The sequence below is a fragment of the Bombus flavifrons genome, unplaced genomic scaffold (assembly GCF_040668555.2).
Source record: "Bombus flavifrons isolate JBK064 unplaced genomic scaffold, iyBomFlav1_principal scaffold0022, whole genome shotgun sequence".
NCBI classification, from domain to species: Eukaryota; Metazoa; Arthropoda; class Insecta; order Hymenoptera; family Apidae; genus Bombus; species Bombus flavifrons.
Genome location: NW_027184767.1, coordinates 427216 through 499304, shown reverse-complemented (window position 1 = coordinate 499304; position 72089 = coordinate 427216). Strand labels below are relative to the sequence as shown.

General features: G+C 41.0%; 2 protein-coding genes across 2 annotated transcripts; both read right to left on the bottom strand.

Moving 5' to 3' along the window:
* Positions 1 to 7034: 7034 nt before the first annotated feature.
* Positions 7035 to 12545, bottom strand: LOC138189255 (uncharacterized). The gene is made up of 2 exons (XM_069131387.1): positions 11681 to 12545; positions 7035 to 10891 (listed from the first exon to the last, which is right to left on the bottom strand). The coding sequence occupies exons 1-2, from the start codon at positions 12543 to 12545 to the stop codon at positions 7035 to 7037; spliced, it is 4722 nt and encodes a 1573-aa protein (XP_068987488.1).
* A 38212-nt stretch (positions 12546 to 50757) lies between these two features.
* LOC138189254 (uncharacterized) lies at positions 50758 to 56223 on the bottom strand. The gene is made up of 2 exons (XM_069131385.1): positions 55440 to 56223; positions 50758 to 54614 (listed from the first exon to the last, which is right to left on the bottom strand). The coding sequence occupies exons 1-2, from the start codon at positions 56221 to 56223 to the stop codon at positions 50758 to 50760; spliced, it is 4641 nt and encodes a 1546-aa protein (XP_068987486.1).
* Between the last annotated feature and the right edge of the window lie 15866 nt (positions 56224 to 72089).

Below are 72089 nucleotides of genomic sequence, written 5' to 3'. Positions count from 1 at the left end.
CCGTCTCCTGCTATGTCAAAAAATCGTTACCGTTTGATTAACAAACCGACGCCTTGTTATGATATATAAGGAACACGGAGGTCGCGCGCGAGCTCTTTTGTGCCTGAAATTCCGGAGAGTGAACATCGAAGAAGAACATAAATATCAGGTAAGTAAGAAAAAATATCAAACAACAACATTGTAACTAGTAATTTATAACGTCTAAACCATTAATTTACAACACTTAAGCTATTAATTTATAACATTCAAGCCATTAATTTATAACATTTAAGGAATTAATTTATAACGTCTAAACTATTAATTTATAACATTTATGCTATTAATTTATAACATTTAAGCCATTAATTTCTAACTTTTGAACTGTTATTTTATACATTTAGCCATTAATTTATAACATTTAAACTATTAATTTATATCATCTAAGCCATTAAATTATAACATTCAAGCTATTAGGTTAAGTAAAAAGTTCTGAGCGTTTTTCGCTAGATGTCTTTAGTGAGCCATATCTCACGATGTGCACATCGCATCGAGTCATAGTATACACCGATTTCAAGGTGATATTACGCATCAAAAAGGTTCTTTGTCAGTTTTGTGTTCGGTGAAGCCAGTTGTGTGTTACAGCGTTCGAAAATGGAGATAAAAAAAGAGAAAATTCGATACATTCTTCAGTACCACTACGACCAAGGTGAAAAGGCGGAGCAGGCGGCCAAAAAAATTTGTGCTGTTTATGGACCCAGTACAGTATCGAATGCAACAGCAAAGCGGTGGTTCCAACGATTCCGTTCTGGTAATATGGACGTCGAAGATGAGGCACGCTCTGGTAGGCCAATCGTCGAAAATGTGGATAAAATCATGGAAATCGTCGAGTCGGACCGGCATGTGAGCACTTATTCCATTGCCCAGGAACTGAAGATTAGCCAGAAAACCGTTTGGAACCATTTGCATAAGGCTGGTCTCAAGAAGAAGCTCGACGTATGGGTGCCACATGAATTGACGCAAAAGAACCTTTTGGACCGAATTGATGCCTGCGATTCTTTGTTGAGACGTAACGAAATCGACCCATTTTTGAAGCGGATGGTGACTGGCGATGAAAAATGGGTCACATACGAGAACAACAGCCGAAAAAGATCGTGGTCCAATCGCGGTGGGCCGGCCCAAACGATCGCCAAGCGTGGATTAACGGCCAAGAAGGTTTTATTGTGTGTTTGGTGGGATTGGAAGGGAATCATCCATTATGAGCTGCTCCCATCGGGGCAAACACTTAATTCGGACCTCTATTGTCAACAACTGACCAGACTGAAGCAGGCGATCGACCAGAAGCGGCCAGAATTGGCCAATAGGAAAGGTGTTGTGTTCCATCAAGACAACGCCAGGCCGCACACATCTTTAACGACGCGTCAGAAGCTCCGAGAGCTTGGCTGGGAGGTTCTATCGCATCCGCCGTACAGTCCAGACCTGGCACCAAGCGATTATCACCTTTTTAAGTTTTTGCAAAATTTTCTTGATGGTACAAAACTGGCCTCAAGAGAGGCTTGTGAAAATGAGCTGGTCAAGTTTTTTACCAATAGGGACGAGGACTTCTTCAACCGCGGAATTATGAAATTGCCTTCAAAATGGACAAAAGTAATCGAACAAAACGGCGCATATTTAATCTAAATCGAATAATCTTGACTATGTTAATTTCATCGTCGAAATAAAGCGAAAAAGCGCTCAGAACTTTTTACTTCACCTAATATTAATTTATAACATTTAAACTGTTAATTTATAACATTTAAACCATTAATTTACAGCATTTAATGTGTTATTTTATACATTTAAGCCATTAATTTATAACATTTAAGCTATTAATTTATAACATTTAAGCCATTAATTTCTAACTTTTGAACTGTTATTTTATACATTTTGCCAATAATTTATAACATTTAAACTATTAATTTATATCATCTAAGCCATTAAATTATAACATTTAAGCTATTAATTTACAACATCTAAGCCACTAATTTACAATATTTAAACTATTAATTTATATCATCTAAGCCATTAATTTATAATATTTAAGCCATTAATCTAAAACAATTCCTCCATTAATTCTTAACAACTATACCAATAATTTATAACCATATTCTCCCATTAATTCAAAGTAATTGTGCTCTTAATTTATAACAGTTGTACCATTAATCGGAAGCAACTCTACATTCATTGATTTAAATCAGTACCATCAATGTGAGTGAATTAATGATTTATATTGTATTATTTTATTAACGAAATCTTTCAGGTCCCTGGATTGCTATTTTATTTCTATATAGCATTATTTTTTAATTTTAAATACAGTACTTAATTTCTCATTTCACTATTTTGTATAAAAGCAGTGGTAACGCAGAGTGTAATTTTAAGAAGTAATTTTCCATGTCTGCTAAAAACCAAGGAAACAACACCATATTCATGGAATCAAGGAAGCAAGTGTAGTTTAACCGAAGGCAACGACATCTTATCTGTAGCTGCACATGAGTCATAGGACATTTCAAATAGTGTTGTTGTTTTGCCTCGGAGTACCAAAACCGTTAGATTACAAGTAATTTAAAAACAAATATACTCCGGACAAAACAATGCCGCCGCTACAATGTCGCTTTATTATAAAATAATTTTACGTCTCTGCTTCCAATGCGTAAAAACTCATATGTAAATGGGACCCGAGCGTAGTTACCTCCTCGTTTTTGGTCCCGGTAATTGGTATCGTTTTCCAAATAATAATACACCAAGTACTATTTCGAATATAAGTATTATTATTCGAAAACGATATCAAGCTAAAAACTACATGAATATAATCTGGTCTTGATCACCCAAAATAGTTTTGGTGATCTAAACTGGACTAATACCCCCCGCGGGGGCAACGTGGGACATCGTGGAACATCGCAGGACACCGTGGCATGCGAGCGTATTAGCTTTAATTAATCATAAGATAGATACCTATGTTATGTACATTGTAAGCTCATTCTGTACAAAGATACTTATCTATCTTGGAACGACAAATAAAGATCTCGTCTCTCTTGATCCCCTCGCTTACCATACTGGAAAAATTGTTCCCACGATATATCGGTTCGCGATCAGTCAGTTCTTTCAAACTGTCGCTTGGCGTACTCGCTCGCGTTTATTTCGGGTGCGTGCGGGTCAATGTGCTCTAGACAACTCTTCGGATTCGTAAGTCGCCCAAGGACAGCTCTGTCTTGGTGACTGCTCAACGTTTGCATCGGATCACGGGAGTTGTCGCCGTGCCGGTGTTGCTTGCTAATCTGTTGGGGATTCACTCGTGGATCTGCAGTCCTGTCCGATTGGTACTTGGGTACTCGATCAGAGACCACCAATTTCACGTCCTCCGTAATCCTGTTCGGCCCCGCGGGAGTGGACCCCACGGTTCAGTTGAGGTATTGCCTTCGTAATCCTTGTCAGCGGTCCCTCCCCGTGAGTGGACCCCACTGTTCAGTTGGGGCTTCGTGCCTTGGTAATCCTGTTCAGCGGTCCCTCCCTGTGAGTGGACCCCACTGTTCAGTTGGGGCCTCTTGCCTTCGTAATCCTGTTCAGCGGTCCCTCCCCGGGTTCCACTTGTTCAGTTGGAGTGTGTCAAGTTGCTGGCCTATGTGCTGGATCCACGGCTGAATTACTAGTGGATCACTGGCATCATCTGTCGGCGCCATCGACCGCGACTCGTGTAAGTTTCGAACGGCGAAACAGGAATCGAGTTACGGCCAATTCTTGGGCTTTCCGTTGAACCTCGGGGTTATCTCGTGTACGGGGGTACGTCGCGTAGGTTTGTTAGTTCTTTCGAGAGATCGCGATCTCGTCCGTTTCGGGACAGTGTCAGTAGCTTCATCTTCTTCTTTTCGTTCCAAGTTAGATAAATGTGTCTTTGATACCGAATGTTGCCAGTAGGGATGCGAATTATTGTATATTTGTACTGATCGATGTAATCGTTGTCTGGGAGATAGATGATGCGTTAAGTATGCCTTGTTCTACGTTTGTAAAGATTCATGTTAGCGCTGCGTTGGAGATATGTGTTTCGCAGTTAGACTACGAAACAACTATTTCTTTACGCAGGCCCATGGTCAAGTAGAGTCAAAACTGGACATTCTGCCAATAGGTTGAATGTCGAGATCGATGTGTAGTGTTAAATAACCCATGGGCGGGTCTCGTGCGTAGTCACCTCCTCGTGGTGAGACCTGGTAATTGGCATCGTTTTCCAAAAATTAATCAGTCGATTAATCTTTGGAAAACGATACCAAGCCAAGAACTACGCAACAGTCCAGTTTGGATCACCAAAAGCCCCTAAGATCATTTTGGATGATCTACACTGGACTGCACTATTAATTTATGACATTTAAGCCATTAATTTACAATATTTACGTCATGAATTTACAACAATAAGTCACAAATTCATAACATTTAAGCTATTAATTTTTACATTTATACCATTAATTCCTAACATTCAAACTATTAATTTATAACACTTAAGCTATTAATTTATAACATTTAAGCAAATAATTAACAACGATTAAACTATTAATTTATAACAATTGAAACATTAATTGGCACATTTAAAACATTAATTTATAAGAATCAAACCATTCCTCGAGGAATCAGTAAGTCTCGCGCTAATAGTCCAATACATCGGTAGATTTAACGAAGAAATACGTAACCGCGATTACAGCCAATTAGATCATATTATTTGCTACATAATTAATAACTGTATCACTTACAGCGTTGCAGGCGGTATTGAAGAAATAAAGCCATTTTATGTTACAACTATAACGAGTAAATTTAATCGTTTAACTCGTGAAGAAATAAAAAGGTACCTGACTTCTAAATAAGCATTAAATAAGAATCTTAAATATCGCAAACAGTGATGTAGGTGTTACTCAAGAAAAAAGAACGTTTTATTTTTTAATTAGCACGAGTAAATGAACGAATATCGATATTATAATATAACGCTTAATATGAATTTTATCTGTCTGATTATTTAATAGCTTAACTTATTTCACAGTAACGTCATCGACTGCCCTTAGGCTCTTTTCCCTTTTTGTCCAATCTAATCGATAGTCGAAAACTAGTATCATGTAGGTGTGAATTTAGTCTTAGTTTGTAGAAACTATTAAAATGATAAAAATGGATATCGTATTAAATCGTAAATGATGCCAATTTACGATAAAAATTAAGAAATCGTTCAATTTGATTTTGTTACAATGGAAAGACCGTCTCCTGCTATGTCAAAAAATCGTTACCGTTTGATTAACAAACCGACGCCTTGTTAAGTTATATAAGGAACACGGAAGTCGCGCGCGAGCTCTTTTGTGCCTGAAATTCCGGAGAGTGAACATCGAAGAAGAACATAAATATCAGGTAAGTAAGAAAAAATATCAAACAACAACATTGTAACTAGTAATTTATAACGTCTAAACCATTAATTTACAACACTTAAGCTATTCATTTATAACATTCAAGCCATTAATTTATAACATTTAAGGAATTAATTTATAACGTCTAAACTATTAATTTATAACATTTATGCTATTAATTTATAACATTTAAGCCATTAATTTCTATCTTTTGAACTGTTATTTTATACATTTAGCCATTAATTTATAACATTTAAACTATTAATTTATATCATCTAAGCCATTAAATTATAACATTCAAGCTATTAATTTATAACATTTATACTGTTAATTTATAACATTTAAACCATTAATTTACAGCATTTAAAGTGTTATTTTATACATTTAAGCCATTAATTTATAACATTTAAGCAATTAGCTTCTAACATTTAAACTATTAATTTCTAACATTTAAGCCATTAATTTCTAACATTTAAGCAATTAATTGTCAACATCTGAGCCACTAATTTACAACATTTAAACTGTTGTTTTATACATTTAAGCTATTATTTTATAACATTTAAGCTATTAATTAACAACATCTAAGCCATTAATTTACAACATTTAAAGTGTTATTTTATACATTTAAGCTATTAATTTATAACATTTAAGCTATTAATTTATAACATTTAAGCCATTAATTTAGAATATTTACGTCATGAATTTACAACAATAAGTCACAAATTCATAACATTTATGTAAATTCGGCCAATCGCGGGGAGACGCAATCGCGAGGAGAGACGTCAACGGGAGTCGTAAATTCCCGTTACGATTATATTAATCGACACCACGAGTTGATCGATCCCCTGATTTCCGTTAAGATAATAGGGGTGATTAAGTTTATATAACACTGTGATTCACAGAATTATAAAATATATATTTCCAACACTTAAACTACACTGTTGAGTAGATACAAATCGTCAGTAACAACTTGTCGCACGAATATGAGATAGACACGAATAATAGAGCAAAGTTCGTACAGTCGAATTTCGTATGTTAGTGGACGGGAGAGTTAGATGCTACACGTCGACGTTGTTTTTCTTTCTACTAATTGTCGCCCTTAGGCTAGCACGGAAGAAAGCTCGGTGTGGGTGTGCCCTTTGCATGAAGAACGCGGATTCGTTATTCACGTTGTTCTTCAGGAAAAGTGAGGGCAACGATCCGCGATGTCGATTGGCTGTGACCCATGCTGAAACCTGAAGGAGTGAGTCGGAGTCCTCCTACCAACGTGGTTCATAAATGACCTTGCACATGGGAAAACTTAGCCTGTTCTGTTAGACAGATGTTTGGTTTTTCCTAATGGGCGCGTACCCGCTTTCTCCGCATTTTTGATTGCGCCTAATAAACCCAAGGACCTCTCTAAAAAACCAGATGTGCGTCGCAAATATTTCTAGCCTTAAGAAAACTTTCAGGACGACGGATGGAATGCAGATACATGTGTACAGAATGCAAGAGAAAGTTATGGTCGGTCCTCAGGTTTATTGAGGGTCGAAATGACGTTACGCAGGCCGTCGGCTGGCCGGTCGCGAGAGATGCAGCGCAGATGTTTTAGGCGACGTAACATCCTCCCCCCGTTGAGAGGGCACCGATCAAATTCTGCCTGTGGAGTCAGGTGCGTCGTTTGTCCATTTCCTTCGCTCCGGGTTGATGCTCGGATTCATCTGTTTCTGGTTGAATGGGTAAGGGGACCAATCTTTTGACACCACGGTCCAGGATACTCGTTGCCGTCTGCACGGTAGCGGTCCGTATGATTCCGTCGGCTCCTGGATGGACTTTGATTACGCGGCCCAAAGGCCACTGCATGGATGGGACGTTATCCTCCCTGAGGATTACGACGGTGCCTTCACGGATGTCGTGTTTTCCCTTGTCCCATTTGTTGCGGCGGGTCAGCTCGTTGAGGTACTCTCGATTCCACCTGCTCCAGAAGTACTGCTTGATCTGGTGGATGCGCTGCCAACTAGATAGCCGGCCTGATGGAACTGTCCTGAAATCACGCTCCCGTAAACTCGTTAATGTATCGCCGATTAGAAAGTGACCGGGAGTGAGGACAGGGGGATCTTTCGGATCGGACGAGATGGGAGTCAGTGGACGTGAATTGAGAATTGCTTCAATCTCAATCACAAGGGTGTTAAGGTGTTCAAAGGTCAAGAGCTCCGTGCCGACGACGCGGATGAGGTGACGTTTGAACGATTTTACGGCGGCTTCCCATAAACCGCCAAAATGTGGTGAGTTTGGGGGGTTGAAACGCCATTGTATCTGTCGGTCGGCGAGAAAATTCTGCACCTTTTCCTTGTGGTCGTCGGACTGTAATAGGGTTCGGAGTTCTTGTAATTCCCGATTAGCTCCGACGAAATTGGTGCCATTGTCGGTGAGGATGGTTGCGCAGTATCCTCTTCGGGAGATGAATCGGCGTAGAACGGCTAGGAATGCGTCGGTAGTTAGATCGCTGACTAACTCGATGTGGACGGCTTTTGTTGCTAGACATACGAATATGGCAACGTATACCTTGACTTTACTGCGGTTACGATTCCTTCTCTCTTTGATATAGAGCGGACCGCAGTAGTCGATTCCGACGTTCGTAAACGGCCGCGATTCGGTAATACGCGCCTCTGGTAAATCCCCCATCAAGTACTCTACTGGTGGAGGATTAGCTCTGCAGCAACGGACGCACCTTTTGATAGTGCGCCACACTTGGCTACGGCCGTCGATCGGCCAATAGCGTAGTCTCACGGCGTATAATGTAGCTTGTGTCCCTGTGTGGTGGTTGTTTCGATGTTCTTCGTTTATAATGATCTCGGTAATTGTCGATTTCGGCAAAATAATTGGATGCTTTTGCCTGAATGGGATAGCAGAGTTGGTCAGTCGTCCTCCGACGCGTAGTATCCCCTCTTCGTCGAGGAATGGATTTAGTGGCTGTAGTTTTCCTCCAACATCCTTGCTTCGATCTTTCTGCAGTATCCGAATCTCCGCTGCGAAGTGTCGGGATTGGATTATCTTGATCAATTTATTATGTGCGGTGGTTAATTCGTCCGTTGTTAGATGGGAGGATCGGTTCTGCTTATATTTCCATCGAAGACACCAAGAGACGACTCTTATTAGTCTTGTCCAGGATGAATATCCATGGAGGAGTGTGTTGTCGATGGTACTAGTTGTTAGACATATCGTCTTCTTTTGTTCTGGGAGTTCTCCCAGCGTCGTGGGTATCCAGATCGGCCAGTTTTCCTCTTGTTGTTTGAGCCATTCGGGTCCGTTTTTCCAGATGGTCGGGCGCAGAAATTCCTTGGGAGTCTGCACGCGGGAGATGAGATCTGCTGGATTATCGTTGGTGGGCACATGACGCCAATCGTCGATGTTTGTTTTCGTCTGGATCTCGGCTACGCGGTTCGCCACGAAGGTTTTCAACATGTGTGGCGAGGACTTGATCCACTGAAGCACTATAGTAGAATCCGTCCAATACACAGTGCGAGAAATCTTTATATTGAGGGACTTCTTTATCAAGGACATAAGTGAGGCGAGGAGTAATGCTCCGCTTAACTCGAGTCGTGGGATTGTCAACGATTTTAGTGGCGCGACCTTAGATCGAGCCGTGAGTATCTGAGTTTGTGTGTGTCCCTCCGGATTGGTGCTGCGTAGATAGACACATGCTCCGTATGCCCTTTCACTGGCGCCGCAGAAACCGTGCAGCTCTATATGATTAGCTGCCTTGATTATGGTTTTACGAGGGAACCGAATATCATTAAGCAAGGGTAGTTGGATATGATATCGATCCCATTCAGTATGCAACTCTGCTGGTAGGGATTCGTCCCAATCAATTTTTAATGCCCAGACGCGTTGAAGCAATATTTTTGCTTTGACAATCACTGGCGCGAGCAAACCAAGTGGATCATAGATTCGGGCTATCACCGAACTCATTGATCGTTTAGTGACTCGAGTGATGGTCGCTGTGGGTTCAACTGAGTAAAGGATTGCGTCTTCCTGAGAATCCCAATAAATGCCTAAAGTCTTCAACGTCTGTGACTCGCCCAATTGTAGCCTTCTATTGGTATCTCTTTCTGTTAGTCCTCGCAATATGTCCTTGTCATTGGATGCCCATTCCCGGATATGTAAGCCGGCCGATCTGAGAAGGTCTGTGAGTTCGTGTCTTACCGATAGTAATTCTTCTTTTGTGTCGGCTCCAGTGAGGGCATCGTCGACATAAAAATCGCGCTGCACAACCGCTGCTGCTCGCGGGAATCGATGTCCTTCGTCTTCTGCTAATTGTTTGAGGCATCGGAGGGCCAAGTATGGGGCAGCTGATAGTCCGAACGTCACGGTGTTAAGTTGATATGTATCGACCTCCCCGTTGGAATTACGCCATAGAATGAGTTGATATTTACGATCTTCTGGACGTACGAGGATTTGTCGATACATCTTCTCAATGTCACCCGTTAGAACATATTGATGCGACCGGAATCTCAATAGAATTTCAATTAGATCTTCCTGTAATTTAGGTCCTGTATGTAGCATGTCGTTGAGGGATACTCCGGTAGTGCTGATTGCTGATCCGTCGAAAACAACTCGGAGTTTCGTAGTATCACTCGATTCCTTTATCACGCCGTGATGAGGCAAATAATAACCGTTGGTTGTGGGAAGGTCAGGCGTGATCTTCGTCATATGACCCAAGTCTAGATACTCTTGAATCACCGCACTATACGCGGCTTCGAATTGCTTGTCGCGTTGGAATCGGCGATGGAGCGAGGCGAGTCTACTCATGGCAACGGACCTTGACGTCCCCAGCGTGGGAAGCTTCTCGTTGAATGGCAGGGCGACGACGTATCGCCCTTCCTTGTTGCGTTGGACATGGTTGCGGAAATGCTCCTCACATTGTAATTCCGCCTCTGAGAAATGCGTGGTAGGTGGTCCCTCATCGATTTCCCAAAAACGTGCGAGATCCGCTTGTAGGTCGGTGGTGGTGACGTGAAAGGAATGGATCCCCGCGCGAGCTGGCGGGCTCCCCCCGATAACCCAACCGAATCGAGTCTTTTGCAAACACAGCTCCGTATCGGTGGATTGGGATAGTTTGATCTGTCCGACACAAAAGGATGCTAAGGTTGGTCCCGAACTCAATAATATGTCGATCGGGCCTGGTCGATGAAATGCTGGGTCGGCTAATTTTATATTTTTGGGTAGCTGGATGACGGACCTATCGATTGGTTGATCTGGAACGACTGCCGATATTATTGGGATTACTAAGAACGTTACTATGCGTTTATATTTGCCATCCATAGAAACAATGGTGGCCGTGATCTGGCTCTTGGCAATTGTCGTCAAATCATCGAGGGTGCCGATTGGGACTGAACATCTCCTTCGTTTCATACCGAGGGATTTTGCGAATTTCTCACTCATGAAATTCATACTAGATCCGGTATCTAGCAATGCTCTGGCTCGGATTGGTGAGGCCCTTTTGTCTAGCACATCGATCTGTGCTGTGACCAGTAGATCGTGATGTAGTATGCCGTTTGGAGATGTATTTTCCCATTCGGTCCACCCTTTTGTAGTTTGTTGAGCTAGTCAGTTTAGCTCGGGTTGGGACTTGGATAAGGTGTGTATGGCGGTGCCCTTGGTCCGTGGGGAGCTTGACTCAGGAACTTTCGAGTCTTTAGGAGCCGAATATGTATGCTTCCGGGATGATTCGGTTGTCCGTCTGGACTTATGATACGAACGTGACTTCGATGATCCCGGGGGGGATTGTCTCTTAGATCGTTTATGCGATGAACGACTGCCCGGCGACCGACCGCTCGATGAACGACTGCGCGACGACCGACCGCTCGACGACCGACCGCTCGATGACCGACCGCTCGAGGACCGACCGCTCGATGACCGACCGCTAGACGACCGACTGCTGGACGACCGATTGCTAGATGACTGACTACTCGACGAACGTGGAATTATCTGCGTTTGCTCTCGGTGTAGGTAGGTGTTGTGTCGTTGCCCGCAGATATGACACGAACCCGCTGTGCACTGTGTCAGCGAATGTCCGCTGCCTAGGCAGTTTATACATAACGCTGCCCCTTTTACGATTTGAAAGCGTTCTACCGCCGATTTGGCTTTGAAGACCTTACAATGTCTGAGTACGTGGGGTCCGCTGCAGGTCGGGCACACTAATGTCTTGCTGGTTGTGGCAAAGGTTCGGCCGCGCGGTACGTTTTGTCGATGACGATGTTTTTTGTGGGTTGATCCTTTCGTTTCCTTTGATTTAGAAAGGAGTTGATTACCGTTTGCCCGTGTTTTCAGAAATTCCATCAGATGTTGATAGGAAGGCACGTCTTGGTTTGGCAACGTGCGCTGCCATTTACGCATGCTGGACGAAGGTAATTTCGATGCAAGCAACTCGATAATCACTATATCTGATGTTACAGGCTGCCCTAATTTTTCGAGCGCTTTCAAATTTACGCTGACGGTTTCCAGCAAATCTTCAATGGCTTCTGGAGTTTCCCTTTTTATTTCGGGATAACTGCGCAGTAATTCCCAATGACGCATACAGATCCGGAGGGCACAATTAAATTTCTCCTTCAGTGTGTTGAGCGCGATGGGATAGTTGGCCTCTGTGAGTTCTAAGGATTGTATGCTCCGTGCGGCCCGTCCAGTTATAGAGGAGCGTAGATGTTGAAACCTTTGGACGTTAGTTAAGTTCTCATTGCGATCCACTGTGGATAAGAACGTGTCGTAGAAATAGGTCCAGTTCTCGAGGGCACCGTCGAATTGAGGTAAACGGACCTCTGGCAAAGTGATTGGTCTCGTCTCCGGTTTCACGCATGGATCGCGGGTCTTTGTTGGCGAAGGGGTTACTGATGGTAGTCGGTCGAAGAGGTCCATGATCTGTACGTCAATCCTATGATGCTCTCGCAATAAAGAATCTGCACGAGCTATTTCCCCCTCATCTAACACTTCTAATTCCTCTTGCACCGCGCAGATTTTTCGCCAATTTTCGTCGAACGAATTACGGCAAGCTGTTAGATAGTTTTTGTCTACCCGTTCAGACTCTTCATATTCCTCGAGTTGACGCTTCGTGGTTGCAAATCGGCTGACTAAGGCACTTCGTCTACGCCGCAACGTGCTGATCGATTCAGCTTGAGCCATATTTGAATTTAATAATCGGAATGGGCTTACCTTAATCAAATGGACGTTGATCTAGGAATCGGTAGCTACTCGTTACAGTGCGGTGTGGGCTCGCGTATGTGCTGAGCGATGAAGGAGTTCCTTTCCGAGGGCAGCTCCTTTGGTTAGTTGCTTAAGTCGTTGGAATGTGGATTTCACGCGACACTGTATAGTCACGGGTCAATGCACTTTTTAATGGCGCAAAATCCGGCTCGAAGGACCATGTAAATTCGGCCAATCGCGGGGAGACGCAATCGCGAGGAGAGACGTCAACGGGAGTCGTTAATTCCCGTTACGATTATATTAATCGACACCACGAGTTGATCGATCCCCTGATTTCCGTTAAGATAATAGGGGTGATTAAGTTTATATAACACTGTGATTCACAGAATTATAAAATATATATTTCCAACACTTAAACTACACTGTTGAGTAGATACAAATCGTCAGTAACAACTGGTCGCACGAATATGAGATAGACACGAATAATAGAGCAAAGTTCGTACAGTCGAATTTCGTATGTTAGTGGACGGGAGAGTTAGATGCTACACGTCGACGTTGTTTTTCTTTCTACTAATTGTCGCCCTTAGGCTAGCACGGAAGAAAGCTCGGTGTGGGTGTGCCCTTTGCATGAAGAACGCGGATTCGTTATTCACGTTGTTCGTCAGGAAAAGCGAGGGCAACGATCCGCGATGTCGATTGGCTGTGACCCATGCTGAAACCTGAAGGAGTGAGTCGGAGTCCTCCTACCAACGTGGTTCATAAATGACCTTGCACATGGGAAAACTCAGCCTGTTCTGTTAGACAGATGTTTGGTTTTTCCTAATGGGCGCGTACCCGCTTTCTCCGCATTTTTGATTGCGCCTAATAAACCCAAGGACCTCTCTAAAAAACCAGATGTGCGTCGCAAATATTTCTAGCCTTAAGAAAACTTTCAGGACGACGGATGGAATGCAGATACATGTGTACAGAATGCAAGAGAAAGTTATGGTCGGTCCTCAGGTTTATTGAGGGTCGAAATGACGTTACGCAGGCCGTCGGCTGGCCGGTCGCGAGAGATGCAGCGCAGATGTTTTAGGCGACGTAACAATTTAAGCTATTAATTTTTACATTTATACCATTAATTCCTAACATTCAAACTATTAATTTATAACACTTAAGCTATTAATTTATAACATTTAAGCAAATAATTAACAACGATTAAACAATTAATTTATAACAATTGAAACATTAATTGGCACATTTAAAACATTAATTTATAAGAATCAAACCATTCCTCGGAGAATCAGTAAGTCTCGCGCTAATAGCCCAATACATCGATAGATTTAACGAAGAAATACGTAACCGCGATTACAGCCAATTAGATCATATTATTTGCTACATAATTAATAACTGTATCACGTACAGCGATGCAGAAGGTATTGAAGAAATAAAGCCATTTTATGTTACAACTATAACGAGTAAATTTAATCGTTTAACTTGTGAAGAATTAAAAAGGTACCTGACTTCTAAATAAGCATTAAATAAGAATCTTAAATATCGCAAACAGTGATGTAGGTGTTACTCAAGAAAAAAGAACGTTTTATTTTTTAATTAGCACGAGTAAATGAACGAATATCGATAATATAATATAACGCTTAATATGAATTTTATCTGCCTGATTATTTAATAGCTTAACTTATTTCACAGTAACGTCATCGACTGCCCTTAGGCTCTTTTCCCTTTTTGTCCAAACTAATCGATAGTCGAAAATTAGTATCATGTAGGTGTGAATTTAGTCTTAGTTTGTAGAAACTATTAAAATGATAAAAATGGATATCGTATTAAATCGTAAAAGATGCCAATTTACGATAAAAATTAAGAAATCGTTCAATTTGATTTTGTTACAATGGAAAAACCGTCTCCTTCTATGTCAAAAAATCGTTACCGTTTGATTAACAAACCGACGCCTTGTTAAGTTATATAAGGAACACGGAAGTCGCGCGCGAGCTCTTTTGTGCCTGAAATTCCAGAGAGTGAACATCGAAGAAGAACATAAATATCAGGTAAGTAAGAAAAAATATCAAACAACAATATTGTAACTAGTAATTTATAACGTCTAAACCATTAATTTACAACAATTAAGCTATTAATTTATAACATTCAAGCCATTAATTTATAACATTTATGGAATTAATTTATAACGTCTAAACTATTAATTTATAACATTTATGCTATTAATTTATAACATTTAAGCCATTAATTTCTAACTTTTGAACTGTTATTTTATACATTTAGCCATTAATTTATAACATTTAAACTATTAATTTATATCATCTAAGCCATTAAATTATAACATTCAAGCTATTAATTTATAACATTTAAACTGTTAATTTATAACATTTAAACCATTAATTTACAGCATTTAAAGTGTTATTTTATACATCTAAGCCATTAATTTATAACATTTAAGCAAATAATTTATAACATTTAAACTATTAATTTCTAACATTTAAGCCATTAATTTCTAACATTTAAGCAATTAATTGACAACATCTGAGCCACTAATTTACAACATTTAAACTGTTGTTTTATACATTTAAGCTATTATTTTATAACATTTAAGCTATTAATTAACAACATCTAAGCCATTAATTTACAACATTTAAAGTGTTATTTTATACATTTAAGCCATTAATTTATAACATTTAAGCTATTAATTTATAACATTTAAGCCATTAATTTCTAACTTTTGAACTGTTATTTTATACATTTAGCCATTAATTTATAACATTTAAACTATTAATTTATATCATCAAAGCCATTAAATTATAACATTTAAGCTATTAATTTACAACATCTAAGCCACTAATTTACAATATTTAAACTATTAATTTATATCATCTAAGCCATTAATTTATAATATTTAAGCCATTAATCTAAAACAATTCCTCCATTAATTCTTAACAACTATACCAATAATTTATAACCATATTCTCCCATTAATTCAAAGTAATTGTGCTCTTAATTTATAACAGTTGTACCATTAATCGGAAGCAACTCTACATTCATTGATTTAAATCAGTACCATCAATGTGAGTGAATTAATGATTTATATTGTATTATTTTATTAACGAAATCTTTCAGGTCCCTGGATTGCTATTTTATTTCTATATAGCATTATTTTTTAATTTTAAATACAGTACTTAATTTCTCATTTCACTATTTTGTATAAAAGCAGTGGTAGCAGAGTGTAATTTTAAGATGTAATTTTTCCATGTCTGCTAAAAACCAAGGAAAACAACACCATATTCATGGAATCAAGGAAGCAAGTGTAGTTTAACCGAAGGCAACGACATCTTATCTGTAGCTGCACATGAGTCATAGGACATTTCAAATAGTGTTGTTGTATTGCCTCGGAGTACCAAAACGTTAGATTACAAGTAATTTAAAAACAAATAAACTCCGGACAAAACAATGCCGCCGCTTACACTGTCGCTTTATTATAAAATAATTTTACATCTCTGCTTCCAATGCGTAAAAACTCATATGTAAATGGGACCCGAGCGTAGTTACCTCCTCGTGGTGGGTCCCGGTAATTGGTATCGTTTTCCAAATAATAATACACCAAGTACTACTTCGAATATTAGTATTATTATTCGAAAACGATATCAAGCTAAAAACTACTTGAATATAGTCTGGTCTTGATCACCCAAAATAGTTTTGGTGATCTAAACTGGACTAATACCCCCCCGCGGGGGCAACGTGGGACATCGTGGGACATCGCAGGACACCGTGGGATGCGAGCGTATTAGCTTTAATTAATCATAAGGTAGATACCTATGTTATGTACATTGTAAGCTCATTCTGTACAAAGATACTTATTTATCTTGGAACGACAAATAAAGATCTCGTCTCTCTTGATCCCCTCGCTTACCATACTGGAAAAATTGTTCCCACGATATATCGGTTCGCGATCACTCAGTTCTTTCAAACTGTCGCGTGGCGTACTCGCTCGCGTGTATTTCGGGTGCGTGCGGGTCAATGTGCTCTAGACAACTCTTCGGATTCGTAAGTCGCCCAAGGACAGCTCTGTCTTGGTGACTGCTCAACGTTTGCATCGGATCACGGGAGTTGTCGTCGTGGCGGTGATGCTTGCTAATCTGTTGGGGATTCAGTCGTGGATCTGCAGTCCTGTCCGATTGGTACTTCGGTACTCGGTCAGGGACCAGCAATTTCACGTCCTCCGTAATCCTGTTCGGCCCCGCGGGAGTGGACCCCACTGTTCAGTTGAGGTATTGCCTTCGTAATCCTGTTCAGCGGTCCCTCCCCGTGAGTGGACCCCACTGTTCAGTTGGGGCCTCGTGCCTCGGTAATCCTGTTCAGCGGTCCCTCCCTTTGAGTGGACCCCACTGTTCAGTTGGGGCCTCTTGCCTTCGTAATCCTGTTCAGCGGTCCCTCCCCGGGTTCCACTTGTTCAGTTGGAGTGTGTCAAGTTGCTGGCCTATGTGCTGGATCCACGGCTGAATTACTAGTGGATCACTGGCATCATCTGTCGGCGCCATCGACCGCGACTCGTGTAAGTTTCGAACGGCGAAACAGGAATCGAGTTACGGCCAATTCTTGGGCTTTCCGTTGAACCTCGGAGTTATCTCGTGTACGGGGGTACGTCGCGTAGGTTTGTTAGTTCTTTCGAGAGATCGCGATCTCGTCCGTTTCGGGACAGTGTCAGTAGCTTCATCTTCTTCTTTTCGTTCCAAGTTAGATAAATGTGTCTTTGATACCGAATGTTGCCAGTAGGGATGCGAATTATTGTATATTTGTACTGATCGATGTAATCGTTTTGTGGGAGATAGATGATGCGTTACGTATGCCTTGTTCTACGTTTGTAAAGATTCATGTTAGCGCTGCGTTGGAGATATGTGTTTCGCAGTTAGACTACGAAACAACTATTTCTTTACGCAGGCCCATGGTCAAGTAGTGTCAAAACTGGACATTCTGCCAATAGGTTGAGTGTCGAGATCGATGTGTAGTGTTAAATAACCCATGGGCGGGTCTCGTGCGTAGTCACCTCCTCGTGGTGAGACCTGGTAATTGGTATCGTTTTCCAAATAATAATACACCAAGTACTATTTCGAATATTAGTATTATTATTCGAAAACGATATCAAGCTAAAAACTACTTGAATATAGTCTGGTCTTGATCACCCAAAATAGTTTTGGTGATCTAAACTGGACTAATACCCCCCCGCGGGGGCAACGTGGGACATCGTGGGACATCGCAGGACACCGTGGGATGCGAGCGTATTAGCTTTAATTAATCATAAGATAGATACCTATGTTATGTACATTGTAAGCTCATTCTGTACAAAGATACTTATCTATCTTGGAACGACAAATAAAGATCTCGTCTCTCTTGATCCCCTCGCTTACCATACTGGAAAAATTGTTCCCACGATATATCGGTTCGCGATCACTCAGTTCTTTCAAACTGTCGCGTGGCGTACTCGCTCGCGTGTATTTCGGGTGCGTGCGGGTCAATGTGCTCTAGACAACTCTTCGGATTCGTAAGTCGCCCAAGGACAGCTCTGTCTTGGTGACTGCTCAACGTTTGCATCGGATCACGGGAGTTGTCGTCGTGGCGGTGATGCTTGCTAATCTGTTGGGGATTCAGTCGTGGATCTGCAGTCCTGTCCGATTGGTACTTCGGTACTCGGTCAGGGACCAGCAATTTCACGTCCTCCGTAATCCTGTTCGGCCCCGCGGGAGTGGACCCCACTGTTCAGTTGAGGTATTGCCTTCGTAATCCTGTTCAGCGGTCCCTCCCCGTGAGTGGACCCCACTGTTCAGTTGGGGCCTCGTGCCTTGGTAATCCTGTTCAGCGGTCCCTCCCCGGGTTCCACTTGTTCAGTTGGAGTGTGTCAAGTTGCTGGCCTATGTGCTGGATCCACGGCTGAATTACTAGTGGATCACTGGCATCATCTGTCGGCGCCATCGACCGCGACTCGTGTAAGTTTCGAACGGCGAAACAGGAATCGAGTTACGGCCAATTCTTGGGCTTTCCGTTGAACCTTGGGGTTATCTCGTGTACGGGGGTACGTCGCGTAGGTTTGTTAGTTCTTTCGAGAGATCGCGATCTCGTCCGTTTCATGACAGTGTCAGTAGCTTCATCTTCTTCTTTTCGCTCCAAGTTAGATAAATGTGTCTTTGATACCGAATGTTGTCAGTAGGGATGCGAATTATTGTTTATTTGTACTGATCGATGTAATCGTTGTGTGGGAGATAGATGATGCGTTACGTATGCCTTGTTCTACGTTTGTAAAGATTCATGTTAGCGCTGCGTTGGAGATATGTGTTTCGCAGTTAGACTACGAAACAACTATTTCTTTACGCAGGCCCATGGTCAAGTAGTGTCAAAACTGGACATTCTGCCAATAGGTTGAATGTCGAGATCGATGTGGAGTGTTAAATAACCCATGGGCGGGTCTCGTGCGTAGTCACCTCCTCGTGGTGAGACCTGGTAATTGGCATCGTTTTCCAAAAATTAATCAGTCGATTAATCTTTGGAAAACGATACCAAGCCAAGAATTACGCAACAGTCCAGTTTGGATCAACAAAAGCCGCTAAGATCATTTTGGATGATCTACACTGGACTGCACTATTAATTTATAACATTTAAGCCATTAATTTACAATATTTACGTCATGAATTTACAACAATAAGTCAGAAATTCATAACATTTAAGCTATTAATTTTTACATTTATACCATTAATTCCTAACACTCAAACTATTAATTTATAACACTTAAGCTATTAATTTATAACATTTAAGCAAATAATTAACAACGATTAAACTATTAATTTATAACAATTGAAACAATAATTGGCACATTTAAAACATTAATTTATAAGAATCAAACCATTCCTCGAGGAATCAGTAAGTATCGCGCTAATAGCCCAATACATCGATAGATTTAACGAAGAAATACGTAACCGCGATTACAACCAATTAGATCATATTATTTGCTACATAATTAATAACTGTATCACGTACAGCGATGCAGGCGGTATTGAAGAAATAAAGCCATTTTATGTTGCAACTATAACGAGTAAATTTAATCGTTTAACTTGTGAAGAATTAAAAAGGTACCTGACTTCTAAATAAGCTTTAAATAAGAATCTTAAATATCGCAAACAGTGATGTAGGTGTTACTCAAGAAAAAAGAACGTTTTATTTTTTAATTAGCACGAGTAAATGAACGAATATCGATAATATAATATAACGCTTAATATGAATTTTATCTGTCTGATTATTTAATAGCCCAACTTATTTCACAGTAACGTCATCGACTGCCCTTAGGCTCTTTTCCCTTTTTGAACAAACTAATCGATAGTCGAAAACTAGTATCATGTAGGTGTGAATTTAGTCTTAGTTTGTAGAAACTATTAAAATGATAAAAATGGATATCGTATTAAATCGTAAAAGATGCCAATTTACGATAAAAATTAAGAAATCGTTCAATTTGATTTTGTTACAATGGAAAAACCGTCTCCTGCTATGTCAAAAAATCGTTACCGTTTGATTAACAAACCGACGCCTTGTTAAGTTATATAAGGAACACGGAAGTCTCGCGCGAGCTCTTTTGTGCCTGAAATTCCGGAGAGTGAACATCGAAGAAGAACATAAATATCAGGTAAGTAAGAAAAAATATCGAACTACAACATTGTAACTAGTAATTTATAACGTCTAAACCATTAATTTACAACACTTAAGCTATTAATTTATAACATTCAAGCCATTAATTTATAACATTTAAGGAATTAATTTATAACGTCTATACTATTAATTTATAACATTTATGCTATTAATTTATATCATTTAAGCCATTAATTTCTAACTTTTGAACTGTTATTTTATACATTTAGCCATTAATTTTTAACATTTAAACCATTAATTTATATCATCTAAGCCATTAAATTATAACATTCAAGCTATTAATTTATAACATTTAAACTGTTAATTTATAACATTTAAACCATTAATTTACAGCATTTAAAGTGTTATTTTATACATTTAAGCCATTAATTTATAACATTTAAGCAATTAATTTATAACATTTAAACTATTAATTTCTAACATTTAAGCCATTAATTTCTAACATTTAAGCAATTAATTGACAACATCTGAGCCACTAATTTACAACGTTTAAACTGTTGTTTTATACATTTAAGCTATTATTTTATAACATTTAAGCTATTAATTAACAACATCTAAGCCATTAAATTATAACATTTGAGCTATTAATTTACAACATCTAGGCCACTAATTTACAATATTTAAACTATTAATTTATATCATCTAAGCCATTAATTTATAATATTTAAGCCATTAATCTAAAACAATTCCTCCATTAATTCTTAACAACTATACCAATAATTTATAACCATATTCTCCCATTAATTCAAAGTAATTGTGCTCTTAATTTATAACAGTTGTACCATTAATCGGAAGCAACTCTACATTCATTGATTTAAATCAGTACCATCAATGTGAGTGAATTAATGATTTATATTGTATTATTTTATTAACGAAATCTTTCAGATCCCTGGTTTGCTATTTTATTTCTATGTAGCATTATTTTTTAATTTTAAACACAGTACATAATTTCTCATTTCACTATTTTGTATAAAAGCAGTGGTAACGCAGAGTGTAATTTTAAGATGTAATTTTCCATGTCTGCTAAAAACCAAGGAAACAACACCATATTCATGGAATCAAGGAAGCAAGTGTAGTTTAACCGAAGGCAACGACATCTTATCTGTAGCTGCACATGAGTCATAGGACATTTCAAATAGTGTTGTTGTTTTGCCTCGGAGTACCAAAACCGTTAGATTACAAGTAATTTAAAAACAAATAAACTCCGGACAAAACAATGCCGCCGCTACAATGTCGCTTTATTATAAAATAATTTTACATCTCTGCTTCCAATGCGTAAAAACTCATATGTAAATGGGACCCGAGCGTAGTTACCTCCTCGTGGTGGGTCCCGGTAATTGGTATCGTTTTCCAAATAATAATACACCAAGTACTATTTCGAATATTAGTATTATTATTCGAAAACGATATCAAGCTAAAAACTACTTGAATATAGTCTGGTCTTGATCACCCAAAATAGTTTTGGTGATCTAAACTGGACTAATACCCCCCCGCGGGGGCAACGTGGGACATCGTGGGACATCGCAGGACACCGTGGGATGCGAGCGTATTAGCTTTAATTAATCATAAGATAGATACCTATGTTATGTACATTGTAAGCTCATTCTGTACAAAGATACTTATCTATCTTGGAACGACAAATAAAGATCTCGTCTCTCTTGATCCCCTCGCTTACCATACTGGAAAAATTGTTCCCACGATATATCGGTTCGCGATCACTCAGTTCTTTCAAACTGTCGCGTGGCGTACTCGCTCGCGTGTATTTCGGGTGCGTGCGGGTCAATGTGCTCTAGACAACTCTTCGGATTCGTAAGTCGCCCAAGGACAGCTCTGTCTTGGTGACTGCTCAACGTTTGCATCGGATCACGGGAGTTGTCGTCGTGCCGGTGATGCTTGCTAATCTGTTGGGGATTCAGTCGTGGATCTGCAGTCCTGTCCGATTGGTACTTCGGTACTCGGTCAGGGACCAGCAATTTCACGTCCTCCGTAATCCTGTTCGGCCCCGCGGGAGTGGACCCCACTGTTCAGTTGAGGTATTGCCTTCGTAATCCTGTTCAGCGGTCCCTCCCCGTGAGTGGACCCCACTGTTCAGTTGGGGCCTCGGGCCTTGGTAATCCTGTACAGCGGTCCCTCCCTGTGAGTGGAGCCCACTGTTCAGTTGGGGCCTCTTGCATTCGTAATCCTGTTCAGCGGTCCCTCCCCGGGTTCCACTTGTTCAGCTGGAGTGTGTCAAGTTGCTGGCCTATGTGCTGGATCCACGGCTGAATTACTAGTGGATCACTGGCATCATCTGTCGGTGCCATCGACCGCGACTCGTATAAGTTTCGAACGGCGAAACAGGAATCGAGTTACGGCCAATTCTTGGGCTTTCCGTTGAACCTCGGGGTTATCTCGTGTACGGGGGTACGTCGCGTAGGTTTGTTAGTTCTTTCGAGAGATCGCGATCTCGTCCGTTTCGGGACAGTGTCAGTAGCTTCATCTTCTTCTTTTCGCTCCAAGTTAGATAAATGTGTCTTTGATACCGAATGTTGCCAGTAGGGATGCGAATTATTGTATATTTGTACTGATCGATGTAATAGTTGTGTGGGAGATAGATGATGCGTTACGTATGCCTTGTTCTACGTTTGTAAAGATTCATGTTAGCGCTGCGTTGGAGATATGTGTTTCGCAGTTAGACTACGAAACAACCATTTCTTTACGCAGGCCCATGGTCAAGTAGTGTCAAAACTGGACATTCTGCCAATAGGTTGAATGTCGAGATCGATGTGTAGTGTTAAATAACCCATGGGCGGGTCTCGTGCGTAGTCACCTCCTCGTGGTGAGACCTGGTAATTGGCATCGTTTTCCAAAAATTAATCAGTCGATTAATCTTTGGAAAACGATACCAAGCCAAGAACTACGCAACAGTCCAGTTTGGATCAACAAAAGCCCCTAAGATCATTTTGGATGATCTACACTGGACTGCACTATTAATTTATAACATTTAAGTCATTAATTTACAATATTTACGTCATGAATTTACAACAATAAGTCACAAATTCATAACATTTAAGCTATTAATTTTTACATTTATACCATTAATTCCTAACACTCAAACTATTAATTTATAACACTTAAGCTATTAATTTATAACATTTAAGCAAATAATTAACAACGATTAAACTATTAATTTATAACAATTGAAACAATAATTGGCACATTTAAAACATTAATTTATAAGAATCAAACCATTCCTCGAGGAATCAGTAAGTCTCGCGCTAATAGCCCAATACATCGATAGATTTAACGAAGAAATACGTAACCGCGATTACAACCAATTAGATCATATTATTTGCTACATAATTAATAACTGTATCACGTACAGCGATGCAGGCGGTATTGAAGAAATAAAGCCATTTTATGTTACAACTATAACGAGTAAATTTAATCGTTTAACTTGTGAAGAATTAAAAAGGTACCTGACTTCTAAATAAGCATTAAATAAGAATCTTAAATATCGCAAACAGTGATGTAGGTGTTACTCAAGAAAAAAGAACGTTTTATTTTTTAATTAGCACGAGTAAATGAACGAATATCGATAATATAATATAACGCTTAATATGAATTTTATCTGTCTGATTATTTAATAGCTTAACTTATTTCACAGTAACGTCATCGACTGCACTTAGGCTCTTTTCCCTTTTTGTCCAAACTAATCGATACTCGAAAACTAGTATCATGTAGGTGTGAATTTAGTCTTAGTTTGTAGAAACTATTAAAATGATAAAAATGGATATCGTATTAAATCGTAAAAGATGATAATTTACGATAAAAATTAAGAAATCGTTCGATTTGATTTTGTTACAATGGAAAAACCGTCTCCTGCTATGTCAAAAAATCGTTACCGTTTGATTAACAAACCGACGCCTTGTTAAGTTATATAAGGAACACGGAAGTCGCGCGCGAGCTCTTTTGTGCCTGAAATTCCGGAGAGTGAACATCGAAGAAGAACATAAATATCAGGTAAGAAAGAAAAAATATCAAACAACAACATTGTAACTAGTAATTTATAACGTCTAAACCATTAATTTACAACACTTAAGCTATTAATTTATAACATTCAAGCCATTAATTTATAACATTTAAGGAATTAATTTATAACGTCTAAACTATTAATTTATAACATTTATGCTATTAATTTGTAACATTTAAGCCATTAATTTCTAACATTTAAGCAATTAATTGACAACATCTGAGCCACTAATTTACAACATTTAAACTGTTGTTTTATACATTTAAGCTATTATTTTATAACATTTAAGCTATTAATTAACAACATCTAAGCCATTAATTTACAACATTTAAAGTGTTATTTTATACATTTAAGCTATTAATTTATAACATTTAAGCTATTAATTTATAACATTTAAGCCATTAATTTCTAACTTTTGAACTGTTATTTTATACATTTAGCCATTAATTTATAACATTTAAACTATTAATTTATATCATCTAAGCCATTAAATTATAACATTCAAGCTATTAACTTATAAAATTTAAACTGTTAATTTATAACATTTAAACCATTAATTTACAGCATTTAAAGTGTTATTTTATACATTTAAGCCATTAATTTATAACATTTATGCTATTAATTTACAACATCTAAGCCACTAATTTACAATATTTAAACTATTAATTTATATCATCTAAGCCATTAATTTATAATATTTAAGCCATTAATCTAAAACAATTCCTCCATTAATTCTTAACAACTATACCAATAATTTATAACCATATTCTCCCATTAATTCAAAGTAATTGTGCTCTTAATTTATAACAGTTGTACCATTAATCGGAAGCAACTCTACATTCATTGATTTAAATCAGTACCATCAATGTGAGTGAATTAATGATTTATATTGTATTATTTTATTAACGAAATCTTTCAGGTCCCTGAATTGCTATTTTATTTCTATATAGCATTATTTTTTAATTTTAAATACAGTACTTAATTTCTCATTTCACCATTTTGTATAAAAGCAGTGGTAACGCAGAATGTAATTTTAAGATGTAATTTTCCATGTCTGCTAAAAACCAAGGAAACAACACCATATTCATGGAATCAAGGAAGCAAGTGTAGTTTAACCGAAGGCAACGACATCTTATCTGTAGCTGCACATGAGTCATAGGACATTTCAAATAGTGTTGTTGTTTTGCCTCGGAGTACCAAAACCGTTAGATTACAAGTAATTTAAAAACAAATAAACTCCGGACAAAACAATGCCGCCGCTACAATGTCGCTTTATTATAAAATAATTTTACATCTCTGCTTCCAATGCGTAAAAACTCATATGTAAATGGGACCCGAGCGTAGTTACCTCCTCGTGGTGGGTCCCGGTAATTGGTATCGTTTTCCAAATAATAATACACCAAGTACTATTTCGAATATTAGTATTATTATTCGAAAACGATATCAAGCTAAAAACTACTTGAATATAGTCTGGTCTTGATCACCCAAAATAGTTTTGGTGATCTAAACTGGACTAATACCCCCCCGCGGGGGCAACGTGGGACATCGTGGGACATCGCAGGACACCGTGGGATGCGAGCGTATTAGCTTTAATTAATCATAAGATAGATACCTATGTTATGTACATTGTAAGCTCATTCTGTACAAAGATACTTATCTATCTTGGAACGACAAATAAAGATCTCGTCTCTCTTGATCCCCTCGCTTACCATACTGGAAAAATTGTTCCCACGATATATCGGTTCGCGATCACTCAGTTCTTTCAAACTGTCGCGTGGCGTACTCGCTCGCGTGTATTTCGGGTGCGTGCGGGTCAATGTGCTCTAGACAACTCTTCGGATTCGTAAGTCGCCCAAGGACAGCTCTGTCTTGGTGACTGCTCAACGTTTGCATCGGATCACGGGAGTTGTCGTCGTGCCGGTGATGCTTGCTAATCTGTTGGGGATTCAGTCGTGGATCTGCAGTCCTGTCCGATTGGTACTTCGGTACTCGGTCAGGGACCAGCAATTTCACGTCCTCCGTAATCCTGTTCGGCCCCGCGGGAGTGGACCCCACTGTTCAGTTGAGGTATTGCCTTCGTAATCCTGTTCAGCGGTCCCTCCCCGTGAGTGGACCCCACTGTTCAGTTGGGGCCTCGGGCCTTGGTAATCCTGTACAGCGGTCCCTCCCTGTGAGTGGAGCCCACTGTTCAGTTGGGGCCTCTTGCATTCGTAATCCTGTTCAGCGGTCCCTCCCCGGGTTCCACTTGTTCAGCTGGAGTGTGTCAAGTTGCTGGCCTATGTGCTGGATCCACGGCTGAATTACTAGTGGATCACTGGCATCATCTGTCGGTGCCATCGACCGCGACTCGTATAAGTTTCGAACGGCGAAACAGGAATCGAGTTACGGCCAATTCTTGGGCTTTCCGTTGAACCTCGGGGTTATCTCGTGTACGGGGGTACGTCGCGTAGGTTTGTTAGTTCTTTCGAGAGATCGCGATCTCGTCCGTTTCGGGACAGTGTCAGTAGCTTCATCTTCTTCTTTTCGCTCCAAGTTAGATAAATGTGTCTTTGATACCGAATGTTGCCAGTAGGGATGCGAATTATTGTATATTTGTACTGATCGATGTAATAGTTGTGTGGGAGATAGATGATGCGTTACGTATGCCTTGTTCTACGTTTGTAAAGATTCATGTTAGCGCTGCGTTGGAGATATGTGTTTCGCAGTTAGACTACGAAACAACCATTTCTTTACGCAGGCCCATGGTCAAGTAGTGTCAAAACTGGACATTCTGCCAATAGGTTGAATGTCGAGATCGATGTGTAGTGTTAAATAACCCATGGGCGGGTCTCGTGCGTAGTCACCTCCTCGTGGTGAGACCTGGTAATTGGCATCGTTTTCCAAAAATTAATCAGTCGATTAATCTTTGGAAAACGATACCAAGCCAAGAACTACGCAACAGTCCAGTTTGGATCAACAAAAGCCCCTAAGATCATTTTGGATGATCTACACTGGACTGCACTATTAATTTATAACATTTAAGTCATTAATTTACAATATTTACGTCATGAATTTACAACAATAAGTCACAAATTCATAACATTTAAGCTATTAATTTTTACATTTATACCATTAATTCCTAACACTCAAACTATTAATTTATAACACTTAAGCTATTAATTTATAACATTTAAGCAAATAATTAACAACGATTAAACTATTAATTTATAACAATTGAAACAGTAATTGGCACATTTAAAACATTAATTTATAAGAATCAAACCATTCCTCGCGGAATCAGTAAGTCTCGCGCTAATAGCCCAATACATCGATAGATTTAACGAAGAAATACGTAACCGCGATTACAACCAATTAGATCATATTATTTGCTACATAATTAATAACTGTATCGCGTACAGCGATGCAGGCGGTATTGAAGAAATAAAGCCATTTTATGTTACAACTATAACGAGTAAATTTAATCGTTTAACTTGTGAAGAATGAAAAAGGTACCTGACTTCTAAATAAGCATTAAATAAGAATCTTAAATATCGCAAACAGTGATGTAGGTGTTACTCAAGAAAAAAGAACGTTTTATTTTTTAATTAGCACGAGTAAATGAACGAATATCGATAATATAATATAACGCTTAATATGAATTTTATCTGTCTGATTATTTAATAGCTTAACTTATTTCACAGTAACGTCATCGACTGCACTTAGGCTCTTTTCCCTTTTTGTCCAAACTAATCGATAGTCGAAAACTAGTATCATGTAGGTGTGAATATAGTCTTAGTTTGTAGAAACTATTAAAATGATAAAAATGGATATCGTATTAAATCGTAAAAGATGCCAATTTACGATAAAAATTAAGAAATCGTTCAATTTGATTTTGTTACAATGGAAAAACCGTCTCCTGCTATGTCAAAAAATCGTTACCGTTTGATTAACAAACCGACGCCTTGTTATGTTATATAAGGAACACGGAGGTCGCGCGCGAGCTCTTTTGTGCCTGAAATTCCGGAGAGTGAACGTCGAAGAAGAACATAAATATCAGGTAAGTAAGAAAAAATATCAAACAACAACATTGTAACTAGTAATTTATAACGTCTAAACCATTAATTTACAACACTTAAGCTATTAATCTATAACATTCAAGCCATTAATTTATAACATTTAAGGAATTAATTTATAACGTCTAAACTATTAATTTATAACATTTATGCTATTAATTTATAACATTTAAGCCATTAATTTCTAACTTTTGAACTGTTATTTTATTCATTTAGCCATTAATTTATAACATTTAAACTATTAATTTATATCATCTAAGCCATTAAATTATAACATTCAAGCTATTAATTTATAACATTTAAACTGTTAATTTATAACATTTAAACCATTAATTTACAGCATTTAATGTGTTATTTTATACATTTAAGCCATTAATTTATAACATTTAAGCTATTAATTTATAACATTTAAGCCATTAATTTCTAACTTTTGAACTGTTATTTTATACATTTTGCCAATAATTTATAACATTTAAACTATTAATTTATATCATCTAAGCCATTAAATTATTACATTTAAGCTATTAATTTACAACATCTAAGCCACTAATTTACAATATTTAAACTATTAATTTATATCATCTAAGCCATTAATTTATAATATTTAAGCCATTAATCTAAAACAATTCCTCCATTAATTCTTAACAACTATACCAATAATTTATAATCATATTCTCCCATGAATTCAAAGTAATTGTGCTCTTAATTTATAACAGTTGTACCATTAATCGGAAGCAACTCTACATTCATTGATTTAAATCAGTACCATCAATGTGAGTGAATTAATGATTTATATTGTATTATTTTATTAACGAAATCTTTCAGGTCCCTGGATTGCTATTTTATTTCTATATAGCATTATTTTTTAATTTTAAATACAGTACTTAATTTCTCATTTCACTATTTTGTATAAAAGCAGTGGTAACGCAGAGTGTAATTTTTAGATGTAATTTTCCATGTCTGCTAAAAACCAAGGAAACAACACCATATTCATGGAATCAAGGAAGCAAGTGTAGTTTAACCGAAGGCAACGACATCGTATCTGTAGCTGCACATGAGTCATAGGACATTTCAAATAGTGTTGTTGTTTTGCCTCGGAGTACCAAAACCGTTAGATTACAAGTAATTTAAAAACAAATAAACTCCGGACAAAACAATGCCGCCGCTACAATGTCGCTTTATTATAAAATAATTTTACATCTCTGCTTCCAATGCGTAAAAACTCATATGTAAATGGGACCCGAGCGTAGTTACCTCCTCGTGGTGGGTCCCGGTAATTGGTATCGTTTTCCAAATAATAATACACCAAGTACTATTTCGAATATTAGTATTATTATTCGAAAACGATATCAAGCTAGAAACTACTTGAATATAGTCTGGTCTTGATCACCCAAAATAGTTTTGGTGATCTAAACTGGACTAATACCCCCCGCGGGGGCAACGTGGGACATCGTGGGACATCGCAGGACACCGTGGGATGCGAGCGTATTAGCTTTAATTAATCATAAGATAGATACCTATGTTATGTACATTGTAAGCTCATTCTGTACAAAGATACTTATCTATCTTGGAACGACAAATAAAGATCTCGTCTCTCTTGATCCCCTCGCTTACCATACTGGAAAAATTGTTCCCACGATATATCGGTTCGCGATCACTCAGTTCTTTCAAACTGTCGCGTGGCGTACTCGCTCGCGTGTATTTCGGGTGCGTGCGGGTCAATGTGCTCTAGACAACGCTTCGGATTCGTAAGTCGCCCAAGGACAGCTCTGTCTAGGTGACTGCTCAACGTTTGCATCGGATCACGGGAGTTGTCGTCGTGCCGGTGATGCTTGCTAATCTGTTGAGGATTCAGTCGTGGATCTGCAGTTCTGTCCGATTGGTACTTGGGTACTCGATCAGAGACCACCAATTTCACGTCCTCCGTAATCCTGTTCGGCCCCGCTGGAGTGGACCCCACTGTTCAGTTGAGGTATTGCCTTCGTAATCCTGTTCAGCGGTCCCGCCCCGTGAGTGGACCCCACTGTTCAGTTGGGGCCTCGTGCCTCGGTAATCCTGTTCAGCGGTCCCTCCCTGTGAGTGGACCCCACTGTTCAGTTGGGGCCTCTTGCCTTCGTAATCCTGTTCAGCGGTCCCTCCCCGGGTTCCACTTGTTCAGTTGGAGTGTGTCAAGTTGCTGGCCTATGTGCTGGATCCACGGCTGAATTACTAGTGGATAACTGGCATCATCTGTCGGCGCCATCGACCGCGACTCGTGTAAGTTTCGAACGGCGAAACAGGAAACGAGTTACGGCCAATTCTTGGGCTTTCCGTTGAACCTCGGGGTTATCTCGTGTACGGGGGTACGTCGCGTAGGTTTGTTAGTTTTTTCGAGAGATCGCGATCTCGTCCGTTTCGGGACAGTGTCAGTAGCTTCATCTTCTTCTTTTCGCTCCAAGTTAGATAAATGTGTCTTTGATACCGAATGTTGCCAGTAGGGATGCGAATTATTGTATATTTGTACTGATCGATGTAATCGTTGTGTGGGAGATAGATGATGCGTTACGTATGCCTTGTTCTACGTTTGTAAAGATTCATGTTAGCGCTGCGTTGGAGATATGTGTTTCGCAGTTAGACTACGAAACAACTATTTCTTTACGCAGGCCCATGGTCAAGTAGTGTCAAAACTGATCGATGTGTAGTGTTAAATAACCCATGGGCGGGTCTCGTGCGTAGTCACCTCCTCGTGGTGAGACCTGGTAATTGGCATCGTTTTCCAAAAATTAATCAGTCGATTAATCTTTGGAAAACGATACCAAGCCAAGAACTACGCAACAGTCCAGTTTGGATCACCAAAAGCCCCTAACATCATTTTGGATGATCTACACTGGACTGCACTATTAATTTATAACATTTAAGCCATTAATTTACAACATTTACGTCATGAATTTACAACAATAAGTCACAAATTCATAACATTTAAGCTATTAATTTTTACATTTATACCATTAATTCCTAACATTCAAACTATTAATTTATAACACTTAAGCTATTAATTTATAACATTTAAGCAAATAAATAACAACGATTAAACTATTAATTTATAACAATTGAAACATTAATTGGCACATTTAAAGCATTAATTTATAAGAATCAAACCATTCCTCGAGGAATCAGTAAGTCTGGCGCTAATAGCCCAATACATCGACAGATTTAACGAAGAAATACGTATCCGCGATTACAGCCAATTAGATCATATTATTTGCTACATAATTAATAACTGTATCACGTACAGCGATGCAGGCGGTATTGAAGAAATAAAGCCATTTTATGTTACAACTATAACGAGTAAATTTAATCGTTTAACTTGTGAGGAATTAAAAAGGTACCTGACTTCTAAATAAGCATTAAATAAGAATCTTAAATATCGCAAACAGTGATGTAGGTGTTACTCAAGAAAAAAGGACGTTTTATTTTTTAATTAGCACGAGTAAATGAACGAATATCGATAATATAATATAACGCTTAATATGAATTTTATCTGTCTGATTATTTAATAGCTTAACTTATTTCACAGTAACGTCATCGACTGCCCTTAGGCTCTTTTCCCTTTTTGTCCAAACTAATCGATAGTCGAAAACTAGTATCATGTAGGTGTGAATTTAGTCTTAGTTTGTAGAAACTATTAAAATGATAAAAATGGATATCGTATTAAATCGTAAAAGATGCCAATTTACGATAAAAATTAAGAAATCGTTCAATTTGATTTTGTTACAATGGAGAAACCGTCTCCTGCTATGTCAAAAAATCGTTACCGTTTGATTAACAAACCGACGCCTTGTTAAGTTATATAAGGAACACGGAAGTCGCGCGCGAGCTCTTTAGTGCCTGAAATTCCGGAGAGTGAACATCGAAGAAGAACATAAATATCAGGTAAGTAAGAAAAAATATCAAACAACAACATTGTAACTAGTAATTTATAACGTCTAAACCATTTATTTACAACACTTAGGCTATTAATTTATAACATTCAAGCCATTAATTTATAACATTTAAGGAATTAATTTATAACGTCTAAACTATTAATTTATAACATTTATGCTATTAATTTATAACATTTAAGCCATTAATTTCTAACTTTTGAACTGTTATTTTATACATTTAGCCATTAATTTATAACATTTAAACTATTAATTTATATCATCTAAGCCATTAAATTATAACATTCAAGCTATTAATTTATAACATTTATACTGTTAATTTATAACATTTAAACCATTAATTTACAGCATTTAAAGTGTTATTTTATACATTTAAGCCATTAATTTATAACATTTAAGCTATTAATTTATAACATTTAAGCCATTAATTTCTAACTTTTGAACTGTTATTTTATACATTTTGCCAATAATTTATACCATTTAAACTATTAATTTATATCATCTAAGCCATTAAATTATAACATTTAAGCTATTAATTTACAACATCTAAGCCACTAATTTACAATATTTAAACTATTAATTTATATCATCTAAGCCATTAATTTATAATATTTAAGCCATTAATCTAAAACAACTCCTCCATTAATTCTTAACAACTATACCAATAATTTATAACCATATTCTCCCATTAATTCAAAGTAATTGTGCTCTTAATTTATAACAGTTGTACCATTAATCGGAAGCAACTCTACATTCATTGATTTAAATCAGTACCATCAATGTGAGTGAATTAATGATTTATATTGTATTATTTTATTAACGAAATCTTTCATGTCCCTGGATTGCTATTTTATTTCTATATAGCATTATTTTTTAATTTTAAATACAGTACTTAATTTCTCATTTCACTATTTTGTATAAAAGCTGTGGTAACGCAGAGTGTAATTTTAAGATGTAATTTTCCATGTCTGCTAAAAACCAAGGAAACAACACCATATTCATGGAATCAAGGAAGCAAGTGTAGTTTAACCGAAGGCAACGACATCATATCTGTAGCTGCACATGAGTCATAGGACATTTCAAATAGTGTTGTTGTTTTGCCTCGGAGTACCAAAACCGTTAAATTACAAGTAATTTAAAAACAAATAAACTCCGGACAAAACAATGCCGCCGCTACAATGTCGCTTTATTATAAAATAATTTTACACCTCTGCTTCCAATGCGTAAAAACTCATATGTAAATGGGACCCGAGCGTAGTTACCTCCTCGTGGTGGGTCCCGGTAATTGGTATCGTTTTCCAAATAATAATACACCAAGTACTATTTCGAATGTTAGTATTATTATTCGAAAACGATATCAAGCTAAAAACTACTTGAATATAGTCTGGTCTTGATCACCCAAAATAGTTTTGGTGATCTAAACTGGACTAATACCCCCCCGCGGGGGCAACGTGGGACATCGTGGGACATCGCAGGACACCGTGGGATGCGAGCGTATTAGCTTTAATTAATCATATGATAGATACCTATGTTATGTACATTGTAAGCTCATTCTGTACAATGATACTTATCTATCTTGGAACGACAAATAAAGATCTCGTCTCTCTTGATCCCCTCGCTTACCATACTGGAAAAATTGTTCCCACGATATATCGGTTCGCGATCACTCAGTTCTTTCAAACTGTCGCGTGGCGTACTCGCTCGCGTGTATTTCGGGTGCGTGCGGGTCAATGTGCTCTAGACAACTCTTCGGATTCGTAAGTCGCCCAAGGACAGCTCTGTCTTGGTGACTGCTCAACGTTTGCATCGGATCACGGGAGTTGTCGTCGTGCCGGTGATGCTTGCTAATCTGTTGGGGATTCAGTCGTGGATCTGTAGTCCTGTCCGATTGGTACTTCGGTACTCGGTCAGGGACCAGCAATTTCACGTCCTCCGTAATCCTGTTCGGCCCCGCGGGAGTGGACCCCACTGTTCAGTTGAGGTATTGCCTTCGTAATCCTGTTCTGCGGTCCCTCCCCGTGAGTGGACCCCACTGTTCAGTTGGGGCCTCGTGCCTTGGTAATCCTGTTCAGCGGTCCCTCCCTGTGAGTGGACCCCACTGTTCAGTTGGGGCCTCTTGCCTTCGTAATCCTGTTCAGCGGTCCCTTCCCCGGGTTCCACTTGTTCAGTTGGAGTGTGTCAAGTTGCTGGCCTATGTGCTGGATCCACGGCTGAATTACTATTGGATCACTGGCATCATCTGTCGGCGCCATCGACCGCGACTCGTGTAAGTTTCGAACGGCGAAACAGGAATCGAGTTACGGCCAATTCTTGGGCTTTCCGTTGAACCTCGGGGTTATCTCGTGTACGGGGGTACGTCGCGTAGGTTTGTTAGTTCTTTCGAGAGATCGCGATCTCGTCCGTTTCGGGACAGTGTCAGTAGCTTCATCTTCTTCTTTTCGCTCCAAGTTAGATAAATGTGTCTTTGATACCGAATGTTGCCAGTAGGGATGCGAATTATTGTTTATTTGTACTGATCGATGTAATCGTTGTGTGGGAGATAGATGATGCGTTACGTATGCCTTGTTCTACGTTTGTAAAGATTCATGATAGCGCTGCGTTGGAGATATGTGTTTCGCAGTTAGACTACGAAACAACTATTTCTTTACGCAGGCCCATGGTCAAGTAGTGTCAAAACTGGACATTCTGCCAATAGGTTGAATGTCGAGATCGATGTGTAGTGTTAAATAACCCATGGGCGGGTCTCGTGCGTAGTCACCTCCTCGTGGTGAGACCTGGTAATTGGCATCGTTTTCCAAAAATTAATCAGTCGATTAATCTTTGGAAAACGATACCAAGCCAAGAACTACGCAACAGTCCAGTTTGGATCAACAAAAGCCGCTAAGATCATTTTGGATGATCTACACTGGACTGCACTATTAATTTATAACATTTAAGCCATTAATTTACAATATTTACGTCATGAATTTACAACAATAAGTCACAAATTCATAACATTTAAGCTATTAATTTTTACATTTATACCATTAATTCCTAACACTCAAACTATTAATTTATAACACTTAAGCTATTAATTTATAACATTTAAGCAAATAATTAACAACGATTAAACTATTAATTTATAACAATTGAAACAATAATTGGCACATTTAAAACATTAATTTATAAGAATCAAACCATTCCTCGAGGAATCAGTAAGTCTCGCGCTAATAGCCCAATACATCGATAGATTTAACGAAGAAATACGTAACCGCGATTACAACCAATTAGATCATATTATTTGCTACATAATTAATAACTGTATCACGTACAGCGATGCAGGCGGTATTGAAGAAATAAAGCCATTTTATGTTACAACTATAACGAGTAAATTTAATCGTTTAACTTGTGAAGAATTAGAAAGGTACCTGACTTCTAAATAAGCATTAAATAAGAATCTTAAATATCGCAAACAGTGATGTAGGTGTTACTCAAGAAAAAAGAACGTTTTATTTTTTAATTAGCACGAGTAAATGAACGAATATCGATAATATAATCTAACGCTTAATATGAATTTTATCTGTCTGATTATTTAATAGCTTAACTTATTTCACAGTAACGTCATCGACTGCACTTAGGCTCCTTTCCCTTTTTGTCCAAACTAATCGATAGTCGAAAACTAGTATCATGTAGGTGTGAATATAGTCTTAGTTTGTAGAAACTATTAAAATGATAAAAATGGATATCGTATTAAATCGTAAAATATGCCAATTTACGATAAAAATTAAGAAATCGTTCAATTTGATTTTGTTACAATGGAAAAACCGTCTCCTGCTATGTCAAAAAATCGTTACCGTTTGATTAACAAACCGACGCCTTGTTAAGTTATATAAGGAACACGGAAGTCGCGCGCGAGCTCTTTTGTGCCTGAAATTCCAGAGAGTGAACATCGAAGAAGAACATAAATATCAGGTAAGTAAGAAAAAATATCAAGCAACAACATTGTAACTAGTAATTTATAACGTCTAAACCATTAATTTACAACACTTAAGCTATTAATTTATAACATTCAAGCCATTAATTTATAACATTTAAGGAATTAATTTATAACGTCTAAACTATTAATTTATAACATTTATGCTATTAATTTATAACATTTAAGCCATTAATTTCTAACTTTTGAACTGTTATTTTATACATTCAGCCATTAATTTATAACATTTAAACTATTAATTTATATCATCTAAGCCATTAAATTATAACATTCAAGCTATTAATTTATAACATTTAATCTGTTAATTTATAACATTTAAACCATTAATTTACAGAATTTAAAGTGTTATTTTATACATTTAAGCCATTAATTTATAACATTTAAGCTATTAATTTATAACATTTAAGCCATTAATTTCTAACTTTTGAACTGTTATTTTATACATTTTGCCAATAATTTATAACATTTAAACTATTAATTTATATCATCTAAGCCATTAAATTATAACATTTAAGCTACTAATTTACAACATCTAAGCCACTAATTTACAATATTTAAACTATTAATTTATATCATCTAAGCCATTAATTTATAATATTTAAGCCATTAATCTAAAACAATTCCTCCATTAATTCTTAACAACTATACCAATAATTTATAACCATATTCTCCCATTAATTCAAAGTAATTGTGCTCTTAATTTATAACAGCTGTACCATTAATAGGAAGCAACTCTACATTCATTGATTTAAATCACTACCATCAATGTGAGTGAATTAATGATTTATATTGTATTATTTTATTAACGAAATCTTTCAGGTCCCTGGATTGCCATTTTATTTCTATATAGCATTATTTTTTAATTTTAAATACAGTACTTAATTTCTCATTTCACTATTTTGTATAAAAGCAGTGGTAACGCAGAGTGTAATTTTAAGATGTAATTTTCCATGTCTGCTAAAAACCAAGGAAACAACACCATATTCATGGAATCAAGGAAGGAAGTGTAGTTTAACCGAAGGCAACGACATCTTATCTGTAGCTGCACATGAGTCATAGGACATTTCAAATAGTGTTGTTGTTTTGCCTCGGAGTACCAAAACCGTTAGATTACAAGTAATTTAAAAACAAATAAACTCCGGACAAAACAATGCCGCCGCTACAATGTCGCTTTATTATAAAATAATTTTACATCTCTGCTTCCAATGCGTAAAAACTCTTATGTAAATGGCACCCGAGCGTAGTTACCTCCTCGTGGTGGGTCCCGGCAATTGGTATCGTTTTCCAAATAATAATACACCAAGTACTATTTCGAATATAAGTATTATTATTCGAAAACGATATCAAGCTAAAAACTACTTGAATATAGTCTGGTCTTCATCACCCAAAATAGTTTTGGTGATCTAAACTGGACTAATACCCCCCGACGGGGGCAACGTGGGACATCGTGGGACATCGCAGGACACCGTGGGATGCGAGCGTATTAGCTTTAATTAATCATAACATAGATACCTATGTTATGTACATTGTAAGCTCATTCTGTACAAAGATACTTATCTATCTTGGAACGACAAATAAAGATCTCGTCTCTCTTGATCCCCTCGCTTACCATACTGGAAAAATTGTTCCCACGATATATCGGTTCGCGATCACTCAGTTCTTTCAAACTGTCGCGTGGCGTACTCGCTCGCGTGTATTTCGGGTGCGTGCGGGTCAATGTGCTCTAGACAACTCTTCGGATTCGTAAGTCGCCCAAGGACAGCTCTGTCTTGGTGACTGCTCAACGTTTGCATCGGATCACGGGAGTTGTCGTCGTGCCGGTGATGCTTGCTAATCTGTTGGGGATTCAGTCGTGGATCTGCAGTCCTGTCCGATTGGTACTTCGGTACTCGGTCAGGGACCAGCAATTTCACGTCCTCCGTAATCCTGTTCGGCCCCGCGGGAGTGGACCCCACTGTTCAGTTGAGGTATTGCCTTCGTAATCCTGTTCAGCGGTCCCTCCCCGTGAGTGGACCCCACTGTTCAGTTGGGGCCTCGTGCCTTGGTAATCCTGTTCAGCGGTCCCTCCCTGTGAGTGGACCCCACTGTTCAGTTGGGGCCTCTTGCCTTCGTAATCCTGTTCAGCGGTCCCTCCCCGGGTTCCACTTGTTCAGTTGGAGTGTGTCAAGTTGCTGGCCTATGTGCTGGTTCCACGGCTGAATTACTAGTGGATCACTGGCATCATCTGTCGGCGCCATCGACCGCGACTCGTATAAGTTTCGAACGGCGAAACAGGAATCGAGTTACGGCCAATTCTTGGGCTTTCCGTTGAACCTCGGGGTTATCTCGTGTACGGGGGTGCGTCGCGTAGGTTTGTTAGTTCTTTCGAGAGATCGCGATCTCGTCCGTTTCGGGACAGTGTCAGTAGCTTCATCTTCTTCTTTTCGCTCCAAGTTAGATAAATGTGTCCTTGATACCGAATGTTGCCAGTAGGGATGCGAATTATTGTTTATTTGTACTGATCGATGTAATCGTTGTGTAGGAGATAGATGATGCGTTACGTATGCCTTGTTCTACGTTTGTAAAGATTCATGTTAGCGCTGCGTTGGAGATATGTGTTTCGCAGTTAGACTACGAAACAACTATTTCTTTACGCAGGCCCATGGTCAAGTAGTGTCAAAACTGGACATTCTGCCAATAGGTTGAATGTCGAGATCGATGTGTAGTGTTAAATAACCCATGGGCGGGTCTCGTTTGTAGTCACCTCCTCGTGGTGAGACCTGGTAATTGGCATCGTTTTCCAAAAATTAATCAGTCGATTAATCTTTGGAAAACGATACCAAGCGAAGAACTACGCAACAGTCCAGTTTGGATCACCAAAAGCCCCTAAGATCATTTTGGATGATCTACACTGGAATGCACTATTAATTTATAACATTTAAGCCATTAATTTACAATATTTACGTCATGAATTTACAACAATAAGTCACAAATTCATAACATTTAAGCTATTAATTTTTACATTTATACCATTAATTCCTAACATTCAAACTATTAATTTATAACACTTAAACTATTAATTTATAACATTTAAGCAAATAATTAACAACGATTAAACTATTATTTTATAACAATTGAAACAATAATTGGCACATTTAAAACATTAATTTATAAGAATCAATCCATTCCTCGAGGAATCAGTAAGTCTCGCGCTAATAGCCCAATACATCGATAGATTTAACGAAGAAATACGTAACCGCGATTACAACCAATTAGATCATATTATTTGCTACATAATTAATAACTGTATCACGTACAGCGATGCAGGCGGTATTGAAGAAATAAAGCCATTTTATGTTACAACTATAACGAGTAAATTTAATCGTTTAACTTGTGAAGAATTAAAAAGGTACCTGACTTCTAAATAAGCATTAAATAAGAATCTTAAATATCGCAAACAGTGACGTAGGTGTTACTCAAGAAAAAAGAACGTTTTACTTTTTAATTAGCACGAGTAAATGAACGAATATCGATAATATAATATAACGCTTAATATGAATTTTATCTGTCTGATTATTTAATAGCTTAACTTATTTCACAGTAACGTCATCGACTGCACTTAGGCTCTTTTCCCTTTTTGTCCAAACTAATCGATAGTCGAAAACTAGTATCATGTAGGTGTGAATATAGTCTTAGTTTGTAGAAACTATTAAAATGATAAAAATGGATATCGTATTAAATCGTAAAAGATGCCAATTTACGATAAAAATTAAGAAATCGTTCAATTTGATTTTGTTACAATGGAAAAACCGTCTCCTGCTATGTCAAAAAATCGTTACCGTTTGATTAACAAACCGACGCCTTGTTATGTTATATAAGGAACACGGAGGTCGCGCGCGAGCTCTTTTGTGCCTGAAATTCCGGAGAGTGAACATCGAAGAAGAACATAAATATCAGGTAAGTAAGAAAAAATATCAAACAACAACATTGTAACTAGTAATTTATAACGTCTAAACCATTAATTTACAACACTTAAACTATTAATTTATAACATTCAAGCCATTAATTTATAACATTTAAGGAATTAATTTACAACGTCTAAACTATTAATTTATAACATTTATGCTATTAATTTATAACATTTAAGCCATTAATTTCTAACTTTTGAACTGTTATTTTATACATTTAGCCATTAATTTATAACATTTAAGCTATTAATTTATATCATCTAAGCCATTAAATTATAACATTTAAGCTATTAATTTACAACATCTAAGCCACTAATTTAAAATATTTAAACTATTAATTTATATCATCTAAGCCATTAATTTATAATATTTAAGCCACTAATCTAAAACAATTCCTCCATTAATTCTTAACAACTATACCAATAATTTATAACCATATTCTCCCATTAATTCAAAGCAATTGTGCTCTTAATTTATAACAGTTGTACCATTAATCGGAAGCAACTCTACATTCATTGATTTAAATCAGTACCATCAATGTGAGTGAATTGATGATTTATATTGTATTATTTTATTAACGAAATCTTTCAGGTCCCTGGATTGCTATTTTATTTCTATATAGCATTATTTTTTAATTTTAAATACAGTACTTAATTTCTCATTTCACTATTTTGTATAAAAGCAGTGGTAACGCAGAGTGTAATTTTAAGATGTAATTTTCCATGTCTGCTAAAAACCAAGGAAACAACACCATATTCATGGAATCAAGGAAGCAAGTGTAGTTTAACCGAAGGCAACGACATCTTATCTGTAGCTGCACATGAGTCATAGGACATTTCAAATAGTGTTGTTGTTTTGCCTCGGAGTACCAAAACCGTTAGATTACAAGTAATTTAAAAACAAATAAACTCCGGACAAAACAATGCCGCCGCTACAATGTCGCTTTATTATAAAATAATTTTACATCTCTGCTTCCAATGCGTAAAAACTCATATGTAAATGGGACCCGAGCGTAGTTACCTCCTCGTAGTGGGTCCCGGTAATTGGTATCGTTTTCCAAATAATAATACACCAAGTACTATTTCGAATATTAGTATTATTATTCGAAAACGATATCAAGCTAAAAACTACTTGAATATAGTCAGGTCTTGATCACCCAAAATAGTTTTGGTGATCTAAACTGGACTAATTCCCCCCCCGCGGGGGCAACGTGGGACATCGTGGGACATCGCAGGACACCGTGGCATGCGAGCGTATTAGCTTTAATTAATCATAAGATAGATACCTATGTTATGTACATTGTAAGCTCATTCTGTACAAAGATACTTATCTATCTTGGAACGACAAATAAAGATCTCGTCTCTCTTGATCCCCTCGCTTACCATACTGGAAAAATTGTTCCCACGATATATCGGATCGCGATCACTCAGTTCTTTCAAACTGTCGCGTGGCGTACTCGCTCGCGTGTATTTCGGGTGCGTGCGGGTCAATGTGCTCTAGACAACTCTTCGGATTCGTAAGTCGCCCAAGGACAGCTCTGTCTTGGTGACTGCTCAACGTTTGCATCGGATCACGGGAGTTGTCGTCGTGCCGGTGATGCTTGCTAATCTGTTGGGGATTCAGTCGTGGATCTGCAGTCCTGTCCGATTGGTACTTCGGTACTCGGTCAGGGACCAGCAATTTCACGTCCTCCGTAATCCTGTTCGGCCCCGCGGGAGTGGACCCCACTGTTCAGTTGAGGTATTGCCTTCGTAATCCTGTTCAGCGGTCCCTCCCCGTGAGTGGACCCCACTGTTCAGTTGGGGCCTCGTGCCTTGGTAATCCTGTTCAGCGGTCCCTCCCTGTGAGTGGACCCCACTGTTCAGTTGGGGCCTCTTGCCTTCGTAATCCTGTTCAGCGGTCCCTCCCCGGGTTCCACTTGTTCAGTTGGAGTGTGTCAAGTTGCTGGCCTATGTGCTGGATCCACGGCTGAATTACTAGTGGATCACTGGCATCATCTGTCGGCGCCATCGACCGCGACTCGTGTAAGTTTCGAACGGCGAAACAGGAATCGAGTTACGGCCAATTCTTGGGCTTTCCGTTGAACCTCGGGGTTATCTCGTGTACGGGGGTACGTCGCGTAGGTTTGTTAGTTCTTTCGAGAGATCGCGATCTCGTCCGTTTCGGGACTGTGTCAGTAGCTTCATCTTCTTCTTTTCGCTCCAAGTTAGATAAATGTGTCTTTGATACCGAATGTTGCCAGTAGGGATGCGAATTATTGTTTATTTGTACTGATCGATGTAATCGTTGTGTGGGAGATAGATGATGCGTTACGTATGCCTTGTTCTACGTTTGTAAAGATTCATGTTAGCGCTGCGTTGGAGATATGTGTTTCGCAGTTAGACTACGAAACAACTATTTCTTTACGCAGGCCCATGGTCAAGTAGTGTCAAAACTGGAAATTCTGCCAATAGGTTGAATGTCGAGATCGATGTGTAGTGTTAAATAACCCATGGGCGGGTCTCGTGCGTAGTCACCTCCTCGTGGTGAGACCTGGTAATTGGCATCGTTTTCCAAAAATTAATCAGTCGATTAATCTTTGGAAAACGATACCAAGCCAAGAACTACCCAACAGTCCAGTTTGGATCAACAAAAGCCCCTAAGATCATTTTGGATGATCTACACTGGACTGCACTATTAATTTATAACATTTAAGCCATTAATTTACAATATTTACGTCATGAATTTACAACAATAAGTCACAAATTCATAACATTTAAGCTATTAATTTTTACATTTATACCATTAATTCCTAACACTCAAACTATTAATTTATAACACTTAAGCTATTAATTTATAACATTTAAGCAAATAATTAACAACGATTAAACTATTAATTTATAACAATTGAAACAATAATTGGCACATTTAAAACATTAATTTATAAGAATCAAACCATTCCTCGAGGAATCAGTAAGTCTCGCGCTAATAGCCCAATACATCGATAGATTTAACGAAGAAATACGTAACCGCGATTACAACCAATTAGATCATATTATTTGCTACATAATTAATAACTGTATCACGTACAGCGATGCAGGCGGTATTGAAGAAATAAAGCCATTTTATGTTACAACTATAACGAGTAAATTTAATCGTTTAACTTGTGAAGAATTAAAAAGGTACCTGACTTCTAAATAAGCATTAAATAAGAATCTTAAATATCGCAAACAGTGATGTAGGTGTTACTCAAGAAAAAAGAACGTTTTATTTTTTAATTAGCACGAGTAAATGAACGAATATCGATAATATAATATAACGCTTAATATGAATTTTATCTGTCTGATTATTTAATAGCTTAACTTATTTCACAGTAACGTCATCGACTGCACTTAGGCTCTTTTCCCTTTTTGTCCAAACTAATCGATAGTCGAAAACTAGTATCATGTAGGTGTGAATATAGTCTTAGTTTGTAGAAACTATTAAAATGATAAAACTGGATATCGTATTAAATCGTAAAAGATGCCAATTTACGATAAAAATTAAGAAATCGTTCAATTTGATTTTGTTACAATGGAAAAACCGTCTCCTGCTATGTCAAAAAATCGTTACCGTTTGATTAACAAACCGACGCCTTGTTATGATATATAAGGAACACGGAGGTCGCGCGCGAGCTCTTTTGTGCCTGAAATTCCGGAGAGTGAACATCGAAGAAGAACATAAATATCAGGTAAGTAAGAAAAAATATCAAACAACAACATTGTAACTAGTAATTTATAACGTCTAAACCATTAATTTACAACACTTAAGCTATTAATTTATAACATTCAAGCCATTAATTTATAACATTTAAGGAATTAATTTATAACGTCTAAACTATTAATTTATAACATTTATGCTATTAATTTATAACATTTAAGCCATTAATTTCTAACTTTTGAACTGTTATTTTATACATTTAGCCATTAATTTATAACATTTAAACTATTAATTTATATCATCTAAGCCATTAAATTATAACATTCAAGCTATTAGGTTAAGTAAAAAGTTCTGAGCGTTTTTCGCTAGATGTCTTTAGTGAGCCATATCTCACGATGTGCACATCGCATCGAGTCATAGTATACACCGATTTCAAGGTGATATTACGCATCAAAAAGGTTCTTTGTCAGTTTTGTGTTCGGTGAAGCCAGTTGTGTGTTACAGCGTTCGAAAATGGAGATAAAAAAAGAGAAAATTCGATACATTCTTCAGTACCACTACGACCAAGGTGAAAAGGCGGAGCAGGCGGCCAAAAAAATTTGTGCTGTTTATGGACCCAGTACAGTATCGAATGCAACAGCAAAGCGGTGGTTCCAACGATTCCGTTCTGGTAATATGGACGTCGAAGATGAGGCACGCTCTGGTAGGCCAATCGTCGAAAATGTGGATAAAATCATGGAAATCGTCGAGTCGGACCGGCATGTGAGCACTTATTCCATTGCCCAGGAACTGAAGATTAGCCAGAAAACCGTTTGGAACCATTTGCATAAGGCTGGTCTCAAGAAGAAGCTCGACGTATGGGTGCCACATGAATTGACGCAAAAGAACCTTTTGGACCGAATTGATGCCTGCGATTCTTTGTTGAGACGTAACGAAATCGACCCATTTTTGAAGCGGATGGTGACTGGCGATGAAAAATGGGTCACATACGAGAACAACAGCCGAAAAAGATCGTGGTCCAATCGCGGTGGGCCGGCCCAAACGATCGCCAAGCGTGGATTAACGGCCAAGAAGGTTTTATTGTGTGTTTGGTGGGATTGGAAGGGAATCATCCATTATGAGCTGCTCCCATCGGGGCAAACACTTAATTCGGACCTCTATTGTCAACAACTGACCAGACTGAAGCAGGCGATCGACCAGAAGCGGCCAGAATTGGCCAATAGGAAAGGTGTTGTGTTCCATCAAGACAACGCCAGGCCGCACACATCTTTAACGACGCGTCAGAAGCTCCGAGAGCTTGGCTGGGAGGTTCTATCGCATCCGCCGTACAGTCCAGACCTGGCACCAAGCGATTATCACCTTTTTAAGTTTTTGCAAAATTTTCTTGATGGTACAAAACTGGCCTCAAGAGAGGCTTGTGAAAATGAGCTGGTCAAGTTTTTTACCAATAGGGACGAGGACTTCTTCAACCGCGGAATTATGAAATTGCCTTCAAAATGGACAAAAGTAATCGAACAAAACGGCGCATATTTAATCTAAATCGAATAATCTTGACTATGTTAATTTCATCGTCGAAATAAAGCGAAAAAGCGCTCAGAACTTTTTACTTCACCTAATATTAATTTATAACATTTAAACTGTTAATTTATAACATTTAAACCATTAATTTACAGCATTTAATGTGTTATTTTATACATTTAAGCCATTAATTTATAACATTTAAGCTATTAATTTATAACATTTAAGCCATTAATTTCTAACTTTTGAACTGTTATTTTATACATTTTGCCAATAATTTATAACATTTAAACTATTAATTTATATCATCTAAGCCATTAAATTATAACATTTAAGCTATTAATTTACAACATCTAAGCCACTAATTTACAATATTTAAACTATTAATTTATATCATCTAAGCCATTAATTTATAATATTTAAGCCATTAATCTAAAACAATTCCTCCATTAATTCTTAACAACTATACCAATAATTTATAACCATATTCTCCCATTAATTCAAAGTAATTGTGCTCTTAATTTATAACAGTTGTACCATTAATCGGAAGCAACTCTACATTCATTGATTTAAATCAGTACCATCAATGTGAGTGAATTAATGATTTATATTGTATTATTTTATTAACGAAATCTTTCAGGTCCCTGGATTGCTATTTTATTTCTATATAGCATTATTTTTTAATTTTAAATACAGTACTTAATTTCTCATTTCACTATTTTGTATAAAAGCAGTGGTAACGCAGAGTGTAATTTTAAGAAGTAATTTTCCATGTCTGCTAAAAACCAAGGAAACAACACCATATTCATGGAATCAAGGAAGCAAGTGTAGTTTAACCGAAGGCAACGACATCTTATCTGTAGCTGCACATGAGTCATAGGACATTTCAAATAGTGTTGTTGTTTTGCCTCGGAGTACCAAAACCGTTAGATTACAAGTAATTTAAAAACAAATATACTCCGGACAAAACAATGCCGCCGCTACAATGTCGCTTTATTATAAAATAATTTTACGTCTCTGCTTCCAATGCGTAAAAACTCATATGTAAATGGGACCCGAGCGTAGTTACCTCCTCGTTTTTGGTCCCGGTAATTGGTATCGTTTTCCAAATAATAATACACCAAGTACTATTTCGAATATAAGTATTATTATTCGAAAACGATATCAAGCTAAAAACTACATGAATATAATCTGGTCTTGATCACCCAAAATAGTTTTGGTGATCTAAACTGGACTAATACCCCCCGCGGGGGCAACGTGGGACATCGTGGAACATCGCAGGACACCGTGGCATGCGAGCGTATTAGCTTTAATTAATCATAAGATAGATACCTATGTTATGTACATTGTAAGCTCATTCTGTACAAAGATACTTATCTATCTTGGAACGACAAATAAAGATCTCGTCTCTCTTGATCCCCTCGCTTACCATACTGGAAAAATTGTTCCCACGATATATCGGTTCGCGATCAGTCAGTTCTTTCAAACTGTCGCTTGGCGTACTCGCTCGCGTTTATTTCGGGTGCGTGCGGGTCAATGTGCTCTAGACAACTCTTCGGATTCGTAAGTCGCCCAAGGACAGCTCTGTCTTGGTGACTGCTCAACGTTTGCATCGGATCACGGGAGTTGTCGCCGTGCCGGTGTTGCTTGCTAATCTGTTGGGGATTCACTCGTGGATCTGCAGTCCTGTCCGATTGGTACTTGGGTACTCGATCAGAGACCACCAATTTCACGTCCTCCGTAATCCTGTTCGGCCCCGCGGGAGTGGACCCCACGGTTCAGTTGAGGTATTGCCTTCGTAATCCTTGTCAGCGGTCCCTCCCCGTGAGTGGACCCCACTGTTCAGTTGGGGCTTCGTGCCTTGGTAATCCTGTTCAGCGGTCCCTCCCTGTGAGTGGACCCCACTGTTCAGTTGGGGCCTCTTGCCTTCGTAATCCTGTTCAGCGGTCCCTCCCCGGGTTCCACTTGTTCAGTTGGAGTGTGTCAAGTTGCTGGCCTATGTGCTGGATCCACGGCTGAATTACTAGTGGATCACTGGCATCATCTGTCGGCGCCATCGACCGCGACTCGTGTAAGTTTCGAACGGCGAAACAGGAATCGAGTTACGGCCAATTCTTGGGCTTTCCGTTGAACCTCGGGGTTATCTCGTGTACGGGGGTACGTCGCGTAGGTTTGTTAGTTCTTTCGAGAGATCGCGATCTCGTCCGTTTCGGGACAGTGTCAGTAGCTTCATCTTCTTCTTTTCGTTCCAAGTTAGATAAATGTGTCTTTGATACCGAATGTTGCCAGTAGGGATGCGAATTATTGTATATTTGTACTGATCGATGTAATCGTTGTCTGGGAGATAGATGATGCGTTAAGTATGCCTTGTTCTACGTTTGTAAAGATTCATGTTAGCGCTGCGTTGGAGATATGTGTTTCGCAGTTAGACTACGAAACAACTATTTCTTTACGCAGGCCCATGGTCAAGTAGTGTCAAAACTGGACATTCTGCCAATAGGTTGAATGTCGAGATCGATGTGTAGTGTTAAATAACCCATGGGCGGGTCTCGTGCGTAGTCACCTCCTCGTGGTGAGACCTGGTAATTGGCATCGTTTTCCAAAAATTAATCAGTCGATTAATCTTTGGAAAACGATACCAAGCCAAGAACTACGCAACAGTCCAGTTTGGATCACCAAAAGCCCCTAAGATCATTTTGGATGATCTACACTGGACTGCACTATTAATTTATGACATTTAAGCCATTAATTTACAATATTTACGTCATGAATTTACAACAATAAGTCACAAATTCATAACATTTAAGCTATTAATTTTTACATTTATACCATTAATTCCTAACATTCAAACTATTAATTTATAACACTTAAGCTATTAATTTATAACATTTAAGCAAATAATTAACAACGATTAAACTATTAATTTATAACAATTGAAACATTAATTGGCACATTTAAAACATTAATTTATAAGAATCAAACCATTCCTCGAGGAATCAGTAAGTCTCGCGCTAATAGTCCAATACATCGGTAGATTTAACGAAGAAATACGTAACCGCGATTACAGCCAATTAGATCATATTATTTGCTACATAATTAATAACTGTATCACTTACAGCGTTGCAGGCGGTATTGAAGAAATAAAGCCATTTTATGTTACAACTATAACGAGTAAATTTAATCGTTTAACTCGTGAAGAAATAAAAAGGTACCTGACTTCTAAATAAGCATTAAATAAGAATCTTAAATATCGCAAACAGTGATGTAGGTGTTACTCAAGAAAAAAGAACGTTTTATTTTTTAATTAGCACGAGTAAATGAACGAATATCGATATTATAATATAACGCTTAATATGAATTTTATCTGTCTGATTATTTAATAGCTTAACTTATTTCACAGTAACGTCATCGACTGCCCTTAGGCTCTTTTCCCTTTTTGTCCAATCTAATCGATAGTCGAAAACTAGTATCATGTAGGTGTGAATTTAGTCTTAGTTTGTAGAAACTATTAAAATGATAAAAATGGATATCGTATTAAATCGTAAATGATGCCAATTTACGATAAAAATTAAGAAATCGTTCAATTTGATTTTGTTACAATGGAAAGACCGTCTCCTGCTATGTCAAAAAATCGTTACCGTTTGATTAACAAACCGACGCCTTGTTAAGTTATATAAGGAACACGGAAGTCGCGCGCGAGCTCTTTTGTGCCTGAAATTCCGGAGAGTGAACATCGAAGAAGAACATAAATATCAGGTAAGTAAGAAAAAATATCAAACAACAACATTGTAACTAGTAATTTATAACGTCTAAACCATTAATTTACAACACTTAAGCTATTCATTTATAACATTCAAGCCATTAATTTATAACATTTAAGGAATTAATTTATAACGTCTAAACTATTAATTTATAACATTTATGCTATTAATTTATAACATTTAAGCCATTAATTTCTATCTTTTGAACTGTTATTTTATACATTTAGCCATTAATTTATAACATTTAAACTATTAATTTATATCATCTAAGCCATTAAATTATAACATTCAAGCTATTAATTTATAACATTTATACTGTTAATTTATAACATTTAAACCATTAATTTACAGCATTTAAAGTGTTATTTTATACATTTAAGCCATTAATTTATAACATTTAAGCAATTAGTTTCTAACATTTAAACTATTAATTTCTAACATTTAAGCCATTAATTTCTAACATTTAAGCAATTAATTGTCAACATCTGAGCCACTAATTTACAACATTTAAACTGTTGTTTTATACATTTAAGCTATTATTTTATAACATTTAAGCTATTAATTAACAACATCTAAGCCATTAATTTACAACATTTAAAGTGTTATTTTATACATTTAAGCTATTAATTTATAACATTTAAGCTATTAATTTATAACATTTAAGCCATTAATTTAGAATATTTACGTCATGAATTTACAACAATAAGTCACAAATTCATAACATTTATGTAAATTCGGCCAATCGCGGGGAGACGCAATCGCGAGGAGAGACGTCAACGGGAGTCGTAAATTCCCGTTACGATTATATTAATCGACACCACGAGTTGATCGATCCCCTGATTTCCGTTAAGATAATAGGGGTGATTAAGTTTATATAACACTGTGATTCACAGAATTATAAAATATATATTTCCAACACTTAAACTACACTGTTGAGTAGATACAAATCGTCAGTAACAACTTGTCGCACGAATATGAGATAGACACGAATAATAGAGCAAAGTTCGTACAGTCGAATTTCGTATGTTAGTGGACGGGAGAGTTAGATGCTACACGTCGACGTTGTTTTTCTTTCTACTAATTGTCGCCCTTAGGCTAGCACGGAAGAAAGCTCGGTGTGGGTGTGCCCTTTGCATGAAGAACGCGGATTCGTTATTCACGTTGTTCTTCAGGAAAAGTGAGGGCAACGATCCGCGATGTCGATTGGCTGTGACCCATGCTGAAACCTGAAGGAGTGAGTCGGAGTCCTCCTACCAACGTGGTTCATAAATGACCTTGCACATGGGAAAACTTAGCCTGTTCTGTTAGACAGATGTTTGGTTTTTCCTAATGGGCGCGTACCCGCTTTCTCCGCATTTTTGATTGCGCCTAATAAACCCAAGGACCTCTCTAAAAAACCAGATGTGCGTCGCAAATATTTCTAGCCTTAAGAAAACTTTCAGGACGACGGATGGAATGCAGATACATGTGTACAGAATGCAAGAGAAAGTTATGGTCGGTCCTCAGGTTTATTGAGGGTCGAAATGACGTTACGCAGGCCGTCGGCTGGCCGGTCGCGAGAGATGCAGCGCAGATGTTTTAGGCGACGTAACATCCTCCCCCCGTTGAGAGGGCACCGATCAAATTCTGCCTGTGGAGTCAGGTGCGTCGTTTGTCCATTTCCTTCGCTCCGGGTTGATGCTCGGATTCATCTGTTTCTGGTTGAATGGGTAAGGGGACCAATCTTTTGACACCACGGTCCAGGATACTCGTTGCCTTCTGCACGGTAGCGGTCCGTATGATTCCGTCGGCTCCTGGATGGACTTTGATTGCGCGGCCCAAAGGCCACTGCATGGATGGGACGTTATCCTCCCTGAGGATTACGACGGTGCCTTCACGGATGTCGTGTTTTCCCTTGTCCCATTTGTTGCGGCGGGTCAGCTCGTTGAGGTACTCTCGATTCCACCTGCTCCAGAAGTACTGCTTGATCTGGTGGATGCGCTGCCAACTAGATAGCCGGCCTGATGGAACTGTCCTGAAATCACGCTCCCGTAAACTCGTTAATGTATCGCCGATTAGAAAGTGACCGGGAGTGAGGACAGGGGGATCTTTCGGATCGGACGAGATGGGAGTCAGTGGACGTGAATTGAGAATTGCTTCAATCTCAATCACAAGGGTGTTAAGGTGTTCAAAGGTCAAGAGCTCCGTGCCGACGACGCGGATGAGGTGACGTTTGAACGATTTTACGGCGGCTTCCCATAAACCGCCAAAATGTGGTGAGTTTGGGGGGTTGAAACGCCATTGTATCTGTCGGTCGGCGAGAAAATTCTGCACCTTTTCCTTGTGGTCGTCGGACTGTAATAGGGTTCGGAGTTCTTGTAATTCCCGATTAGCTCCGACGAAATTGGTGCCATTGTCGGTGAGGATGGTTGCGCAGTATTCTCTTCGGGAGATGAATCGGCGTAGAACGGCTAGGAATGCGTCGGTAGTTAGATCGCTGACTAACTCGATGTGGACGGCTTTTGTTGCTAGACATACGAATATGGCAACGTATACCTTCACTTTACTGCGGTTACGATTCCTTCTCTCTTTGATATAGAGCGGACCGCAGTAGTCGATTCCGACGTTCGTAAACGGCCGCGATTCGGTAATACGCGCCTCTGGTAAATCCCCCATCAAGTACTCTACTGGTGGAGGATTAGCTCTGCAGCAACGGACGCACCTTTTGATAGTGCGCCACACTTGGCTACGGCCGTCGATCGGCCAATAGCGTAGTCTCACGGCGTATAATGTAGCTTGTGTCCCTGTGTGGTGGTTGTTTCGATGTTCTTCGTTTATAATGATCTCGGTAATTGTCGATTTCGGCAAAATAATTGGATGCTTTTGCCTGAATGGGATAGCAGAGTTGGTCAGTCGTCCTCCGACGCGTAGTATCCCCTCTTCGTCGAGGAATGGATTTAGTGGCTGTAGTTTTCTTCCAACATCCTTGCTTCGATCTTTCTGCAGTATCCGAATCTCCGCTGCGAAGTGTCGGGATTGGATTATCTTGATCAATTTATTATGTGCGGTGGTTAATTCGTCCGTTGTTAGATGGGAGGATCGGTTCTGCTTATATTTCCATCGAAGACACCAAGAGACGACTCTTATTAGTCTTGTCCAGGATGAATATCCATGGAGGAGTGTGTTGTCGATGGTACTAGTTGTTAGACATATCGTCTTCTTTTGTTCTGGGAGTTCTCCCAGCGTCGTGGGTATCCAGATCGGCCAGTTTTCCTCTTGTTGTTTGAGCCATTCGGGTCGGTTTTTCCAGATGGTCGGGCGCAGAAATTCCTTGGGAGTCTGCCCGCGGGAGATGAGATCTGCTGGATTATCGTTGGTGGGCACATGACGCCAATCGTCGATGTTTGTTTTCGTCTGGATCTCGGCTACGCGGTTCGCCACGAAGGTTTTCAACATGTGTGGCGAGGACTTGATCCACTGAAGCACTATAGTAGAATCCGTCCAATACACAGTGCGAGAAATCTTTATATTGAGGGACTTCTTTATCAAGGACATAAGTGAGGCGAGGAGTAATGCTCCGCTTAACTCGAGTCGTGGGATTGTCAACGATTTTAGTGGCGCGACCTTAGATCGAGCCGTGAGTATCTGAGTTTGTGTGTGTCCCTCCGGATTGGTGCTGCGTAGATAGACACATGCTCCGTATGCCCTTTCACTGGCGTCGCAGAAACCGTGCAGCTCTATATGATTAGCTGCCTTGATTATGGTTTTACGAGGGAACCGAATATCATTAAGCAAGGGTAGTTGGATATGATATCGATCCCATTCAGTATGCAACTCTGCTGGTAGGGATTCGTCCCAATCAATTTTTAATGCCCAGACGCGTTGAAGCAATATTTTTGCTTTGACAATCACTGGCGCGAGCAAACCAAGTGGATCATAGATTCGGGCTATCACCGAACTCATTGATCGTTTAGTGACTCGAGTGATGGTCGCTGTGGGTTCAACTGAGTAAAGGATTGCGTCTTCCTGAGAATCCCAATAAATGCCTAAAGTCTTCAACGTCTGTGACTCGCCCAATTGTAGCCTTCTATTGGTATCTCTTTCTGTTAGTCCTCGCAATATGTCCTTGTCATTGGATGCCCATTCCCGGATATGTAAGCCGGCCGATCTGAGAAGGTCTGTGAGTTCGTGTCTTACCGATAGTAATTCTTCTTTTGTGTCGGCTCCAGTGAGGGCATCGTCGACATAAAAATCGCGCTGCACAACCGCTGCTGCTCGCGGGAATCGATGTCCTTCGTCTTCTGCTAATTGTTTGAGGCATCGGAGGGCCAAGTATGGGGCAGCTGATAGTCCGAACGTCACGGTGTTAAGTTGATATGTATCGACCTCCCCGTTGGAATTACGCCATAGAATGAGTTGATATTTACGATCTTCTGGACGTACGAGGATTTGTCGATACATCTTCTCAATGTCACCCGTTAGAACATATTGATGCGACCGGAATCTCAATAGAATTTCAATTAGATCTTCCTGTAATTTAGGTCCTGTATGTAGCATGTCGTTGAGGGATACTCCGGTAGTGCTGATTGCTGATCCGTCGAAAACAACTCGGAGTTTCGTAGTATCACTCGATTCCTTTATCACGCCGTGATGAGGCAAATAATAACCGTTGGTTGTGGGAAGGTCAGGCGTGATCTTCGTCATATGACCCAAGTCTAGATACTCTTGGATCACCGCACTATACGCGGCTTCGAATTGCTTGTCGCGTTGGAATCGGCGATGGAGCGAGGCGAGTCTACTCATGGCAACGGACCTTGACGTCCCCAGCGTGGGAAGCTTCTCGTTGAATGGCAGGGCGACGACGTATCGCCCTTCCTTGTTGCGTTGGACATGGTTGCGGAAATGCTCCTCACATTGTAATTCCGCCTCTGAGAAATGCGTGGTAGGTGGTCCCTCATCGATTTCCCAAAAACGTGCGAGATCCGCTTGTAGGTCGGTGGTGGTGACGTGAAAGGAATGGATCCCCGCGCGAGCTGGCGGGCTCCCCCCGATAACCCAACCGAATCGAGTCTTTTGCAAACACAGCTCCGTATCGGTGGATTGGGATAGTTTGATCTGTCCGACACAAAAGGATGCTAAGGTTGGTCCCGAACTCAATAATATGTCGATCGGGCCTGGTCGATGAAATGCTGGGTCGGCTAATTTTATATTTTTGGGTAGCTGGATGACGGACCTATCGATTGGTTGATCTGGAACGACTGCCGATATTATTGGGATTACTAAGAACGTTACTATGCGTTTATATTTGCCATCCATAGAAACAATGGTGGCCGTGATCTGGCTCTTGGCAATTGTCGTCAAATCATCGAGGGTGCCGATTGGGACTGAACATCTCCTTCGTTTCATACCGAGGGATTTTGCGAATTTCTCACTCATGAAATTCATACTAGATCCGGTATCTAGCAATGCTCTGGCTCGGATTGGTGAGGCCCTTTTGTCTAGCACATCGATCTGTGCTGTGACCAGTAGATCGTGATGTAGTATGCCGTTTGGAGATGTATTTTCCCATTCGGTCCACCCTTTTGTAGTTTGTTGAGCTAGTCAGTTTAGCTCGGGTTGGGACTTGGATAAGGTGTGTATGGCGGTGCCCTTGGTCCGTGGGGAGCTTGACTCAGGAACTTTCGAGTCTTTAGGAGCCGAATATGTATGCTTCCGGGATGATTCGGTTGTCCGTCTGGACTTATGATACGAACGTGACTTCGATGATCCCGGGGGGGATTGTCTCTTAGATCGTTTATGCGATGAACGACTGCCCGGCGACCGACCGCTCGATGAACGACCGCTCGAGGACCGACCGCTCGATGACCGACCGCTAGACGACCGACTGCTGGACGACCGATTGCTAGATGACTGACTACTCGACGAACGTGGAATTATCTGCGTTTGCTCTCGGTGTAGGTAGGTGTTGTGTCGTTGCCCGCAGATATGACACGAACCCGCTGTGCACTGTGTCAGCGAATGTCCGCTGCCTAGGCAGTTTATACATAACGCTGCCCCTTTTACGATTTGAAAGCGTTCTACCGCCGATTTGGCTTTGAAGACCTTACAATGTCTGAGTACGTGGGGTCCGCTGCAGGTCGGGCACACTAATGTCTTGCTGGTTGTGGCAAAGGTTCGGCCGCGCGGTACGTTTTGTCGATGACGATGTTTTTTGTGGGTTGATCCTTTCGTTTCCTTTGATTTAGAAAGGAGTTGATTACCGTTTGCCCGTGTTTTCAGAAATTCCATAAGATGTTGATAGGAAGGCACGTCTTGGTTTGGCAACGTGCGCTGCCATTTACGCATGCTGGACGAAGGTAATTTCGATGCAAGCAACTCGATAATCACTATATCTGATGTTACAGGCTGCCCTAATTTTTCGAGCGCTTTCAAATTTACGCTGACGGTTTCCAGCAAATCTTCAATGGCTTCTGGAGTTTCCCTTTTTATTTCGGGATAACTGCGCAGTAATTCCCAATGACGCATACAGATCCGGAGGGCACAATTAAATTTCTCCTTCAGTGTGTTGAGCGCGATGGGATAGTTGGCCTCTGTGAGTTCTAAGGATTGTATGCTCCGTGCGGCCCGTCCAGTTATAGAGGAGCGTAGATGTTGAAACCTTTGGACGTTAGTTAAGTTCTCATTGCGATCCACTGTGGATAAGAACGTGTCGTAGAAATAGGTCCAGTTCTCGAGGGCACCGTCGAATTGAGGTAAACGGACCTCTGGCAAAGTGATTGGTCTCGTCTCCGGTTTCACGCATGGATCGCGGGTCTTTGTTGGCGAAGGGGTTACTGATGGTAGTCGGTCGAAGAGGTCCATGATCTGTACGTCAATCCTATGATGCTCTCGCAATAAAGAATCTGCACGAGCTATTTCCCCCTCATCTAACACTTCTAATTCCTCTTGCACCGCGCAGATTTCTCGCCAATTTTCGTCGAACGAATTACGGCAAGCTGTTAGATAGTTTTTGTCTACCCGTTCAGACTCTTCATATTCCTCGAGTTGACGCTTCGTGGTTGCAAATCGGCTGACTAAGGCACTTCGTCTACGCCGCAACGTGCTGATCGATTCAGCTTGAGCCATATTTGAATTTAATAATCGGAATGGGCTTACCTTAATCAAATGGACGTTGATCTAGGAATCGGTAGCTACTCGTTACAGTGCGGTGTGGGCTCGCGTATGTGCTGAGCGATGAAGGAGTTCCTTTCCGAGGGCAGCTCCTTTGGTTAGTTGCTTAAGTCGTTGGAATGTGGATTTCACGCGACACTGTATAGTCACGGGTCAATGCACTTTTTAATGGCGCAAAATCCGGCTCGAAGGACCATGTAAATTCGGCCAATCGCGGGGAGACGCAATCGCGAGGAGAGACGTCAACGGGAGTCGTAAATTCCCGTTACGATTATATTAATCGACACCACGAGTTGATCGATCCCCTGATTTCCGTTAAGATAATAGGGGTGATTAAGTTTATATAACACTGTGATTCACAGAATTATAAAATATATATTTCCAACACTTAAACTACACTGTTGAGTAGATACAAATCGTCAGTAACAACTTGTCGCACGAATATGAGATAGACACGAATAATAGAGCAAAGTTCGTACAGTCGAATTTCGTATGTTAGTGGACGGGAGAGTTAGATGCTACACGTCGACGTTGTTTTTCTTTCTACTAATTGTCGCCCTTAGGCTAGCACGGAAGAAAGCTCGGTGTGGGTGTGCCCTTTGCATGAAGAACGCGGATTCGTTATTCACGTTGTTCGTCAGGAAAAGTGAGGGCAACGATCCGCGATGTCGATTGGCTGTGACCCATGCTGAAACCTGAAGGAGTGAGTCGGAGTCCTCCTACCAACGTGGTTCATAAATGACCTTGCACATGGGAAAACTCAGCCTGTTCTGTTAGACAGATGTTTGGTTTTTCCTAATGGGCGCGTACCCGCTTTCTCCGCATTTTTGATTGCGCTTAATAAACCCAAGGACCTCTCTAAAAAACCAGATGTGCGTCGCAAATATTTCCAGCCTTAAGAAAACTTTCAGGACGACGGATGGAATGCAGATACATGTGTACAGAATGCAAGAGAAAGTTATGGTCGGTCCTCAGGTTTATTGAGGGTCGAAATGACGTTACGCAGGCCGTCGGCTGGCCGGTCGCGAGAGATGCAGCGCAGATGTTTTAGGCGACGTAACAATTTAAGCTATTAATTTTTACATTTATACCATTAATTCCTAACATTCAAACTATTAATTTATAACACTTAAGCTATTAATTTATAACATTTAAGCAAATAATTAACAACGATTGAACTATTAATTTATAACAATTGAAACATTAATTGGCACATTTAAAACATTAATTTATAAGAATCAAACCATTCCTCGGGGAATCAGTAAGCCTCGCGCTAATAGCCCAATACATCGATAGATTTAACGAAGAAATACGTCACCGCGATTACAGCCAATTAGATCATATTATTTGCTACATAATTAATAACTGTATCACGTACAGCGATGCAGACGGTATTGAAGAAATAAAGCCATTTTATGTTACAACTATAACGAGTAAATTTAATCGTTTAACTTGTGATGAATTAAAAAGGTACCTGACTTCTAAATAAGCATTAAATAAGAATCTTAAATATCGCAAACAGTGATGTAGGTGTTACTCAAGAAAAAAGAACGTTTTATTTTTTAATTAGCACGAGTAAATGAACGAATATCGATAATATAATATAACGCTTAATATGAATTTTATCTGTCTGATTATTTAATAGCTTAACTTATTTCACAGTAACGTCATCGACTGCCCTTAGGCTCTTTTCCCTTTTTGTCCAAACTAATCGATAGTCGAAAACTAGTATCATGTAGGTGTGAATTTAGTCTTAGTTTGTAGAAACTATTAAAATGATAAAAATGGATATCGTATTAAATCGTAAAAGATGCCAATTTACGATAAAAATTAAGAAATCGTTCAATTTGATTTTGTTACAATGGAAAAACCGTCTCCTGCTATGTCAAAAAATCGTTACCGTTTGATTAACAAACCGACGCCTTGTTATGTTATATAAGGAACACGGAGGTCGCGCGCGAGCTCTTTTGTGCCTGAAATTCCGGAGAGTGAACATCGAAGAAGAACATAAATATCAGGTAAGTAAGAAAAAATATCAAACAACAACATTGTAACTAGTAATTTATAACGTCTAAACCATTAATTTACAACACTTAAGCTATTTATTTATAACATTCAAGCCATTAATTTATAACATTTAAGGAATTAATTTGTAACGTCTAAACTATTAATTTATAACATTTATGCTATTAATTTATAACATTTAAGCCATTAATTTCTAACTTTTGAACTGTTATTTTATACATTTAGCCATTAATTTATAACATTTAAACTATTAATTTATATCATCTAAGCCATTAAATTATAACATTCAAGCTATTAATGTATAACATTTAAACTGTTAATTTATAACATTTAAACCATTAATTTACAGCATTTAATGTGTTATTTTATACATTTAAGCCATTAATTTATAACATTTAAGCTATTAATTTATAACATTTAAGCCATTAATTTCTAACTTTTGAACTGTTATTTTATACATTTTGCCAATAATTTATAACATTTAAACTATTAATTTATATCATCTAAGCCATTAAATTATAACATTTAAGCTATTAATTTACAACATCTAAGCCACTAATTTACAATATTTAAACTATTAATTTATATCATCTAAGCCATTAATTTATAATATTTAAGCCATTAATCTAAAACAATTCCTCCATTAATTCTTAACAACTATACCAATAATTTATAACCATATTCTCCCATTAATTCAAAGTAATTGTGCTCTTAATTTATAACAGTTGTACCATTAATCGGAAGCAACTCTACATTCATTGATTTAAATCAGTACCATCAATGTGAGTGAATTAATGATTTATATTGTATTATTTTATTAACGAAATCTTTCAGGTCCCTGGATTGCTATTTTATTTCTATATAGCATTATTATTTAATTTTGAATACAGTACTTAATTTCTCATTTCACTATTTTGTATAAAAGCAGTGGTAACGCAGAGTGTAATTTTAAGATGTAATTTTCCATGTCTGCTAAAAACCAAGGAAACAACACCATATTCATGGAATCAAGGAAGCAAGTGTAGTTTAACCGAAAGCAACGACAACTTTTCTGTAGCTGCACATGAGTCATAGGACATTTCAAATAGTGTTGTTGTTTTGCCTCGGAGTACCAAAACCGTTAGATTACAAGTAATTTAAAAACAAATAAACTCCGGACAAAACAATGCCGCCGCTACAATGTCGCTTTATTATAAAATAATTTTACATCTCTGCTTCCAATGCGTAAAAACTCATATGTAAATGGGACCCGAGCGTAGTTACCTCCTCGTGGTGGGTCCCGGTAATTGGTATCGTTTTCCAAATAATAATACACCAAGTACTATTTCGAATATTAGTATTATTATTCGAAAACGATATCAAGCTAAAAACTACTTGAATATAGTCTGGTCTTGATCACCCAAAATAGTTTTGGTGATCTAAACTGGACTAATACCCCCCCCCCGCGGGGGCAACGTGGGACATCGTGGGACATCGCAGGACACCGTGGGATGCGAGCGTATTAGCTTCAATTAATCAGGGGGAGCACGAGGTGGCTGCGGGTTTTCAGGGCGTAGGACCACGCCCTGGGAAACCCCGATGAATCTGATGTTCTCCTATAGCCGGACGGTGACTGGTCGGCGCCTTTGGCCCCCGCCAGTTTGCCGATCCGGTGCGGAGAACCTCGGAGAAGTTGGTGGGCCCGTATCCGCCAAGACTACTCACCTCACCTTCTCGTGGGGCTCCCCGTCACCCTGCACCGGCCTTGACCGGGGCAGGGTGCGAAAGAGTGAGTGGCACCAGGATGGAAACCCTTGTTGACGACCTCGGCAATCTTATACAATTACAATTCAACAATGGATAAGAAAACGAACCTAAAAATCGTTTACGGTGCAGGGGAGGGATACCCCAGTACCGGCGCAGCCGCGGGTTGTAAAGCGGGCCCCGCTGCGTCGTCATCGAGCAACCCTGGCCGTCCGGGGGTGAGCCGCCAGGCCCCTGGACGCGTTCATGCGTCTGGCGAAGGGGACTCGCGAACTGGGGAGTCCCGGAGAGGGTTGGAGGAACCCGACGTTTTGGCTATCGGCCCAGGACCTTCGCGGACTGGGATGCGGCGGCACCGCGGGGGCGGCGGGGGGTTGAGATCCGACGACGAAATGTCGTCATGCTCTTCCTATTCGACCGTCGCGGGCACACTCGGCAAGCGGTCGTACCGCAGGATTGCCGAGTCTACAGAAAACATCGCCTCAGCCGCCAACGGCCGCGGCGGAGGCGCGGGACGTCGCACACGGCGGGGGGACGCGCCCGCGGGGGATCCCGACTCCGCGCTGCTTCCGGCTCCCGGTAAAAGGAAGAAGAGGGGCGTGAGGCGCAGGACGGATATCGACACCGATACCGACGCCGAGGCTGTCACCGTGGTCGCCGCCGCCGCCGCCTCTACCATCCGCGGCGGTGCCGACGGCGGCGACGGCATGCGGAGGGACGAAGCGAGGACCGGGCCGGTCGGCAAACAAGCGACCGGGAAAGAAGCGGAACCGACCCACGATCGGGAAGAGGAGGACGTCGCATACCTGCGAAGGAGGGTGCGTTTTCTGGAGGAAGAGGTCAGTCGTCTCCAAGAAACGGTGGAACGGCTGACCAGGGATCGCGCGGAGAGGACAGCCAAAGTTGGTAACACCGACGACAAAGGACAAGAGGTGGGGATCACCTCTACGAGGAGGACGAAAGAAAATGCTCCTCGGGCCGCAGCGGGAATGGCCATGGGTCCCCCTCCCCCACCTCCCCAACACCCCTGGTCAGCGTCGTGCCGTCTCCGCTGTCCCGACGGGTCGGGGAGTACACGTGATGCACGAAAAACGCTTACCGAGGGAACGGATAGATTCGGTGGCTCAGGACCTCGAGACCCACTAGAAGATTTCAAGATCCTGATCCTCCGCAAGTTGGAGGAATGTCGGCAAAAAGTACTGCCAGCGGCGGCAATTCCCCCGGCCACGGATACTGGAGTCGCCACAGGAATCGTACAAGCACGATCGCGGTCGGCGAGGGACGCCTCGCGGTCGACTATGGAGTCGTCGGCCGACGAGGCAGGATTCACTACTGTGGTAAGAGGAAGAAGAGGTAGAGCGAGGCGGAAGAACAGGAAGCCCACGGTGCAACCTCTTTCAACGGTCCATGCGCCGACCGAGGACGCAAGAACCAAGAGAAGGGTATTATCGTCTCTTCCGACGTCGACATCGCGAATAGGAGCCTTGGCGCCCTGGACGGCGACCAGAAGCAGCGAAACGAGGACAAGGACTTTCGCGGAGGCGGCCGCTCGGCCACCGGTGCGCCCCCGCACGGGAAGGGAATCCATGCGAGCAGCAGGCAGCGGCAATGGACTCGGAGCTATCGGGGCAGGAGGGAAACGCAACGCTAGCGGGCGGGACGCGCACAGCGAGAAAGTGCCGGACCTTCCCCGACCCCAACGGCGTGCCGCGGTATCGCTCACCGTGAGGGACGGCTCGGGCTTCACATACAAGGACGCGATGTCAGTGGTGAAGAGAGAAGTCAAGCTCTCCGAACTCGACATCACGGAGTTAAGACCGAGGAGGACGATCACGGGGGCGCTGCTGTTCGAAATCCCAGGCCAGGACGCTGGAAGTAAAGCATCACGACTGGCCGAGCGGATGGCGGCCACGCTGAAAGATTTGCCCGCCAAGGTAACCGTCCCGCGAAGGACGGCCGAACTAAGAGTGACCGGACTGGAGGACTCGGTCACCGCAGAGGAGGTGGCAGCCGCCGTTGCTGAGGCCGGGGGCTGCCACGCCGACGAGGTCAACGTGGGTGTTATACGTTCCGAACCTCGGGGCCTCGGGTCGGTATGGCTACGCTGCCCGCTAACAGCGGCCAGGAGAATCAGCAGAGGAAGAGATGCTGGACCAGGAGGTAGGATCAACATAGGTTGGTCAGCGGCGAGGGTTTCCCCTCTCCCTGCGCGCCGACTCCAATGCTTCAGGTGCATGGAGTCGGGTCACGTGCGCCGGGACTGCACATCGACGGCCGACCGGTCAGAGCGCTGCTACCGGTGCGGGGCGGAAGGACATCGCGCCAGGGACTGCTCGGCGCGAGTACCCACGTGTCCGGTGTGCGCGGACCTGGGACTGCCCGCGTCGCACCGTATGGGATCACCGGCATGCAAGCCGCCTGCCCGTAGGAGGAGGGCCGCACAGGAAGCAAGGACCGTTCCAGGCGACGGTGGGGATGCGGCGACGAGGAAAGAAAGAATACCGCCGCCAACTGACCCCACGAAGGACGGAAGAGAGGATGGCGAAGTCAGATACAACGACTGCGAGGGGAACGGCCCGGAGGAGGCTATGGAGACGGAGCCTTCCCCAACGTGAGCGGAAGAAGAGGAGGAGGACAACTGCTCCTGCAGTGCAATCTTAACCGCTCCCGCCGTGCTCAGGACTTAATGTTTCAGAGCTTGACGGAGCGGCGGATTGCTCTGGCGGCAGTGGCTGAGCCATACTGCATTCCCGACGCGGCGCGAGGCGCTGGAGATCTGACCGGCTCGGTCGCCATATTCTGGACTGGAATTGCGGGAAGCCCTTCCTGCTCGGTAATTGAGCGCGGACGGGGCTTCGTGGCCGTGAAATGGGGCGACCTGTCCGTGGTAGCCATCTACGTGTCGCCCAACATCAGCCAGGCAGAATACGCCTCCTTTCTGGACGGACTCGCGGCTTGCACGAGACGTTTAGGCGCCTGCCCGTCACTGGTCCTCGGGGACTTCAACGCCCACTCAACGGCGTGGGGCTCCCGCCGGACCAACAGAAGGGGGCGCGATGTACAGGATTGGGCGGCCGCACTCGACCTCCGACTTATGAACCGGGGGTCGTCCAGCACGTGCGTGGCGTGGCGGGGCGAGTCCATAGTGGACCTCACATGGGCAAACCCCGCCGCATCCCGCCGCGTTTCCGGTTGGGAGGTCTCCCCGGAGGAGACCCTCTCGGACCATCTCTACATCGTGATGGAGGTGGCGGTTGGCGGCGCGACGGGCTACCGTTCGTCGGATGCGCGCGGGCCTACCGGCCCACCGGGAAGGAGAAGAAAATTCCCGCGATGGGCGGTGACGCGGCGCGACGAGGACTTCATGGCGGCGGCCGCTATAGCCGTGGCTTGGTTAGAAGAATCCCCGACCGAGGAGGACGCGGAAGCAGGAGCGACCCGGCTGGGACGCGACATGCACGCGATCTGTGATTCGTGTATGCCGCGGTCTGGAACGCCGCGCCGCGCCGGCGCTGTGTACTGGTGGTCCGAGGAGATCGCTCGTCTCCGCGAGGCGTGTATCCACGCTCGGCGCCAATACACCAGATCCCGCCGTAGACGGCGGGAGGACGAAGGCACAGTGGCTCGCCTGTACGAGGCCTACCGCGAAGCGCGGAGGCCCCTCCAACGAGCCATCAAGGAGGCGAAGAGGCGGGCCTGGAACGAGCTTCTGGCCAGCCTCGACTCTGATCCCTGGGGGCGTCCTTACAAGATGGTATTGAACAAACTCCGTCCATGGGCGCCTCCCTTAACGGAGAGCATGGACCCTCGGTTCCTGGAGGAGGTCGTCGGCACCCTGTTTCCGGGAGCAGCGAATGAGGGAGTGGGCACCTTTACCAAAGAGGAGGAGCAGGAATCCCAGCCGCTGGAAGAGGAACCACGGGTCACTGCGGGGAGTTGGAGCCCGGAATCGAGGGTCACCGAGGAAGAACTGGCCAGGGCCGTCGAGAGGATCGGAGCGCGGAAAGCTCCGGGTCCTGATGGAGTCCCGGCCCGCCTGTGGAGGGACGTCGCCGGGGTCTTGGCCCCGAGACTAATGCGTCTGTTCGACGGATGCCTGTCTCGAGGTGAATTCCCTACTTCGTGGAAGGAGGGGCGGATGGTCCTACTGCCGAAGCCGGGGCGCTCTCCAGACTCGCCTTCCGCCTTCCGGCCGGTGTGCCTTTTGGACGAGGCGGGCAAGCTGCTGGAGAGAGTGATAGCTGCCCGCCTGGAGTCGCATTTGTCCCGGAGCGTGCCCGGGTTGCACGATGGCCAGTTCGGTTTCCGGAGGGGGCGGTCTACGACCGACGCTATCGCCCGTGTCCGCTCCCTTGTCGAGGGGGCCGAGCGGCGTGGTTACGTGGCGTTGGCCGTATCGCTGGACGTGGTCAACGCCTTCAACAGCATCCCGTGGGACAGAATATGCCGGGCCCTCGAATTTCATCGCGTACCCGCGTATCTGCGGGATGTGGTCCGGGCTTTCCTCCGGGACCGGAGTATCGTCTACACCGTCCGGGTGGGGGGGTGACCGGGAGGGCTGTACACCGCGGGGTCCCGCAAGGTTCGGTGTTGGGCCCGTTGCTGTGGAACATCGCGTACGACGCGGTGCTTCGGACGCCGATGCCTCCGAACTCGGCGCTGACTTGCTACGCCGACGACACGTTGGTGCTGGTCTGGGGCACGGCATGGGGTAGAACCGTCCGCTTGGCGGAGCTGGCGGTGGCCTGCGTGGTCGCCGAAATCAAGCGATTGGGACTGAGGGTGTCCCCTGAGAAGTCCGAGGCAATGTGGTTTTGTCGCAAGGCCGATCACGGGACGCCCCCAGCGGGTTACCGCCTGAGGTTGGAAGGGACTGAGATCGGGGTCGGGACCAGCATGAAGTATCTGGGCCTGACCCTCGACAGCCACTGGACCTTCGGCGTTCACTTCGAGCGCCTGACGCCGTCTGTCGAGGCGACGGCGAACGCCTTAGGACGTCTGCTACCTCGGCTGGGCGGGCCCGGCGTCGGGGTGCGCCGGCTGTACGCCGGCGTGGTGCGATCGAAGCTCCTCTACGGGGCTCCGGTCTGGGCGGGGGACCTGATGACCAATCGTCGCAGTCTCCTAGTAGTCAGGAGACTGCACAGGACAGTGGCCATCAGGATAGCGAGGGGCTTCCGCACCATTTCGGCAGCGGCAGTGGCGGTGCTCGCCGGATTTCCCCCGTTCGAAATGCAGGCCCTGAGGTGCCGTGAGATTTATCTCCACACTCGGGGTCTGTCGGACGGGGCGGGCCCGGGGGGCGCCGACGTCGGGGTTCGGGCTCGGCGAACTTTGCTCGACAGATGGCGCGCCAGCCTCGACACGAGAGCGGGTGCGCCGGGGATAAGAGTCCTCGGGGCCGTCCTTCCAAACTGGGACGTTTGGTTGGACGGCGGCGGGCCTCCCCTGACCTACAGGGTGACGCAGGTGCTCACCGGACACGGTTGCTTCGGTGAGTATCTGCACCGAATCGGGAAGGAGGCGACCGCACGCTGCCACCACTGCGATGCGAGTGTGGATTCGGCGCAGCACACGCTGGAATACTGCCCGGCGTGGGCGCGGCCGCGCCACGACCTCATCGAGGAAATCGGCGGGGATCTTTCGCCTCCGGTGATTTTCGAAGCACTGTTGACAAACGAGAGAAGGAGGAGGGCCGTGACCTCCTTCTGTGAACAGGTCATGCTTCGAAAAGAGGCTGCGGAGAGGGTGAGGGTGCGGTACTCTCACCCTGAAAGGAACAACCGGCGAGGGCGCGGCAGGTGTCATGGACGCGCTTCGGTGAGAAGCACTAGGTCCGCCGCGTCCCCCGGCGGGGTACAAACTTAGGCGCTGGCAGCTCCGCGCCCCCGGGGCCGCAGAGCAGCCCGGTAGGGGAACCGGACTGCCTGGCACGGCGGCCCCGGCGACGAGGCGCGGTGTGACGTGGCCGCACACCGCTTCACTATGTGACGTATTGAGCGCGGAGGGGGGCCCGGTGTATCGCTTACACCGGTTCCCGGGCCCCTCTCGATCGCAGCCGTGACGGTCATCGTGGAGGTTTTAGTCAGTTGGAGTCCGGCACTACCACGCCGCTTTTCCCCAGAAGCGACCTGGTGTCCGCGCGGATTTCCTCCACGTTAAACAAAAAAAAAAAAAAAAGAAAAAGATTACAAGTAATTCAAAAACAAATAAACTCCGGACAAAACAATGCCGCCGCTACAATGTCGCTTTATTATAAAATAATTTTACATCTCTGCTTCCAATGCGTAAAAACTCATATGTAAATGGGACCCGAGCGTAGTTACCTCCTCGTGGTGGGTCCCGGTAATTGGTATCGTTTTCCAAATAATAATACACCAAGTACTATTTCGAATATTAGTATTATTATTCGAAAACGATATCAAGCTAAAAACTACTTGAATATAGTCTAGTCTTGATCACCCAAAATAGTTTTGGTGATCTAAACTGGAGTAATACCCCCCCCCGCGGGGGCAACGTGGGACATCGCGGGACATCGCAAGACACCGTGGGATGCGAGCGTATTAGCATTAATTAATCATAAGATAGATACCTATGTTATGTACATTGTAAGCTCATTCTGTACAAAGATACTTATCTATCTTGGAACGACAAATAAAGATCTCGTCTCTCTTGATCCCCTCGCTTACCATACTGGAAAAATTGTTCCCACGATACATCGGTTCGCGATCACTCAGTTCTTTCAAACTGTCGCGTGGCGTACTCGCTCGCGTGTATTTCGGGTGCGTGCGGGTCAATGTGCTCTAGACAACTCTTCGGATTCGTAAGTCGCCCAAGGACAGCTCTGTCTTGGTGACTGCTCAACGTTTGCATCGGATCACGGGAGTTGTCGTCGTGCCGGTGATGCTTGCTAATCTGTTGGGGATTCACTCGTGGATCTGCAGTCCTGTCCGATTGGTACTTGGGTACTCGATCAGAGACCACCAATTTCACGTCCTCCGTAATCCTGTTCAGCGGTCCCGCCCCGTGAGTGGACCCCACTGTTCAGTTGAGGTGTTGCCTTCGTAATCCTGTTCAGCGGACCCTCCCCGTGAGTGGACCCCACTGTTCAGTTGGGGCCTCGTGCCTTGGTAATCCTGTTCATCGGTCCCTCCCTGTGAGTGGACCCCACTGTTCAGTTGGGGCCTCTTGCCTTCGTAATCCTGTTCAGCGGTCCCACCCTGTGAGTGGACCCCACTGTTCAGTTGGGGCCTCTTGCCTTCGTAATCCTGTTCAGCAGTCCCTCCCCGGGTTCCACTTGTTCAGTTGGAGTGTGTCAAGTTGCTGGCCTATGTGCTGGATCCACGGCTGAATTACTAGTGGATCACTGGCATCATCTGTCGGCGCCATCGACCGCGACTCGTGTAAGTTTCGAACGGCGAAACAGGAATCGAGTTACGGCCAATTCTTGGGCTTTCCGTTGAACCTCGGGGTTATCTCGTGTACGGGGATACGTCGCGTAGGTTTGTTAGTTCTTTCGAGAGATCGCGATCTCGTCCGTTTCGGGACAGTGTCAGTAGCTTCATCTTCTTCTTTTCGCTCCAAGTTAGATAAATGTGTCTTTGATACCGAATGTTGCCAGTAGGGATGCGAATTATTGTTTATTTGTACTGATCGATGTAATCGTTGTGTGGGAGATAGATGATGCGTTACGTATGCCTTGTTCTACGTTTGTAAAGATTCATGTTAGCGCTGCGTTGGAGATATGTGTTTCGCAGTTAGACTACGAAACAACTATTTCTTTACGCAGGCCCATGGTCAAGTAGTGTCAAAACTGGACATTCTGCCAATAGGTTGAATGTCGAGATCGATGTGTAGTGTTAAATAACCCATGGGCGGGTCTCGTGCGTAGTCACCTCCTCGTGGTGAGACCTGGTAATTGGCATCGTTTTCCAAAAATTAATCAGTCGATTAATCTTTGGAAAACGATACCAAGCCAAGAACTACGCAACAGTCCAGTTTGGATCAACAAAAGCCCCTAAGATCATTTTGGATGATCTACACTGGACTGCACTATTAATTTATAACATTTAAGCCATTAATTTACAATATTTACGTCATGAATTTACAACAATAAGTCACAAATTCATAACATTTAAGCTATTAATTTTTACATTTATACCATTAATTCCTAACACTCAAACTATTAATTTATAACACTTAAGCTATTAATTTATAACATTTAAGCAAATAATTAACAACGATTAAACTATTAATTTATAACAATTGAAACAATAATTGGCACATTTAAAACATTAATTTATAAGAATCAAACCATTCCTCGAGGAATCAGTAAGTCTCGCGCTAATAGCCCAATACATCGATAGATTTAACGAAGAAATACGTAACCGCGATTACAACCAATTAGATCATATTATTTGCTACATAATTAATAACTGTATCGCGTACAGCGATGCAGGCGGTATTGAAGAAATAAAGCCATTTTATGTTACAACTATAACGAGTAAATTTAATCGTTTAACTTGTGAAGAATTAAAAAGGTACCTGACTTCTAAATAAGCATTAAATAAGAATCTTAAATATCGCAAACAGTGATGTAGGTGTTACTCAAGAAAAAAGAACGTTTTATTTTTTAATTAGCACGAGTAAATGAACGAATATCGATAATATAATATAACGCTTAATATGAATTTTATCTGTCTGATTATTTAATAGCTTAACTTATTTCACAGTAACGTCATCGACTGCCCTTAGGCTCTTTTCCCTTTTTGTCCAAACTAATCGATAGTCGAAAACTAGTATCATGTAGGTGTGAATTTAGTCTTAGTTTGTAGAAACTATTAAAATGATAAAAATGGATATCGTATTAAATCGTAAAAGATGCCAATTTGCGATAAAAATTAAGAAATCGTTCAATTTGATTTTGTTACAATGGAAAAACCGTCTCCTTCTATGTCAAAAAATCGTTACCGTTTGATTAACAAACCGACGCCTTGTTAAGTTATATAAGGAACACGGAAGTCGCGCGCGAGCTCTTTTGTGCCTGAAATTCCGGAGAGTGAACATCGAAGAAGAACATAAATATCAGGTAAGTAAGAAAAAATATCAAACAACAACATTGTAACTAGTAATTTATAACGTCTAAACCATTAATTTACAACACTTAAGCTATTAATTTATAACATTTATGCTATTAATTTATAACATTTAAGCCATTAATTTCTAACTTTTGAACTGTTATTTTATACATTTAGCCATTAATTTATAACATTTAAGCCATTAATTTCTAACTTTTGAACTGTTATTTTATACATTTAGCTATTAATTTATAACATTTAAACTATTAATTTATATCATCTAAGCCATTAAATTATAACATTCAAGCTATTAATTTATATCATTTAAACTGTTAATTTATAACATTTAAACCATTAATTTACAGCATTTAATGTGTTATTTTATACATTTAAGCCATTAATTTATAACATTTAAGCTATTAATTTATAACATTTAAGCCATTAATTTCTAACTTTTGAACTGTTATTTTATACATTTAGCCATTAATTTATAACATTTAAACTATTAATTTATATCATCTAAGCCATTAAATTATAACATTTAAGCTATTAATTTACAACATCTAAGCCACTAATTTACAATATTTAAACTATTAATTTATATCATCTAAGCCATTAATTTCTAATATTTAAGCCATTAATCTAAAACAATTCCTCCATTAATTCTTAACAACTATACCAATAATTTATAACCATATTCTCCCATTAATTCAAAGTAATTGTGCTCTTAATTTATAACAGTTGTACCATTAATCGGAAGCAACTCTACATTCATTGATTTAAATCAGTACCATCAATGTGAGTGAATTAATGATTTATATTGTATTATTTTATTAACGAAATCTTTCAGGTCCCTGGATTGCTATTTTATTTCTATACAGCATAATTTTTTAATTTTAAATACAGTACTTAATTTCTCATTTCACTATTTTGTATAAAAGCAGTGGTAACGCAGAGTGTAATTTTAAGATGTAATTTTCCATGTCTGCTAAAAACCAAGGAAACAACACCATATTCATGGAATCAAGGAAGCAAGTGTAGTTTAACCGAAGGCAACGACATCTTATCTGTAGCTGCACATGAGTCATAGGACATTTCAAATAGTGTTGTTGTTTTGCCTCGGAGTAAAAAAACCGTTAGATTACAAGTAATTTAAAAACAAATAAACTCCGGACAAAACAATGCCGCCGCTACAATGTCGCTTTATTATAAAATAATTTTACATCTCTGTTACGTCGCCTAAAACATCTGCGCTGCAGCTCTCGCGGCCGGCCAGCCGACGGCCTGCGTAACGTCATTTCGACCCTCAATAAACCTGAGGACCAACCATAACTTTCTCTTTCATTGTGTACACATGTATCTGCATTCCATCCGTCGTCCTGAAAGCTTTCTTAAGGCTAGAAATATTTGCGACGCACATCTGGTTTTTAGAGAGGTCCTTGGGTTTATTAGGCGCAATTAAAAACACGGAGAAAGCGGGTACGCGCCCATTAGGAAAAATCGAACATCTGTCTAATAGAACAGGCTGGGTTTTCCCATGCACAAGGTCACTCACGAACCACGTTGGTCGGAGGTTTCCTACTCGTCACTTCTCCTACGACTCTCGGAGAGTCAAGTCGCAGACTTCTCCTGCTACATCAGGAGGGTCAAGTCAACTTACTTCTTCTACATACGACAACGTCGAAGTCTAACATAAAAATCTAGTGTCTATCAAGTATCCTCTAGTGCTACATCCAGTAACATACGAAATTCGATTGTACGAACCTTGCTCTATTAGTCATATCTATCTCATATTCGTGCGACAAGGTGTTATCGACGATTTGTATCTACTCAACAGTGTAGTTTAAGTGTTGGAAATATATATTTTATAATTCTGTGAATCACAGTGTTATATAAACTTAATCACCCCTATTATCTTAACGGAAATCAGGGGATCGATCAACTCGTGGTGTCGATTAGTATAATCGTAACGGGAATTTACGACTCCCGTTGGCGTCTCTCCTCGCGATTGCGTCTCCCCGCGATTGGTCGAAATAACAATCTCTGCTTCCAATGCGTAAAAACTCATATGTAAATGGGACCCGAGCGTAGTTACCTTCTCGTGGTGGGTCCCGGTAATTGGTATCGTTTTCCAAATAATAATACACCAAGTACTATTTCGAATATTAGTATTATTATTCGAAAACGATATCAAGCTAAAAACTACTTGAATATAGTCTGGTCTTGATCACCCAAAATAGTTTTGGTGACCTAAACTGGACTAATACCCCCCCGCGGGGGCAACGTGGGACATCGTGGGACATCGCAGGACACCGTGGGATGCGAGCGTATTAGCTTTAATTAATCATAAGATAGATACCTATGATATGTACATTGTAAGCTCATACTGTACAAAGATACTTATCTATCTTGGAACGACAAATAAAGATCTCGTCTCTCTTGATCCCCTCGCTTACCATACTGGAAAAATTGTTCCCACGATATATCGGTTCGCGATCACTCAGTTCTTTCAAACTGTCGCGTGGCGTACTCTCTCGCGTGTATTTCGGGTGCTTGCGGGTCAATGTGCTCTAGACAACTCTTCGGATTCGTAAGTCGCCCAAGGACAGCTCTGACTTGGTGACTGCTCAACGTTTGCATCGGATCACGGGAGTTCTCGTCGTGCCGGTGATGCTTGCTAATTGGTTGTGGATTCACTCGTGGATCTGCAGTCCTGTCCGATTGGTACTTGGGTACTCGATCAGAGACCACCAATTTCACGTCCTCCGTAATCCTGTTCGGCCCCGCGGGAGTGGACCCCACTGTTCAGTTGAGGTATTGCCTTCGTAATCCTGTTCAGCGGTCCCTCCCCGTGAGTGGACCTCACTGTTCAGTTGGGGCCTCGTGCCTTGGTAATCCTGTTCAGCGGTCCCTCCCTGTGGGTGGACCCCACTGTTCAGTTGGGGCCTCTTGCCTTCGTAATCCTGTTCAGCGGTC

Coding starts and splice junctions, on each gene's coding strand:
- LOC138189254 (XM_069131385.1), bottom strand. CDS start 56,223: ATGGCTCAAGCTGAATCGATCAGCACGTTGCGGCGTAGACGAAGTGCC. Junction 54,615..55,439: donor ATTACCTTCGTCCAGCATGC/GTAAATGGCAGC, acceptor TACTGGTCACAG/CACAGATCGATGTGCTAGAC.
- LOC138189255 (XM_069131387.1), bottom strand. CDS start 12,545: ATGGCTCAAGCTGAATCGATCAGCACGTTGCGGCGTAGACGAAGTGCC. Junction 10,892..11,680: donor TCTGAAAACACGGGCAAACG/GTAATCAACTCC, acceptor TACTGGTCACAG/CACAGATCGATGTGCTAGAC.